General features: G+C 35.1%; 3 protein-coding genes and 1 non-coding gene across 4 annotated transcripts; 2 read left to right on the plus strand and 2 right to left on the minus strand.

Moving 5' to 3' along the window:
• The first annotated feature begins 8,704 nt into the window (after positions 1–8,704).
• On the plus strand, positions 8,705–13,741 carry LOC107960094 (anthranilate synthase alpha subunit 1, chloroplastic). The gene is made up of 11 exons (XM_016896306.2): positions 8,705–9,142; positions 9,684–9,868; positions 9,964–10,153; positions 11,309–11,460; positions 11,600–11,715; positions 11,807–12,053; positions 12,122–12,178; positions 12,282–12,434; positions 12,584–12,664; positions 12,900–12,986; positions 13,205–13,741. The coding sequence occupies exons 1-11, from the start codon at positions 8,878–8,880 to the stop codon at positions 13,526–13,528; spliced, it is 1,857 nt and encodes a 618-aa protein (XP_016751795.2). The 5' UTR covers positions 8,705–8,877; the 3' UTR covers positions 13,529–13,741.
• On the minus strand, positions 13,660–14,359 carry LOC107960095 (pleckstrin homology domain-containing protein 1). The gene has a single exon (XM_016896307.2). It carries the CDS (start codon positions 14,357–14,359, stop codon positions 13,928–13,930), a length of 432 nt encoding a protein of 143 aa, XP_016751796.1. The 3' UTR covers positions 13,660–13,927.
• A 6,146-nt stretch (positions 14,360–20,505) lies between these two features.
• On the minus strand, positions 20,506–20,612 carry LOC121229834 (small nucleolar RNA R71). The gene has a single exon (XR_005927790.1). It is a non-coding gene; the product is annotated as a small nucleolar RNA R71 (small nucleolar RNA).
• Positions 20,613–46,748: 26,136 nt separating this feature from the next.
• LOC107961045 (uncharacterized) lies at positions 46,749–48,214 on the plus strand. The gene is made up of 5 exons (XM_016897289.1): positions 46,749–46,869; positions 47,001–47,375; positions 47,427–47,566; positions 48,003–48,085; positions 48,130–48,214. Exons 1-5 carry the CDS (start codon positions 46,749–46,751, stop codon positions 48,212–48,214), a joined length of 804 nt encoding a protein of 267 aa, XP_016752778.1.
• The last annotated feature ends 23,875 nt before the right edge of the window (positions 48,215–72,089 follow it).

Here is a 72,089-nt window from a genome sequence, read left to right on the forward strand (position 1 = left end):
CCTCTTCACGTCATGACTTCTCCGTGGCCTTTTTCTATGTGGGGCATGGATGTTATAGGGCCAGTTTCCCCAAAAGCTTCTAATGGACACCGATTCATTTTTGTGGTTATTGATTACTTCACAAAATGGATAGAAGCCGCATCGTTTGCCAAGGTGACGAAGACTACAGTTTGCAGGTTTTTGAAAAAGGAAATCATTTGTCGATATGGTTTGCCTGAAAGAATCATTTCAGATAACGCTTGAATTTGAACAACAAGATGATGAAAGAAGTGCGTGAGCAATTCCAAATAAAACATCATAACTTCTCACCCTATCGCCCAAAGATGAACGGAGCTGTTGAAGCGGCCAACAAGAATATTAAAAAGATTATTGGGAAAATGACCGAGACATATAAAGACTGGCACGAGAAGCTACCATTTGCTTTGTATGCATATCACACGTCTGTACGGACATCTATAGGGGCAACTTCTTTCTCTCTAGTCTATGGAATGGAAGCTATGCTACCTATCGAAGTTGAGATCCCCTCTCTACGAGTCTTAATGGAGTCGAAATTAGAGGAAGCAGAATGGGTTCGAGCTCGATATGACCAGTTAAACCTCATCGAAGAAAAACGTCTAAGGGCAATTTGCCATGGACAGATGTACCAGAAGAGAATGATCGCAGTCCATGACAAGAAAGTACGGCCAAAAGAATTCCACGAAGGAGAACTCGTGCTGAGAAAGATTCTCCCAATACAAAGAGACCTGCGAGGAAAATGGGCACCGAATTGGGAAGGACCATATGTCGTAAAGAAGGCATTCTCGGGTGGAGCTTTGATTCTCACTGAGATGGATGGGAAGGAGTTACCGAATCCAGTGAACTCAGATGCTGTGAAGAAATATTATGCCTAAAAAAAAGGGTGATCAAGGTGAAAACCCGAAAAGGGCGTCTTGATTAACACGAAAGATTAGGATGAAAACCCGAAAGGGCGTTCTAATGAAGCAAACACTGGCTTAAAAAAACAAGGCGTTTTGATGGGTGGGTCAAATAGCGAGACTACAACATTTGAAGCATTTTTCAGTAGCTCGAAGTCTTCTACACAAGAAGCCATGCTCGAAAAGATTCGTGATAAGAAATGTGGAAGAGTTCATGTGTTGAATATCTAGAGCATTTGTATTCGTTGAATGCAATCCCTTTTCTCTTTATGACACTTTTTACTATCATTGGTTAACTTTCTTTGTTTGCTACATTTGAAATGAATAAATGTGAGGTATCTTTTTGTCCCTACCTGACCATTTTCATGCATCTTATTATGTGGTTCACTTACATGATAAATAGTGAAATGACATACTCTAAACAAAAGAAATGTTAAGCATTACCCGGGTAAGAATTTGATAAGTACACGAACCTCAAAGTAAGGACAAAGTTCAACCAAGGGCAAAAGAGTGACATTTGAGAAACATTGATTACTCGTGAAACTTGAGGACGGGTACAGGGCCTAAAGAGAAAGTCAGGAGCCGAAATAATGAATACAGATCATCACGAAAATTATGATGAAAAAGGGCATACGACAAACATGCCTAAGACACATAGCATAATCATGTAGGCATAAAATCATTTACGACAAACATGTGCATATCATGATAACATCATGCATGACATATACAGGTACTCCAGTAGAGCAAGAGGATGTGATGATAGCTGAAAAGACACATGAGTACCACCAGATGACATGTTCTGGTATTCTGATGTTTTTATTTCAAAATTCAATTCATATTGCGAGAGGTGAGTTGAGCCTCGGGACACGCTGAGGTATTTTCAATTTTTTGTATGTTTCAAAAATCAACTCATATTGCGAGAGGTGAGTTGAGCCTCAGGACATGCTGAGGTATTTTCAATTTCTGTCCTTCAAAAAAAAATCAACTCATATTGCGAGAGGTGAGTTGAGCCTCAGGACATGCTGAGGTATTTTCAATTGATGTTTTTTCAATTTACGCTTTTCAAAAATCAACTCATATTACAAGAGGTGAGTTGAGCCTCGGGGAACGCTGAGGTATTTTCAATTAATGCTTTTCAAAAATCAACTCATATTACGAGAGGTGAGTTGCGCCTCGGGTCACATGCCAAGGTATTTTCAAAATCTATTTTGCAAATTCTGTTTTCAAAAAAATCAACTCATATTGCGAGAGGTGAGTTGAGCCTCAGGACACGCTGAGGTAATTTCAATTTCTGCTTGTCAAAATCAACTCATATTGTGAGAGGTGAGTTGAGCCTCGGGACACGCTGAGGTATTGTCAATTTTTTATATGTTTCAAAAATCAACTCATATTCGAGAGGTGAGTTGAGCCTTGGGACACGCTGAGGTATTGTCAATTTTTTATATGTTTCAAAAATCAACTCATATTGCGGGAGGTGAGTTGAGCCTCAGGACACGCTGAGGTATTTTCAATTTCTGTCCTTCAAAAAAAAATCAACTCATATTGCGAGATGTGAGTTGAGCCTCAGGACGCGCTGAGGTATTTTCAATTGATGTTTTTTCAATTTACGCTTTTCAAAAATCAACTCATATTACGAGAGGTGAGTTGAGCCTCGGGGAACGCTGAGGTATTTTCAATTAATGTTTTTTCAATTTATGCTTTTCAAAAATTAACTCATATTACGAGAGGTGAGTTGAGTCTCAGGACACGCTGAGGTATTTTCAATTTCTGTTTTTCAATTTCTGTCCTAAAAAAAAATCAACTCATATTGCGAGAGGTGAGTTGAGCCTCAGGACACGCTGAGGTATTTTCAATTGATGTTTTTTCAATTTATGCTTTCAAAAAAATCAACTCATATTGCGAGAGGTGAGTTGAGCCTTGGCTCACGTGTTGAGTCACTTTCAATTTCTATTTTTATGTCTGTTTTTTTAAATCAACTCATATTGCGGGAGGCGAGTTGAGCCTCGGAGCGCGCTGAGGTATTTTCAATTGCTGTTTGTCAAAAATCAACTCATACTGCGAGAGGAGAGTTGAGCCTCAGGACATGCTGAGGTATTTTCAATTTCTGTTTTTCAATTTCTGTTTTCAAAAATCAACTCATATTACGAGAGGTGAGTTGAGCCTCGGCTCGCACGCTGAGGTATTTTTATTTTTTATTTTTTTTCAATTTATGCTTTTCAAATTCTGCTTTTTAAAAAAAATCAACTCCTATTGCTAGAGGTGAGTTGAGCCTCGGGTCACATGTCGAGGTATTTTCAAAATTTGCTTTTCAAATTAAGTTTCAAAAAACCAACTCATATTGCGAGAGGTGAGTTGAGCCTTAGCTCACGTGCTAAGCTATTTCTGTTTTAATGTCTGTTTTCAAAAAAGCCAATTCATATCGCGAGAAATGATTTGAGCTCAGGATCACATGCCAAGTAAAGAATAAAGATTGGAGCTGATTGAAGACACCAGATTTTTGTTTCTTTGAAATTGTCATTGGAGCTGATCGAAGATATCAGATCTTACCTTTCTGAAGAAAACACCATAAACCTTATCCCACTAAAGCGATAGAAGAACAGATTGAAGTTGTAGATCTTATCTTTCTGAAGTTACAGTGAAGTAGATCGAAGCCAAATTTCATATCCTTGAAATTACATTGGATTATATTGAAGCTACAAGGCATATGTCAAAAGATGCCGTGGATTGAACCAAAGCTACAAGATGCGGTGGACTGGAAGGAGACTACTTGAACAAAAAGAGCATCAAAGAAGTCAAGACTCAACAAGACCAGGCAAAATTGGCCTCTCTTTATGTCTTTGCTCTATTCCCGTTACACGACAATGAGCAAAGAGGGGCAGCTGTTGTAGGCCAATTTTGGCCTGTTTACAATCAAAACCAAATGACCCATTTAAATTGCCCAGGCGCAAATACAAATACCTAAAACCCAGTTACAACCAAAACCCAAACTAACCTAAACACTTAAAACCCAACACCAACCCAAAACAGTGAAGCCCGATAGGCCCAAGACTCTAAAAAATTTTGGAAAGCTGGAAACCCTAGGGTTTCTGGCACCGTTGCCCCATATACGCCTGACACTGCTCCACCATGTCGACCACCACGCCCCGCGCGTACTGAGCCATCACACACTCCACCGTCCGTGCCCATCCGCTACAATCCATAAAGAAGACAAAGTAGAAATAATATAAAAATGAATGTAAAAGGGTTATAAAGCCCGAATGAGAAGTTGTAAATGGGGAGAGGATTTTTCATCAATAAAAGAGGGATTTTTACTCAAGAAACTAAACAAAAAGCACAGGTATAACACCAAATCGGAAGATCAAAGATATCAAAATAAAAAAAATACCTAAAGGTGATTCTGTTTTCTTATTCATTTTACTTTTATTTTGATTTTTTTTCTCTTTTTCAAATCTGCTAATTTGTATATATATATTCATCATAATACATAAAAAGTATAATAAAAAATATAGAAAAAAAACCATACCTTTTCTATTTTCGGCCACCGTGTACGGTGGCCGGCGGCGACGGGGCGACGACGGCACGCGGTGGCCCTCCTGGCCAGCTTCTAGGTTTCCCCAGAGAGAAAATAAGCCTATTTCCTTTTTTTTCTCTTCAACACGCACAAATGACTGAGTTTTCAAAAAAAATTAACTTTTATAGGGGTCTGGAACGCCGTCGTTTAGGCCCTGTACTTAAGTACTGAAACGGCGTCGTTTTTCCCTGGGTTGGGTCGACCCAACCCTACTCTCTAGGATCCGCGTGTTTTTAGCGGAAGGGCTAATTGCGGTTTTGGCCCTTCCGCATTTTTATTATTCTTCAATCAAGTTTATTTGGATTTCTAATTCGACTTTGAAGTTTGTTACACTTTTCAATTGAGTCCCTCTCACTGTGCAGTTTTTGATAGTTTGAAATATTGCGCTTCTGATCCCTCTTTGTTGTGCGCGTATTCAAATAAGTCCTTGTCCTTTGATTTTTATTTTAAAATTTATCCCGCGCTTTCTATTTTGTTTACATCTTAACCCCTCTTCATCATTTTGATATTTTAATAATTAATTTTGTCATTCTTTTTATTTATTATTTATAATCTCTATATATATTTATTATATTTATCTATTACATGTAGTAGTGTATACGTATATGTATATATATTGATGGTGTTACCTTATTATTTTATTTTAATATCTTTATTATATTTCCTTTTTATTTCAATATTACTATCATCACTATTGATATATCTCATTGCATAATTATATATATATGTATATATATGTATATCTCGTGTATATATTTTAATATTATAATTCATATTATGTATATACTTCAAGTATTATATTAAGTATTTCTTTATCCTTATTATTTATACCCATATACGTATATATCTACGAAGCGTATTAATGAGTTCGTTTTATATCGTTATCTTTGCTAATGTATATGTATATATCATCTATGTGTTATATATTATGTATATATGCTCTCAATATTATATTTTTTATGGCCTTAATATCATCTTATGTACATATTCCTAACACCGCTTTTATTTTATATATATATACGTATTTATGTAGTATGTGTACAGTTTTTTATATATATACTATTATCATTATAGTACAGGTACATATTGTATATATTTTATTATGCACTTATTTTTTATGTTCTCAAGCATATATATTTCTTAAACTATTCCATCTACGTATTTTGATCATATTATGTATATACATTCTTCATATTATATTATATATCTATCCTTTTAATACCATTATGTATATAGTTTTATTTATATTTGTTACTATTAAGTATATCATATGTGTTCATTTTAAATATGTTTGTACTTATATTTAGTATTATTATGTAAACATTTTTTTTTCACTCTTATATTATGTACATACTCTTAATGTCATTTTTTTACATATGTATATTCATTGTGTTCTCATTGTGTTCTCGTATTTGATACTATTGTTACATTTAATATCGCGTGCATTGTCATTGTTATTTTATTGTTTTATATATTATGTGCCTTGATGTATTTCCAACTAGTATCTTTCATTTCCCGCCCATTTTTATATATTACCTCGTTGTTCATTATTTTAAAATATTTATTCGTGTTTTTATTTATTTCAATAAGTAAGGCAACGTACCGATTTAAACACTATGTCATCGATTTCATCGCTATGTTGGGTGAATATCAATCGACTCGTATTAAAACGGTATATCCTTCTCAAAAGAAAACGAAACTTAAAATTTCTCGTGTTTTACTCGGTCACGATTCAATGTTACTTTGAACTTGCAATTTTGAAAATTAAGACAACGCTTGTTTAATAAGATACCAATTTTGGGCGTCACGAGGGTGCTAATACCTTCCTCGTGCGTAACCGACTCCCGAACCCTAATTTTTCTCTGGACTTTTGACGTAGACCTAAATACGGCCTTCATTTTTGTGCAAGAATAAGTTTTCTTTTCTAAAAAAAAGGATGATTTATTAGGTGTCCGGTCACACCTAGAAAAAAGATCGGTGGCGACTCCTTTTTTAATAAAATCGAAAGTCAATTTTTAAATTTTCAAATAAATCGCCACAATTAGCGACCAAACTAAGCTAAAACTTTTACGTCGCTACAAAGAATATTGTATTTTTGGAAGAAAAGAAAAATTTGAAGTCATAAAGTTCAAAGAGTGGCACTTGTCCTATTTAAAGTATAATAAAAAAAGAAAAAAAAAGCATATGACAATACTTGAATTTTGTTTGCAAAATTAAAATTAACAGTACCAAAAATCAACTCTTTATTTATTACTAGATTTCATGTCAACCACTTTGTGCTTAAGAAAATAGTCTTTTCTTTTATTAACAATAATCTAAAATATTTTTATTAAAATTAAAAATAAAGTTTTAAAATAATTTCTATATTATTAGTTAAGAGTGTGACTCAATAAAAAATATTAAAATAATTTTATAAATTTTAAACAAGTTATATTATTATGAGAATATTTTTATCTTTTTTTTATTTAAAAAATCAATAAATAAGTTAATGATGTTGAGATTTTAACTCATACTCTCAACCTAACATCTTTTCTTTACCACTTCAATTAAAGTTTTATTTTATCAATTTTATAAATTTCAAGATATTCTAGTTGGTTCTAGTTTGATCGATCAGTCTAGTCCGATTCAGATAACAATGTTCAAAATCCTCCTAAAATAATTAAAATTTTAAAAAAATATATTTTTAATGCTTAGAATGAGTTGACATCTAAATCTAAATTTGAATTATCCAAATAATAAATTTAAATTAATTTAAAATATTGAATTTAAATATTTTAATTTCGAGACAAAGAATTTATAAAAAAATAATTGATAAATCATAAATTTTAAAATTAAAATCTTGAAATCTAAATCTAAATCTAAATGCAAATTTTAATTTGGAAAATGTTACCTAAAAAAATTGAAAATTGTTATTTTTTAGGAAAAAAACCTATAATATATATTTCACCAAACTCATACTAAAAAAGAAGAATCTGTTTCTAAATTAATTACAAAATTTGTGGATGACCGAATAAAACCTGAGATGTAAGTTACCATATCTGGCTGCTTTAAGAAAGAAAACAAGCAAAAACCTTAATTTTCATACCATAAATTGGAAAATGACAATCACAAATTCCTATAAAAACGCTTTACTTGAAAAATTACTGTATAAAAGTTCTGAATCTAATTTTAGTTAATGAATATTAGATGCAATAATTTGATTCTTAAATAAATAAATATAAAATTAAAATTTAATTGGTATAAATATGAGATGAATTAAAGCATAATGCAAATATTTGTGAAAAACAAAATTAAGTATAATATAAGATTGAGCCTTAATTTGATTAGTATCGATTGAACCTTAATTTGATTAGTATCTTTTCTACTACAGCAAACTAAATTAAGTGAGTTTAAATGCGCTTTAAGGATTGGCTATAAAGGTGGTCATAGGTTAGACTGGGTCGAGTTTAAATATGATATTAAAATACTTTATACTTGTTCAAACTTGATCTACTTTGAAATAGAAGTCTAGGATTTTATCAAAATTCAATTATATTTGTAAATGATTAACTCAATCTATTCTAGGTTCATTCATATTAGTTTTATTTTTTAAAATAATTATATTTATAAATCTAATATTTTATATATTTTTCATTTATTAAATTTTTTTAATAAACAACTTAACATTACATTGTAGTATTATATATTATATGTGTTATAATATAATAAAAATATATATATATTACAAAATTAGAAATGGATCAGACCTTGGATATTCTAGCTCGAGTCTAGTTTATATCTTAAAAAATTTAATTTTTTAAGCCAAATCTATTTTTTGAAATTAATATTTTTGTCTAAATTCTCTAAAATTTTAGACAAACTTTTAAGTTTAAGTGGGTAGCACAAGGTTTGAACAAGCTGAATTGCGAGTTACGAGTGATTTAGATATGTCAAAAATATTTTAATTATAATTATTTGAATATATATTATTCATTATTGTAATTATCTAATATTAAAATGTGTGTCCTAATTCAGTTAAAAAATTATCAATTTCATAATTTTTATAAATTTAATATACTTTCATAAATCTAAAAAAATATGAATGATTTTTACTAATCATTTCAACTAAACAGGTTTCATATTTAGGTTTGTATATTTGTGAGTTAAAAAAATTATTATATTTTATGTTATTTGGGAATTTATTTTAATCTAAATTATTGTATTGTAATTGTAGTTTTTTTTTTAGAAAAGAAATCGTAATAGAAAGAATAATTTTGCTTGGAAAAAAGGAGTGTGTTTCTTATTGTGATTTTGGGGGTCAAATCCCTATCTTAACATTAGATGAAGGGGGGACACTTTTTCTTTTTCTTTTTTAAATTAATTATATATAGATTGTGAAAAGTGTGTGAAATGAGTGAAACGGCTGGTCACGGCTCTCCCAACTCGTCTCTATTTATTTCACTAATTGTTACAATAGTGCTAATCAACAGAATGCAGGCATCCATGTCGGTTACCTCGACGAACTCCACATTAGCAATGCCACTGCAAAGCAGCCTTGGATTCTCTCACCGCTTCCTTCCTTCATCTCATCGGTTTTCTCAACTTCCGAGCACCCGCTTTTCTCCCGCTCCTACTTCACTCAAATGCAGGGGCTCTCTTTCAAGCTTTCCACTTGGTAAACTTTTTTTTTTTTTAAGTGAAAGATTCAACTCTTTTTTTTTCCTTTTGCTGTTTGGCGTTTGAGAAAATGCGGGAAATTTGAAGAAAATTTTCAGTCTTTTTTTTTTTAAATTATAGAATGAAAGAAATGATTGAAGTGAAATGATGACTGTGAACTGCTTTAATAAAGAAAAATTAATGCGAAAACGAATCTGGTTTGTATTTATTTTCTTTATCATTTATTAATAGAAATGCTAAATAGTAATCTTTTTCTTTTTTTTTCTTGGGCTTAGTTTGAACTGTTCTGAAATGTGAATAAATTCCCCATCCTTTTGTTTACTGAGAAAATGCGGGAAAGGAGGATTTAAATTCTCAAAATAATTAAAAAGAAAAAAAAAGAAACTCTTCTGATTGAATAAGGAACGATTTAAGGAGTAGAGTTAAGAAAGAACAGTAGATTTCTTTTGGGGTTTTCTCTCCATATGTATAATTATATTTTAGATTCTAATTAAAGTGAGTGCAAATTGACTCCATTTATTTTTGTTTATTTTTTTCAGTTAATGATGAAAAGAAGTTTGTGGAGGCGGCCAAAAAGGCAAATTTAGTCCCCCTTTATCGTTGCATTTTCTCTGATCAACTGACTCCAGTGCTTGCATACCGGTGTTTGGTTAAAGAAGATGATAGAGAGGCTCCAAGTTTTCTCTTTGAGTCAGTGGAGCCTGGTTCTCGGGTTTCTAGTGTTGTACGAGCTTTAACATATGCTTATTTGTTTGGTTCTTTTTCCTCCTATATGCAGGGTTATATTTACTTTTATGAATTGGATTTTGATTGTGTTAGGGTCGTTATAGCGTGGTTGGAGCTCAACCGACAATGGAAATTGTGGCAAAAGAAAACAAAGTTATGATTATGGATCATGAGGCAGGGAATTTGACTGAGGAGGTTGTTGAGGATCCGATGTGTATTCCCAAGCGAATCTCAGAGACTTGGAAACCCCGACTTGTTGAAGATCTACCTGATGCGTTTTGTGGTGAGAATGATTCCTCTTGTGCATGTCTAATTGCCACAAATATATATTTGATATGTTTTATAACTTTGGCTTTGGCATTTCTCTTCTTGATTGGTTGTTTTTATCTGCTATGTTCAGATTAAGGAAAGTCGATTAATAATTAGTTGGCTGTTGTTGGCTTGTTTGTAATCTAACGGCTCCTTTATTGTTGAATGACACTTGAAAATCAAGGGATTGATATAGCAATGCAGTAAATTCTGGTTTTGGAGTTATTTGTGCTACCTCTCATATTTGGAATGCTGCTTTGTTCAAAACATGTGCTCGTATTTAGTTGGAAACAAAGTGACTAAAAGTCAATATTACATAGTACCAACAAAACATGATCATAGAGTTAATATTCATAGTGCGGAAAAAAACATGATCATTTGTCATAAAGCAATTAAGACAATTGAAAGATTTTCAACGTGTTTAGCTGTCTTGAATTTGTGTTATTATTGTGACGGTTACAATATGACTGGTTAGGTATGTGGGCTTTTAGGACTACAGCTTGACATATAGCACGACAGAATTCCGTAGTTCTCATGATTTGCTAGCAGGTTTTATGGCTGTAATACGTTTTATGCCACATGTAGAATGCTGTGTGTTTGTCAGACTTAGTGAGTTATGTGTGAATTAAGAAAGTTCAGGGGTTTGAATGGTTCAAAAGTGCATGATGGGGTTAGCATAAAGTATCTGTTATATTATGGGGGATCTAAAAAGTGATTAGTGATTAGTGATTGAAGAAATTGTAAAATTTTAGCACTACAAGTATGTGATGTGTGCATTGCGTATTCAGGCAAAGGATGGTTAGAGTTGTGGATTAAATAGGGTGCAAACCCACTCTTAAGTTCTGTGAACTTGAATGAAGGTATCCTATTTTGCAAATATATAGATTTATACATGCAATAGTAATCAAGTATTTTGAAATTAAGCTACTTTATTGTATTCAACCAGCAACATTTTGGGTGCCTTAATTCTTAACCTGTTAGGTGCAGGATTTTATTAAGATTTTCCCATTGTAAGTAGTTGGTTTTCATGACAGTGTAGGAAAACTCTGATGTCATTTTATTGTGGATCCATATGGTTTCTTTATAAATCTTTATGCTCACATTTTCTAGTAATTCCTGTAATGCGTAGGTGGATGGGTTGGTTATTTCTCCTATGATACAGTTCGTTATGTGGAGAAGACAAAGCTTCCATTCACAAAGGCACCACGTGATGACAGAAACCTCCCAGATATACATCTAGGACTCTACAACGACGTGATTGTATTTGATCATGTGGAAAAGGTATTCCATTTTCTCCATCAACAATGCACCTTTTCTTTCCAGCAGGACTAAAGTTCAGGATTTTAGTTCCGATTATCAATCAAGTCTGCTAGAAATGACAGTGAGATGGAGTACTATTAACAGTTGCTTTTATTTGCAGAAAGCATATATAATTCACTGGGTGAGGCTAGATAAACACTCGTCTGTTGAGAAAGCTTATAATGAAGGAGTTGACCACCTAGAGAAATTGGTAGCTAGAGTACAAGATGTTGAGCTGTGAGAACATTTATACTGTTCTACTGGTTTGATTAAGTTTAGATTCCTTTTAATTTCTCTGACATAATTTTTTTTCTGATTTCATTCTTAGACCAAAGCTATCTCCAGGCTCTGTAGCGTTACAAACCCAGCACTTTGGCCCTTCTTTAAAGAACTCAAATATGGAAAAGGAAGAGTTCAAGAAAGCTGTACTGAAAGCGAAAGAGCATATTTTGGCAGGGGATATTTTCCAGATTGTATTAAGCCAACGTTTTGAACGAAGAACATTTGCTGACCCCTTTGAAATATATAGAGCTTTGCGAGTTGTGAATCCAAGTCCATATATGGCCTACTTGCAAGTAAGTTTGTTCTTTAATTACCTTTTAGTTGTGAACTGTTTCATTTTTATTTCACATGCCCCTCTCAGGCTAGAGGAAGTATTCTAGTTGCTTCAAGTCCCGAAATTCTTACCAGGGTAAAGAAGGTAATCTTTTACACTTTTTTTCTTACTGTTTTCATTTTCCTGATTTTAAATTGTCTTTGGGATCTGAGGCTCTCAATTTTGTTGTTGTGATTGGCATGAGCAGAATAAGATTGTGAATAGGCCATTGGCTGGAACAACAAGGAGAGGAAAGACTCAGGCTGAAGATGAGCTGGCAGAAAAGCTATTGCTAAGTAATGAAAAGGAATGTGCAGAACACATCATGCTTGTTGATTTGGGTCGCAATGATGTTGGAAAGGTTTTTCCTTCAGCAATTTCAACTATGTCTTTTTCTGCTCTATCTTTGTATTTGGTAGTGCATGACAGACTTTAAACTTCACCGTCTGTCTTTTTTTTAGCGCAGAAAGGTATGTGGCCAATCGTTTTTACTGCATGTTATTGATGTAGGTCTCCAAATATGGTTCTGTAAAGGTGGAGAAGCTGATGAATATTGAACGATATTCCCATGTGATGCACATAAGCTCCACGGTTTGAAACTATGCTTTTATCGTCTAAACATTTATTGACTTATTTATGTGAAAGGGAACATATATGGTTCCTATTGGTTCCAACTTTATTATTTTCTTTGTTGCCTCTATGCATTACCAGTTGAAACATCTAAACAACTCTTTAGATCCTTTATGGTAGCCCTTCGGCTCGAACTTTTTAATATTATGTTAATCGAGTGCAATACTTTGTTTTTAAATTGCTGTAAATTATGCAGGTTACTGGTGAGTTGCAGGATCATCTCACTAGTTGGGATGTCCTCCGTGCTGCGCTTCCTGTTGGAACTGTTAGTGGAGCACCAAAGGTACCATACCTGTTGTCCTTTTACATGTTTTGCACAAATCCTGTTTTCTCAAATAATGATTGAATGCTTTCAAGTCTTTCCTTTGATTCTGGCATTACGGTCCAGCCCGGACAGCTTATGAGTCAAAGCAGCATTGCATATCACTGACAGTCTCCTTAATCTAGGAAGTAATTCCCCCCTCCCCTCTAGGTTTTGATGAAATTGAGATATTGGTATAGGTGAAGGCGATGGAGCTAATCGATGAGTTAGAGGTGTCAAGACGAGGCCCTTATAGCGGAGGATTTGGGGGCATTTCCTTCACTGGGGATATGGATATTGCGTTGGCTCTCAGGACCATGGTATTCCCTACAGGTAGCCGCTATGACACAATGTACTCGTACAAAGGTTCCAGCAGACGCCAAGAATGGGTAGCTTATCTTCAAGCCGGCGCTGGTGTAGTCGCAGACAGTGATCCTGATGCCGAGCACCTCGAATGTCAAAACAAAGCTGCGGGCCTTGCTCGTTCCATTGACCTAGCGGAGGCTGCATTCGTTCATAAATGACATGCAAACTTTTATTCACCACAGCAGTTGTTAGCTAAACATGATCAGCTCAAGTTTTCTTTCTGTTATTTGGAACAATAGTACGAAAATATATTTCAGCCTCATCTGGGAAGCTAGGGAAAAAGAAGAAATACCGAAGGTAGATAATTTAAATTTTATGTCGGTTATGTAAGAACATTATCTTCCATATGAATTACAGATAAATTTCCGAAATTTGTCTAAACTAAAATTATCAAAATCAATCATCCTGTCTAAACTAAAATCAAACAAGCAAATATTTTAAATTTTAATATATATACATATAAAAGAATAAGCAAACAATTACCAATCTGATCATTGCCAAAAAAAGCAAAATATACAAACAGCAGAATTATGATAGATCTGACTGACTGTGGATGATCAACACATGTTATCATAATCAACTATCTCGGAATCCGTAACGGATCTGGAGTGCTGAACTATGGAGCGTCCGATGGAGTTGATCCAATCCTCCTTTTCGTTCTCCGAATCGGCAGTGAAGTACATGGTCTCCTTCCTTGTCGAAAGCTCAAAAGCGTACTGCATGTTCAAGATATCTTCGGCTCCCTTCACGGTTAAACAGGTAGCAACTGGGATCACACCACGCGGGCGAGAGGCGCGCGTGATTGATGATTCCTTGAACCAGAGCAGCCTCCCTTGTTTCAACACGAACCAGCGGAGACGCCAGGTTTTCATGTACTCACCTTGTTTAGCTAACCAGCCGGTTCGTTCGGGATTCGACCAGAATTCCACACCGTCGTAGCCGTTCAGTTTCTCCGTCAGCGCCGTCGCTGCTCGCCATAAGCTCGCCATAGCTGTGATTCGAGACGTCGAAGGAATGGAAGAGTGTTAAGAGAGAGAGAGAGAGCAAGAACAGTGTATCAATCTCATTTGATTTATGTATTGAGTAAATAGAGTAGATTAGTAGATCCGCATCATTTATTCCTTCTCTCTGGATTTGGTTTAACTAAAATTTTGCTATTACAAATTCTACTTAGTGGTTGTGTTTTAGTTATATTTTAGATGCACTATATATAGTGTTTCATATCAATTTAAATATAATTTTTTAATTAATAATCAAAGCATTTTAAAATCATAATTAACATAATCATTTATATTATTAATTAAGTGATAATTAATATGTTTAGAATTCTATTCAAATAATAACTTAAAAAAATTTGAATAAAGGTATTTACGTGCAACTATTTTTATTATCTAATAAAATATTTTTATTTTATATAATTGAAGGTGGATTAGTTTTAACTCTTATTATAAATTTGAATAAAGGTAAAAAAAATAACTCTATCTTAAAATTTTATGTAATATCTTAAAGATTGAATTCTAATAAATAAAAATTATTTAAAAATTATTTAGAGAATTAAAATTTTATGCAAACTGATGATTTTTTTATATTACAAATGTTCCATCTTCAATATTTAAATTTCGTTTTATATTTGTGGAGTTGCATGAATCATGCTGATATTTTTTAAGCCAATGTTAAATATTATTTATAATGATAAATTTTAATTTATATATGAATGTAGCACTATTAAATGATAATTAATTTAAAATAATATATAATAATTAATTGATATACAAATAAAATATATATTAATGTTAAATAAGTAATATAATGAACAATAAAGAATACTCTTGTCGATTCATTTTTTCAAACTCGTGTTTGTTAATCTGATCATAGGCAAAGATCATCATATTAAGGGAGAGTATGTTGAATAATATGACGTCATTCAATGAATGTATTTAGAATGAATGAATTAGGAAATCTAGATGCATGAATGTGCTTTTCTAATGCTTGTAGTACATCAAGAGTCCAATTAAGATGCATGTATAGAGATTAATAGTCACTTGCAACAACTATATAAAGGATTGAAAGTGATGAAGTCATTGTAGAAAAATGAAGTAAAAGAATGTAGAAGAGTGTAAGAGGATATGATGTAAAAAAAGAAAAAGAAAAAGAAAAAGAAATCATTCCGTAGTGAATGTCTATTCCCTTTATCATCTTTAGATTCTCATCAACAGTACCACATTAGCTTGTTGCTATACTGTTAATAGTTAAGTGACCAAAATGTTACAAATAGACGACGTTAGTGACCATTTTGTGACAAATTAAAATTCGGTGATCAAAACGTAATTTACACTATACATAAGTGACTATTTTTGTAATTTACCCTTTCTTTAAAATGTAATCCGCCTTCTCATAACATACACCCTCTATAACAATATTTCATTATAACAATCAAGTTTGTTATAAAATCGATATTTTTATGATATATTTCATAAGTTTTTCATGCGTAACGGTAACAATTATATTGTAAATAAACTATCCACAAACTCTTGTATTAAATTTCAGTAAATTAATTTTATTCCTAAGCGAAATAAAAATAATAAATTTTAGTCAATATAGTATTTCAATAAAATGTTTAAATTTTATATAAAAATATATTAGTAATATTTTTATTAAATAAAAATAAATTTTAATAAATGAAATTACATTTGTAAATTTTATTAAAGATACCATCTAAATATCACTAAATCTAAAAAAATAAATTCCAATATAACTTAAATCTCAAATACTATTATTTTGATAAATAAATAGGATTAATATTATTATTTTGATAAACAAATAGGATTAATATAGAGAGGAATAATTGTATAATGATCTTTATTATGATTTAAATATAGATTATGATAAAAATATTTGTGTTTTCCACTTTTATATTAAAGTTTTCTAAATCATTTATTAATATATGTTTCAAAATACCTTTTTTACTTTATTTCAGCATTCAAGGTGTACAAGTCCAATTTTGCTTGTGGTCCAATAAAACCCAAACCAACAGCAGAAACTCAATCCCAAACACAATCCAAAACCTAAATCAGACTCAAACTAATACAAACCCAAACCCAAACCTAAACCCAATCAATTAAGCCCAAATCCAAATAAGAAAACCTAGCTCAAAATCCTAAAAATTTTTAGAGAAAAAAAAGAAAGAAAAACCCTAGGTGCGCCGCACCTAGGTCGGCTGTCGCCCCTAGTCCACTGTCAGCACCGCCTTCGCCACTTGCCACCGCCACCTGCAAAATTGACAATAAAAAAGACATTAGACAGTAGTAAATATATAATATTGTATTGAAAGAGGCTATAAAGCAAAAAAAGAGACTTAATGTAATAGGGATCTCCACGCGAATTTTAAATGCAAACACAGACAATTGAATACAAAAATACAGAGAATCGAATCAAAAAAGGAAAGAAATTTAAAAAAACATAAAGCAAAGAAAAAGAAAGGAAACTGATTCAGAAGGTTAAAAGTGTTCATTTTATTTTTTATTTTTTCTCTTTTCTCAAATCTTTTTTTTCTCTTTTAATACATATACATAATAAAAATAAAAAAGGAAGAGGGCTTACCTTTCAGACCACTGGAGAAAAAAAAGGGAAATTTGCGATTTTCTGGCCACCGTGGATGGTGGTGCCGTTGCCGGCAGCCAGCGCGGTAACGATTCGCAAGAGTCAGGCCGTAATTTGGGCTATGCCAGAGAAAAAAAAGAGAGAATTTCTATTTTTTTAAAAAAGAAATAGGATGAAATAATTTTTTTAGAATTTTTTGACTTATATAGGCCCCCAAAACGACGCCGTTTTGGGAATGGCCTCAGACGCCCAAAATGACGTCGTTTTGCCCCTAACATCTGCGTATGACCTGACCAGCCAGAAAGGATCCGCGTGTTTTTGCTTTTGGGGCTAATTGCACCTTTAGTCCTTCCGCTTTTTAATATTTTTGCATTTAAGTTCTTTTTATTTTTAATTTTTGCCCTATAATTTATTTCGATTTACAAATTGGTCCACCTTGAAGCTGCAAGTTTTGGAGGGTGGGGGTTATTTCCCATTTTGGTCCCTCCTTGTTATTCGCGCGTTCAGATTAGTCCTTTTCCTTTTTATTTATTTTTTATTTGCCCTAAATTTTTGTTTTAAAGTTCAATTTAGTCTTTTTTTGTTTTTTTTTGTCATTTTATTATTAAATTAATTAATTTAGCATCATTATTACTATTACTATTATATTTCTTTTTTTGTATTTATTTACCTATTATTATATTTTAAATACACTTATTTTTATTTTATTTGTTTTATTATTTATTTATATCCTCTTATATAATTTCAAACTTTAGGTATTCTATTCTTTGTATTATCATTATTATTATTATTATTATTATTATTATTATTATTATTATTATTTTTAAACCGTTTTACATACTATTTATTTATGTATTTGTTTACCATTGATCTTTAAATTTAATTTTTTTTACTTATCTTTTTTTCTTTTTAGTTATAATAAGCTTGTTTGTTTTATTTATTTATTTTATTTTATACTCGTCCTTCTTATTGTCATTCATATTAACGCATTTATAATTATTTTGTTAAGCATATTAGCACCGTGATTTATTTTTATATTTTTACTACAAATTTGTGTTACATTAATTTTTACTCGATACATAAAATTTTATTTTCTAAAATAAGCGATATTTTGTATTTTGAGATTCAAAAAATCGTTCCCTAACTTACGGAGTTTCAATTTTCTCGATGAATCCGAATAAACAAACATTTAAAAAAAACTTGAATTTTAAATAATCTCGAGAGTCAAGAAAAAATCGTGTTCCAACTTATGGAATATGATATCTTTCTAAAACCGAGATAATCGAATACATTTCAAAATAAGTAATTTTTTCGGCGTTTATTCTCGTATCGGGAATTTAAGACATTGTGTCCTAACTTACGGGATGTAATTCTCTTTCTCGATTAACGTAAAATATGCCCATTTCTCAAAAAAAAAATTAATATTTTAATAAAGAATCGTATTTTAAATCTCTTCAAGATTTTCATTTCTTGGCACTAAAAAACACGAAGTAATCAACTAGGCGTTACGAGGGTACTAATCCTTTGATAAACCATAATTTATACATATTTTTGTCCCATGCTTAGCGCATTTATGGATGGTTTCTCCTTAGATTTGGTTAATTCGATGCTCCTAATTCTTTAATTTCATGTTTTATACTTAGGTGAGCATAGGAAAGAAAAAAGAGCGAGAAACGGGCCAACATGGGAAAACAACACGGCCTAGACTTCCTCACACGGGTGGACCATACGGCCGTATTAATTTGGCAGAATCGAAGTACGATTTACACGGGTAGACCACACGCTCGTGTCCCTGCTGAGCCCAAGTATAGTCCTATTCGAAAAAGGCCATTTGTGAGGGTTCTTAGGCATTCTAAAGCCTATTTAAACACCGCAGGAAGCACTTAGAATAGACACGCGGAGTAGGAGGCAAGGAATTACTTAAGAAAAGCCGATTGATCCATCTCAAAAGTCGAATTCACCTTCAAGACGAAAGATCTCCCCTCAATTTCCCTCATGAGTTTTTGGGTTTTCTTTATGTTTTGTATTCATTATTCTTCTGAGATGTTTTCTTTTATAATTATGAACTAAACCCCCTAAATACCTAAGGGGAATGAAACCTAAGACGGATTTTATTATTATTATCTGAATTGTATGATAAATATTTTACTTGTTCTTAATTATGCGTTCTTAATTCTTGTTTTAATATTCCAGGATATTGATTCAAGTTAATGCTCTTATTCAGAGGAGAAATAGACTCTGTCTAAGAGTAAAATTGTCATAATTAAGCGGAGTTGATTGCACGCCTAGAGATAGGGTGATAAGATTTTACCAGTTTAGGGTGAAACCTAATAAGAGGATCCATAAATCGAGTTAATGCAACACTAGGGCGTTGATTAGAAAGAGATTTCAGTTAATCAACCTAGGGTTAGACGTTATTGTCTCGAGAGAGATAATAATATAACTTAGGAATTTCTACGGATCAAGTCAAATGAATAAATCGTCTAGTTCAGAGTCAAATAACAAGTGAAGTTTAGATGGATTTTTCATTGGGTATTGTCTTAATCAATCGAATTTTCCCCAAAGCTTTTCCCCAATTTCTCTCTGTGCACTCTTAGTTTAGTTAATTAGTTTAGATAAACAAATCCTTTAATTTTTAGGCTAGATAATAAAAAGAAAGTAATTACTAGTACTCTTGGTTCCTTTGGGTTCAACAATCTGGTCTTGCTAAAGCTATACTTCTGTTCGATAGGTACACTTGCCTTTATCGTGATAATAGTTAGTTTCAAGAACGATTAATTATAAATATTTAAAACCTGTCGCGAATATCACGTATCAAGTTTTTGGTGCCGTTGTCGGGGAACTAGGATATTAGGAACACTCGATTTTTATTACTTTAGCCATTCAACTTTATTTGCAATTTAAATTTTTATTTTCTTTTCTAATTTTTCTTTTATTCGTTCTTGGCATGTTTTTATAGTGTATGACTAGAAGAAACCCGTCAAGACCATTACTGTCTGATAGTGAGATCGATCGCACAGTTCGTAAAAACCGAAGAGAAATAAGACGAAGCTTACAATACACAGAGGAAGAGCAAGAGGACGATACTTCAACCACAACCGAGGAGATGGCTGAAAACCAAGAAAATCTACTACCTCCTGCAATTGCTGCTAATCAGAATCCTGCTCCACATACTATGTATGATTATACTAAACCTTTTTTAATAGGAACTGAGTCAAGTATAGTTAGGCCTGCTGTTGTTGTAAATAATTTTGAACTGAAACCTAACACAATTCAAATGATACACTAATTTGTTCGGTTTGATGGTTTGCAGGACGAGGATCCCAACGCTCACCTGAAAAATTTCTTAGAGTTTTGCGACACTTTTAAAATCAATGGCGTTTTTGATGAAGCCATTCGCCTTCGGTTGTTTCCCTTTTCGTTAAGGAATAAGGCTAAAAAATGGTTGAACTCGTTACCACGAGAGTCAATCACTACTTGGTAACAAATGACTGAAAAGTTTTTATTAAAATATTTTCCACCGACTAAAACAACCAAATTACGTAATGATATCTCCTCTTTTGTGCAGATGGATTTAGAAACACTTTATGATGCATGGGAGAGATACAAGGATCTGTTGAGAATGTGCCCTCACCATGGGTTACCACTCTGGCTACAGGTTCAAACGTTTCACAATGGCCTGAATCCTTTGACTCGACAGATGATCGACGCAGCCGTTGGTGGAACTATCAATAATAAGACACCTGAGGATGCTTATGAATTTATAGAAAAAATGTCACTGAATAATTATCAGTGGCAAGTCATGAGGACAAAGCCAACAAAAACAGTCGACCTTTTTAGCGTCAATTCAGCCACCATACTCTCTAATTAGGTAGAACTTTTGAATAGAAAAATTGACGGCTTTCTTGGTTCTTCCTAGGTTCACCCAGTAATGCAGTGCGAAGCAAGTGGAGGTGGATCAAGCAGTTCAGAATACCCACCTTATGGCCACAACATAGAGAATGAGCAGTTAAATTACATGGATAATAATCCTCGATCTCAAAATAATCCTTATAGTAATACTTACAATGCAGGTTGGAGGAACCACCCAAATTTCTCATGGGGAGGCCAAAGGAATCAGAGACCACCACCTCCAGGCTTCCAACAACCACCCTACCAACAAGAGAAAAAGTCGAACCTTGAGGAAATGCTAACAAAATTCATCTCAGTGTCAGAAACTCGTTTTCAGAATACTGAGACAACACTTAAAAATCAACAAGCGTCGATCCAATGGCTCAAAACTCAGATAGGTCAACTTGCTAAATTGATATCTGAACGACCACAAGGTAGCCTTTCGAGTAACACTGAATCTAACCCAAATGAACAACTCAATGCAATTACCATTCAAGATGAGGAAGGGTTAATTGCACCTGAACTAGAGCCGAGGCAAGAAACTGTGGTACGTAAAGGAAAAGGTGAGGTGGACCATAATGACCAAAAATTGGTAAGTAAAGAGTACAAACCTCGTGTGCCATACCCCAAAGCGACAAGAAAAGATCGCACAGATGAACAATTCGGTAAATTCCTTAAATTATTAAAGAAGTTACATACTAACTTACCGTTTATTGAAGCTCTTTCGCAGATGCCAAAAGTCGTCAAATTCCTAAAGAAACTTTTAACAAATAAGCGGAAGTTGGATGAGGAGTCACATGTAGAGCTAAATGCGGTTTGCTCAGCCATATTACAGAATAAGCTGGCTAACAAATTAAAAGATCTAGGGAGTTTTACGATTCCCTGTCTAATTGGTAGCTTAGATGTTAATAATGTTTTGGCTGATTTAAGGGCTAGTATCAGTGTTATACCTTACAAAATGTTTAAGCAACTAGGTCTTGGAAAACCCAAACAAATTAGGATGAGTATTCAATTAACCGATAAAACAATTAGATTTCCTAAAGGGATTATTGAAGATGTACTCGTTAAAATTGACAAATTTATATTCCAGTTGATTTCGTTGTTCTAGACATAGAGGAGGATAGTAACGTTCCTTTAATTTTAGAGAGGCCATTTTTAGCAACCGTTAAAACAATTATTGATGTTGGCACAGGTAAACTTACACTTTGTGTGGGAGACGAAACAATCACCCTTCAAGCTCGTAATATGAATAACACATCAAAGATTGAAGGTGGTCGTATAAATTATTCTACTAAAACTGACCATGTGGTGCAACTTACTTTGCAGGAAATAAGTTTAAAGAACCTACATGAGCCATATTCAAGTAACAGCAAAGACTTATCTGTGAAGAATGAAGGCTACAAATCGAGGAACTAAATGAATGGCAGACACATAAATTGAAGACACACGATAAATCAAAACCGAACCAGTACGAGCTCAATACCTTACCAAATCAACTTAAGGTTGGAGACAAAGTACTACTAGATGCAGCAGATCCTCGCATTACCACTTATGAACCTAATGAAGAAATTCCTCTCATGGTACTCAGTATTTTCCCATATGGTATAGTCGAGGTAATTCATCCCAAATTCGACACTTTTAAGGTAAAAAATACTCATCTTAAACCTTATATTGATAAAGTTGATAGCAGGGATGAGGAGTGTAAACTCTTCGAGCCACCATGATCACACACCAGAGAGGTAAGTCGAGCTTAAATTATAAATAAGCACTTCTCGGGAGGCAACTCGAGCACTAACAGTATTGATTTCTTTAAATCCTAGTTTTTCACATCTAACCTACTAATTAAGTCTTGGAACACAGAGTTTTTCCATCCACACGGCCAGGCACACGGGTGTGCCTTAGGCCGTGCTCACACCACAGGAGGAGACACGAATGTGTGATACGACTGTGTGAAAATAGGGTAAATTTTTCCCCAACACGGGATCTAATAAGTTGCGATGGCCATGCGACATGGCCGTGGACGAAACTGTCAAAACAACACGGGTGTGAGACACGCTCGTGCCTTGAAATCGTGGTTGAAACTGAGAATTTAACACTGGCGTGGACCTATATACACGAGCGTGGGAGAAGCGAACGAAGCAAGACATGGCCGTTCAACATGGCCATGTGCACCCACACACCCAAGGAACACGGGCGTGGGCCGAATGTCAGACGCGCCTAAATTTAAAAATTGTGACAAACATGGGCTGGTCACGAACCATACGGGCGTGTGATACAGCCGTGCTGCTTTTTTCAAATTAGATTATCTTTTTTATTTTTTATTTTATTTTATTTTATTTATTTTATTTTTAATTTTATTTCTTTTGAAAACTCATTTGTTTTTAAACTCGACTTATCTTTACGATTATTATCAGGTTATCTCCTTAATTCTCTTTCACAAGTGGTGTCTTCTCCTTTTATCCCTCAGAATCATGCCTTCCCTCCAGCTTTCTTTTCAACTCTCACTCCCGTTAATCCGAGGAGTCCATTCATAACTCAGGAAGTTTCACTTCTCTCCCCATCTTATGATCTTATATTTACATTTTTTAGTATAACTATCCTTGTACATTAAGGGCAATGTACATCTTAAGTGTGGGGGGTCTTTTATATCATCATCAGAAATTCCTAAATTTTGTCTTATTCTCACGTGAATCACTCATATCACTATTAGAATGAATTTTAATTAATTTATGATTTTTATTGATATGTCTTGAATTAAAACATAGGCATTCAGGAATTGATTGTTTAAACTTTAAGACATTAGAGTTCAAGTATGATAAGTTAATTTTTGAGAATTTAAAACTTTTAGGTTGTTTTCCCCAAGTTTATTTATAATCTTGAGTCGAAATTCACAGGTTTAAACATCAAAAAGCCATAATTTTTTGTGAGATCTTGAGCCTTTAAAGCATCTATTTCTTTCATGCTCACTTTTATTGTTGCTTTGAGTGCGTCAGTATTGATTTGTTATTCTAGAACTTGCTTGATTATGCATGTCAAGGCTACATCATTTGATTTGATATGTTGAGATGATAAAGGCACTTAGGTTTAACCCACTCACTCTACAACAGCCTACCTTCATAATTAACCCTTAGTGAACCCCTTTGAGCCTAACAAACCATTAATTGATTTACCCTCAATGTTAACCCGTAACTCATTATTGTTAAAATCCTCTAATTTGGTCCCTATTTTTGTCGAGATTTGATTTGAATTAATTGCTTAGCTATGTTTTATTCTTTGTTGTAATAATTAAGTTCTATGCTATTTGACTTGTTCTTAAAAAAAACAACAACGAAACAGTACTTACATACATATTAGTAGTAATTCGTCATTTTTGAGCTTGAGTGTTAATTCTATATTCTGAGAAGAAGCTCACTGGTATTCAACTAATAATTAGTTATTTTTCTAGTTAGGTGATTTCTTCAATTCAATCTCGATTCTAACCTTTTCTTTCAGCTTGTGACCACACCCCCTAACCAAAGCCACGTTACAACCCTCTAAAGACCTTTTGATTGATGTATCATATCAATTTACGGAGTGGTGGAGATTTGATTTTCATGCAAGCCTATGGTAATAACTTTTCAATGTTGACTGAGGAGTGCTTAATTTGATGTCCTTAAATACCTTGAGTGATTTGAGTGAACCTTTATTGAGAATGTTAAACTTTGTGATATTTTGATCAGAGGTGATTACTTAAATGAGGGGGGACACCTATGTTTTCATGATAAAATGCTCAACTTGGAATGTTTGAAACTTTGATGTTCTTCTAGTTGAATTTTCAATGTATGATTACTTATGGATTAGTTTGAGATATTATCAATAGGAATTATAAGTTGAGAAAAATTTATTTTGATTGTGAATTGAGGATTTTGCTTGAGGACAAGCAAACGCTTAAGTGTGGGGGTATTTGATAAACCGTAATTTATACATATTTTTATCTCATGCTTAGCGCATTTATGGATGGTTTATCCTTAGATTTGGTGAATTCGATGCTCCTAATTCTTTAATTTCATGTTTTATACTTAGGTGAGCATAGGAAAGTAAAAAGAGGGAGAAACGGGCCAACATGGGAAAACAACACGGCCTAGACTTCCTCACACGGGTGGACCACACGGTCGTGTTAATTTGGCAGAATCAAAGCACGATTTACACGGGTAGACCACACACCCATGCCTATTTAATAGCCTTGACCATGGCCTGAAGATATCGCATACGGGCATGTCACACGGGCATGTCCCTGCCGAGCCCAAGTATAGTCCTATTCAGAAAAGGCCATTTGTGAGGGTTCTTAAGATTCTAAAGCCTATTTAAACACCGAAGGAGGCACTTAGAATAGACACGCGGAGTAGGAGGCAAGGAATTATTCAAGGAAAGCCGATTGATCTATCTTAGAAGTCGGATTCACCTTCAAGACGAAAGATCTCCCTTCAATTTCCCTCATGAGTTTTTGGGTTTTCTTTATGTTTTGTATTCATTATTCTTCTGAGATGTTTTCTTTTATAATTATGAACTAAAACCCCTAAATACCTAAGGGGAATGAAACCTAAGACGGATCTTCTTATTATTATCTGAATTGTATGACAAATATTTGACTTGTTCTTAATTATGTGTTCTTAATTCTTGTTTTAATATTCTATGATATTGATTCAAGTTAATGCTCTTATTCATAGGAGAAATAGACCCTGTCTAAGAGTAAAATTGTCATAATTAAGCGGAGTTGATTGCACGCCTAGAGATGGGGTGATAAGATTTCACCGGTTTAGGGTGAAACCTAATAAGGGGATCTATAGATCAAGTTAATGTAACACTAGGGCGTTGATTAGAAAGAGATTTCAGTTAATTAACCCAGGGTTAGACGTTATTAGTCTCGAGAGAGATAATAATATAACTTAGGGATTTCTACGGATCAAGTCAAATGAATAAATCGTCTGGTTCAGAGTCAAATAACAAGTGAAGTCTAGGTGGATTTTTCCTTAGGTATTGTTTTAATTCAATCGTTTTTTCAAAAGTAATTCCCCAATTCTATTTTCTGTGAATTCTTATTTTAGTTAATTAGTTAGTTAAAACAACCCCATTATTCTTAGGCTAGATAATAAAAAGAAAGTCATTACTAGTACTTTTAGTTCCTTTGGGTTAAACAATCCAGTCTTGCTAAAGCTATACTACTGTTCGATAGGTACACTTGCCTTCATCGTGATAATAGTTAGTTTCAAGAACGATTCATTATAAATATTTAAAACCTGTCGCTAATATCACGTATCATCCTTCCTCATGCATAACCGACTCCCAAACCCGTCTTTCTGAATTTCGTGGACCAAAATTGTTGTTTTAATAAATCAAACTATTTAGTAAAAACAACCACTTTTCGAGGTGACCCGATCTCACCTCATCAAAAAGGATTGGTGGCGACTCCCATGTTCATTTTCGTTTTCAAAATCAAAGTCGATCCCTTTTACAAAAAATGGTTTCAACAGCTTGGCGACTCCACTGGGGATACCAAAATAAGAGAGTCAAGCCACGAGTTGATTACTTTTTGTATTTTTGTTGAAAATTGAAAACTTGGTGTAAATTTACGATCCTTTCATTGCATTTCATCTATCTTTGTTGCGATTTTCATTATTTTGGTTTATAATTGCTTTACTGGGTTGAGTTTTTGATATATTTCTGCACATTGCATGGCATAATCGGTCGATTTTACCCTTTTAAGTGGGAGTGAGAAACTATTTCTTCGTGAGGTCTTCATTTTCGTATAGGATAGTGAATCGCTTTCGGGATACATCCGTACCTATGTCTTCATGAGATTTTCATCACTATATAGCCATAGGGAAATGTATTCCCCTGAACTGAACCCGGTCTGTATGTACTTGTAATGGGCAAGGATCGAGGAATCTACTGGTTCAGGTACCATTACTTTAGAACCGAACCACATATAGTGAGCCCTAAGAGCCTACCCTAGGTAGAACCGTACCAAACCCTAGTGGTTACCCGAGTAGGTGCTTTACTTATTATTCTTCGCTTTCTTTAAACTGTGTATGAAGTAATGACTTGTTTTGTTTTACTTTTATTGTAATTGTATGGCATTTTCATCATAAAAAAATGTGTTGATTCACATTCGGTTGCTAAATAGATAACTTGTCAGAGAAAGAGGGTTTCTTGATAAAGTAGAGGATAATACGGCCATCTGGATATGGGCTGAGACAATGCAACAAGAGAAGAGTGATAGTCTTACAGAGGGGTACGTGTCAGAATTGTGGGATTTTACTCGTATCAACATAACCCAAAATAACCTTCAAGAGATAAAAGAAATATGGGCTCAATGGGATGGCAGGATCATGCAACTATTCTACTTTAATTATGGTGATTTGCCCTATCTACTCGATATCAAAATGGACAGGCACTTATTCTGAGCTCTCGCCCAGTATTGGAATCCTGCTTATAGTTGTTTTACTTTTGAAAAGGTGGATTTGGTACCTACTATGGAAGAGTACACAACCTTGCTCTGTTGCCTAAAGATTTAAATTAACAAGGCTTATTCCAGCGCTACCAATGTCCCAACTTTCTTAAAAAAGTTGATGAATATCACGGCAATGAGGGAACAGTGGGTTGCAGCCCGAATCAAGCAGAAAGGTGATAGTAAGTACATTTCTTAGAGAAATTTGAGAGATTTGATACTATCATATCCTGATGTGAAGAAAAAGGTTGATATCTTCATGTTAAGCATTTACGGATTGGTTATCTTTCCTAAGGCTTTAGGGCATATAGACGAGGCAGTCTCTGATTTATTTTACTGTCTTGATAAAAAGGTCACACATGTTCCCGTAATTTGGCAGAAACTTTTAGATCCTTGAACGCTTGCCGAAGAGCGGGTGAAGGGAGATTCATCGAATGCGCACAACTCTTACTAACGTGGTTCTACAACCATTTTTAGAAAGTGAAAAATATCTCATATCGAATCTTTTCCACTAAAAGTGTTAGTGGCTATGCTTGAGACGGGATGATATCACGGAGGAGAAATGGATAATGATTCTCCAAAATTTTTGAGACGAAGACGTCGAGTGGAAAGCCTTTTGGATAGTCCCTGACGATATTTTATATCAGTGTGGAGATTTTGATTGGGTTCCTACTTAGAATATAGGGGCTATTGGATATGCCCCTCTGCTCGTGTTAATACAATATAGATCAAGACAGTTTACACCAGTAATACAAGGATTAGCTTAGTGCAAGTTTGAATACAAGGGAGATAATTACAAAAAGAAAGTTCGTGAAATATCGAACGCCTGGAACCGAACTCGTAAAATGAAAAGATTTGCTGCCAACTCGAAGACTACCCCTGAGTACGACCGGTGGTGGGGTCAGAGAACCAACGACAACATCCCTACATCAAACCAAAAATACACTCATTCAGTAGAAGAACACTTGCAGGTAATCCCGTCCGAGCTAGAGATCATCAAACAGGATTTTGAGAGAAAGAGATTGGAACTAGAAAAAAAGGATAGAGCAATTGGAGGAGGAGAAAAAATAGCTAGGACTGGATGTCGATGTCCAGAAACTATAATCCGAGAAGCTGAGAAAGGGGAAGAATAAAGCTGAAGAAGATTTGAACAGTTTGAAAACGAATTACAAGAAGTTGCGATTGTCAATAAGAACTGCCGGTCTGGGAAAAACGTCAGAACAATGGCATCAAGAAATTAAAAAGGGAAAAGTAGAGCCAGTCAATGGAAAAGGAAATTATAAGATACTCAAGCACGAGAAGACATTCTGTAAGGGAGTTTGGTAGAAAGTCAAAATGAGAATGTGGGGTTAAAAACTTGAGTGTCAGAGTTAGAAAAATCCCTACATTAGTATCATAGTCGTAACTCTGTAATCGAGTTGAAAGCTAGCCGGAGCAAAATTGAAGAGCTAAAAGAAAAGATAGAAGAACTCAAAATCACGCTATAAAACTGTGAACTTCAAATTGAACTCCTGGAAGCAAATAATGAGCAGTGGCAAGAGCAGCTTCATTGATCTCAAGATCAGGTCAGGGATAGGGATTACGTTATGGGTGCATTTTTAACTCAAGTAAGAGAGGTGGCTGATCATTTACAAACCTTAGCAGTCCAGGCTGATGTACTCAGTTTGAAATACGAGTCAGAGTCAGATCGAGGCAGAGAGTTAGCTTGGCTTCTTAGGAAGGTCAAGGCCTTAAGTATTAGGGTAAGACCTTATATGTAATTCGTTTTATGTGAATAAATTTATTTTGTAGAAAAGTTACTCTAATGAAATTGAATCAAAATCAGTGCCTTTTTTGTATACATTTCATGCATTAGCATTACATTGCATTATGTGCATTAAATCTCACAAAGAGACCCTAAAATCGACCCTAAAATCATGGCAGTTACCCTGGAATATCGTTATGGTACACAAAGGAAACACTAAAGCAATGGACCAAAGATTGGAAAGATTAGAGTAAATGCAAAAAGAAATACAAGATCAGCTGCAAATACAGATGCAAGAACAATTGGCCAAAATTCAACAAGACATGAGGGATCAGATGCTAGAATCCCAAAAGAATATGATGAGCCAATTAACCCAGTTGCTGACTGGAGGGCTAGAAAAAGGAAAGAGCCTTATGGTCAATTCCGGGGACAATAACAAGGACCCTGCTTATCCTCCAGGCTTTACGCCAAAAAAACCCAACCACAACCAAATGCATATCCACAAAGGATGTCCGTTAACATCAGGCCCCAATATCAGACAGGTACCTCGACACCAACAAGTTTCCTGACAGGTTTAGGCTCTAACCCAGGAGACAATCTAGCAAATCCCATTGTCCCTAATCTTGATGATGTAGCAGAAATAGAAAAGGCGATAGTGGAGTTCCCAAAGCAACTTGAAGACTGATGTAGATGGCTAGAAGAGAAATTCAAGGCATTAGAAAGTGCTGATTACCATTGTGGAATTGATGCTAAAGACTTGAACTTGGTTCTAGATCTAGTGCTCCCGCCCAAGTTTAAGACGTCAGAGTTTGAGAAATATAATGGGACCAACTACCCGAAGCTCACATTATGATATTCTGTCGTAAGATGACAGGATATGTCAATAATAATCAGTTGTTAATTCACTGTTTCCAAGTTAGCCTGACTGGGGCTGCGGCCAAATGGTATAATCTCCTAAGCCGTGCCCAAATTAATTCATGGAAGGATGATACGTGATATTCGTGATAGGTTTTAAATATTTATAATGAATCGTTATTGAAACTAACTATTATCACGATGAAGGCAAGTGTACCTATCGAACAGTAGTATAGCTTTAGTAAGACTGGATTGTTTAACCCAAAGGAACTAAAAGTACTAGTAATGACTTTCTTTTTATTATCTAGCCTAAGAATAATGGGGTTGTTTTAACTAACTAATTAACTAAACTAAGAATTCATAGAAAATAGAATTGGGGAATTACTTTTGAAAAAACGATTGAATTAAGACAATACCTAAGGAAAAATCCACCAAGACTTCACTTGTTATTTGACTCTGAACCAGACGATTTATTCATTTGACTTGATCCGTAGAAATCCCTAAGTTATATTATTATCTCTCTCAAGACTAATAACATCTAACCCTGGGTTGATTAACTGAAATCTTTTTCTAATCAACGCCCTAGTTTTGCATTAACTTGATCTATGGATCCCCTTATTAGGTTTCACCCTAAACTGGTGAAATCTTATCACCCCATCTCTAGGCGTGCAATCAACTCCGCTTAATTATGACAATTTTACTCTTAGACAGGGTCTATTTCTCCTCTGAATAAGAGCATTAACTTGAATCAATATCCTGGAATATTAAAACAAGAATTAAGAACACATAATTAAGAACAAGTCAAATATTTATCATACAATTCAGATAATAATAAGAAGATCCGTCTTAGGTTTCATTCCCCTTAGGTATTTAGGGGTTTTAGTTCATAATTATAAAAGAAAACATCTCAGAAGAATAATGAATACAAAACATAAAGAAAACCCAAAAACTCATGAGGGAAATTAAAGGGAGATCTTTCATCTTGAAGGTGAATCCGACTTCTAAGATGGATCAATCAGCTTTCCTTGAGTAATTCCTTGCCTCTTAATCTGACAAAATCTTGTCACCCTATCTCTAGGTGCGCAATCAACTCCGCTTAATTATGACAAATGTACTATTAAACAGGGTCTATTCTTCCTCTAAATAAGAGCTTAACTTGAATCAATATCCTGGAATATCAAAACAAGAATTAAGAACACATAATTAAGAACAAGTCAAATATTTATCATACAATTCAGATAATAATAACAAGATCTGTCTTAGGTTTCATTCCCCTTAGGTATTTAGGGGTTTTAGTTTATAACTAAAAAGGTAAACATCTCAGAAGAATAATGAATACAAAACATAAAGAAAAACCTAAAACTTCTAAAAGGAAATTGAGGGGAGATCTTCAGTCTTGGTGATGAATCCAGCTTCTGAGATGGATCAATTGGCTTTCCTTGAATAGTTCCCTACTTCTTTCTCTGTGTGTCCCCTTTTTCTCCTCCTCTAGGGTGTCTTTATAGGATTTAGAATGCCTAAGAACCCTTAAAATTGGACTTTTCCGAATTGGACTTAATTTGGGCTCGATAGGGACACGCCTGTGTGTGATTACTTCAGGCCATGGTCAAGCCTGTTAAATAGGCACAAGCGTGTGGTCCAACCGTGTGAGTCGTGCTTTGATTCTGCCAAATTGACATGACCATGTAGTCTGCCCGTGTGAGGAGGTCCAGGCCGTGTTGATTTTGTACGTTGGCCTATTTCCTCCATTTTTGGTCTGTTTCTCGTTACTTTCACTTTCCTATACTCACCTAAGTATAAAATATGAAATTAAGGCATTAGGAGCATCGAATTCACCAATTTTAAGGAAAAATCATCCATAAAATGTGTTAAGCATGGGATAGAAATATGTATAAATTACGGTTTATCAAAGGACCTAGCACAAGCCTTCATGAAATAATATGGTCATGTAACAGATATGGTACCTGAAAAAATCACTCTGCAAAACATGGAGAAAAAGCCAAGCAAGAGCTTCAGGCAATATGCTCAAAGGTGGAGGGAAGTCGCCATGCAAGTCCAACTACCTCTGCTAGAAAAGGAAATGACAATGCTATTCATTAATACCCTAAAGGCTCCATTAATTAATCACATGTTGAGAAGCATACCTAAGAGTTTCTCAGACATAATAATATCCGGTGAGATGATAGAAAATGTAATAAGATGTGGAAAAATAGAAGCCAGGGAAAATGCCAAGAGAATGGCCCCGAGAAAGAAGGAAAATGAGGTAAATAATACGAGTGTGTATGAAAATAGCTATTCAAAGCCGATTATTGTAAGCCAGCTAAGGGCAGTGCCTACTAGCCAGCAAGGCCCCCCAAGTCAAGAATTCAATATAAAATAAAATATGGATAAACTCCAGTTTACACCCATCCCGATGACGTATAGGGAGTTGTACCAAAATTTGTTTGATGCACGTGTAGTATCCCCTTTCTACTTAAAACATATGCAACCTCCATTCCCAAAATGGTACGATGTGAATCCCCAATGCGAATACCACGCAGGAATCACAGGACACTCGATCGAAAATTGCACCGCTTTTAAAAAGTTAATCAAAAAACTTATCAAAATGGGCATTTTGAGATTCGATGATCAATCTGGTGTAGAGAATCTGTTACCCAACCATTCTGACAAAGAGGCAAATGTGATAATCGAGAATGCGGGAAAGAGAATCAAGATGAATATAGTAGAAGTGAAAACCCCACTGAGAGAGGTTTGGAAGAAAATGGTAGAAAGTGGATTAATTACACAAGATTTAGGGGAGAAATCCCGAGAAGTAAGAAACTACTGTGAGTTCTATGATGAAAAAGGTTATGAGATTCAAAGATGCATTGAACTCAGGGCCTTAGTATAAGGTCTGATGGACAATAAGGAGCTAAAATTCTTTGAGTACACCAAAGGCCCAGAAGGAGAATATGTGTGCGCCTCAGAAGAAAAATCAACGAAGAAGGTCCATAAAGTCAACCACCTAGTGGTTATCATTTCACAGCCAAAGAGCAATACAGCCAGAGTACAAATTGCATCAAGGGTCATAATCCAGAAACCTATAGAGGGTCATAATCCAGAAACTTGTAGCCTTTCCCTACAAGGACAGCAAGAGGGTTCCCTAGAATTATAACTGCAACGTGATGTTACCGGGAGAATAGAACCCAATTAGCGCTTCAGAAGGTCAAAATGTGGGTTTCTACACGTGCAATAGAAGGCGCTATGATCCATCAAATGCAGGAGCTGAGCTTGCAAAAGGAAAAGCCTTGGCGATGGAATAAAAAGGGAAAAGACAGCTAGACTTGAATTGCCTGTTAACGAGCCGATAATTGAAAATGAGGCTAAAGAGTTTTTGAAATTCTTAAAGCATAGCGAGTATAATATTATGGAGCAATTGCATAAACAACCAGCTCGCATATCAATGCTAGCTTTACTCTTAAGCTCAGAGGTACATCGTAGCTTTACTTTTAAGCTCGGAAAGTGTTAAATGAAACTTATGTCGCTAATGATGTCTACATCAACAAGGTAGACTGTCTGGTCAGTAACATAAGCACTGATAAATTCATCTTTTTTAATGATGATGAAATACCACCAAGGGGCATGGGATCGACTAAGGCTTTGCACATTACCACCAGCTGCAAGGGATATGCACTGCCAAGGGTGTTAATTGATATGGATCGGCCCTAAATGTCTTACCCTTGTCTACACTGAGTAGGTTGCCTGTGTATAAATCTCATATAAAGACATGTCAGAACATAGCGAGAGCATTTAATGGTACCGAAAGAAAGGTAATGGGAAGGATCGAGATACCTCTTTTGATTGGTCCAAACACATATGAAGTAGATTTCCTGGTGATGGACATCAAGCCTTCTTATAATTGCTTGCTGGGGAGGCCTTAGATTCACTCTGCAGGGGCAGTACAATCATCACTGCATCAAAATCTAAAGTTGATAATTGAGGGTCGACTGGTAACAATAAATGTAGAAGAAGACATTATTGTATCCATAACCAGTGATGCACCATACATGGGGGCAGACGATGAAGCGATAGAATGTTCTTTTCGATCGTTGGAATTTGTAAATGCAATCTTCATTGTCGAAGGAAACAAGATCCCTATGCCCAAAATATCCAAAACTACGAAGATGGGCCTACGACTGACGGTTGAAAAGGGAGCCATATTGGGAAATGGACTCGGGAAATATCTCCAAGAAAGAGTTGAGGTACCAATTCTAATGGAAAAACGAGATCGTTTTGGCTTGGGATATAAGCCAGATGCGAAGCAAAGGAAGAATAAGTTGGAGAAGAAACAAGAAAGGAGAAGAGCGTGACTGAGTGGGGAAGAGGTCAAGTGGGAACTGATGATCTTTCCCCATATATCCATAACTTTCGTGTCAGGAGGAACTATTCACCCTTAACGAAAGATGGCAAGAAAAGAGACCACTGAAGAAATGTTGGGAAATATGAACATCAACGCCATATCAGAAGAAAGAATTGGCGGAGAAAATTTATCAGGTATTTGCCCCTGTGTACTTGGAAGTGTTCTGAACAATTGGATTGCGGAAGAGATTCCTATAGTTTTTAGAGCTAATTCATAGTAACATTCAAAACACGCTTATTGCTTTAAGCCTAGGAGCTATAAGAATCCTTTTGTGAAATAAGCCTATGTCCAATGTCTTTATTTCAATGAAATGCATCTTTCTGTCTTATTCCGAGCAAATATTCTTCTATTCTTTCATTTTGTTCATGATCATACCATACAATAATTAATCTTAGATTCTTTTGTTCTTTAGATTTTTCTTCATCCCTATAATAGGTCTCCAGATGTCAATGATATGAGCGACGCTGCTATTAACTCTGAATCTCCATTTGAGCGAGATATATGTTTAGAGCAACCTTCGGATTTTGAAGATGACAGAGATTGTAACCTATCTCTTGATTTGTTAAGGATGGTGGAACAAGATAAGAAACAGATTCTACCTCATAAAGAGTCAGCAAAGATTATGGTTTTAGAAGAAGGAAAAGAAGTGAAAATTGGAGCTTGCATTACCCGCAGAGACAAAGCGAGACCTCATTGAGTTACTCGAAGAATTTAAAGATGTTTTCCCATGGTCGTATCAAGATATGCATGGATTAAGTACTGATATCGTGGTACACCGATTCCCTATAAAGGAAGAGTGCAAGCCAGTTCAACAGAAGCTCTGAAGGATGAGGCCCGATGTTTCGCTAAAAATAAAAGAAGAGGTCAAAAAGCAATTCGATGCTAGTTTCTTACAAGTGGTCAAATACTTAGAATGGGTAGCCAATATTGTCCCTGTCCCTAAGAAAGATATGAAAGTATGAATGTGTGTAGACTATAAGGATTTAAATAAGGCTAGCCCGAAAGATAATTTTCCGTTGCCTCACATCGACATCTTAGTGGACAACAGGACAGGTTATTCACTGTTCCCCTTTATGGATGGCTTCTCCGGTTACAACCAGATAAAGATTCATCTTGAAGATATGAATAAGACCATATTTGTAACCATGTGAGGAACATTTTGCTATAAGGTGATGCCATTTTGACTGAAAAACACGAGAGAGACATATCAGAGAGTTATGGTAACCCTATTCCATGATACGATGCACAAAGAAATTAAAGTTTATGTCGATGATATGATCGCCAAATCCTGAACAAAAGAGGAGCATGTGCGAGTCTTGAGGAAATTATTCTTGAGATTGAGGAAATTCCAGTTAAAGCTCAATCCAGCAAAACGTGCCTTCGGGGCTAGGTTAGGGAAATTGCTAGGATTCTTAGTCAACAAAAAGAGGATTGAGATTGACCCGAATAAAGTCAAGGCTATACAGAAGCTACCTCCGAAGCGTACTCAAAGAGAACTTCGAGGTTTCTTAAGGAGGTTAAATTACATTGCCTAGTTTATTTCACAACTAAATGAGAAATGTGACCCCATATTCCGTCTTCTCAAGAAACACAATCCAGGTGTATGGGATGACGAATGCTAGAAAACTTTTGACAAGGTTAAATAATGCCTGTCCAATGCCGTAGTGCTGACGCCACCCAATCCAGATAAGCCACTGATACTGTATTTGGCAGTATTTAAAAATTCTATGGGATATGTGCTTGGCCAACAGGATGAGTCAGGAAGGAAAGAAAGGGCGATATATTACCTCAGTAAAAAGTTCATTGAGTGTGAGACGAGATACTCGCCAATTGAGAATTTGTGTTGTGCTTTAATCTGGACAACCCGAAGATTGAGACAGTACATGTTGTACCACACAACTTGGCTCATCTCGAAACTAAACCCTTTAAAGTACATGATGGATTCGATTGCTTTGAATGGAAGGATGTCCCGGTGGCAAGTTCTGTTTTTCGAATTTGATATAGTCTATGTGAATCAGAAAGCTGTAAAAGGGAGTGCAATAGCAGATTTTCTAGCCAATAGAGCTCTAGAAGATTACGAGCCTTTGAACTTTGATTTCTCGAATGAATATCTAATGTACGTGGGAACCACTGAAGAAGACTCTCAAGAAGGTTATCCTTGGAAGCTAAATTTCGACAGAGCCTTAAATGCTGTGGGTAATGGAATTGGGGCAGTTCTGGTATCCCCAAATGGATATCATTATCCCTTTACTAGTAAATTGGATTTTGATTGCACAAATAATATGGCGGAATAGAAAGCATGCATTATGGGTATCCGCGTAAGAACGTAAGATCAAAGTGCTAGATGTATATGGGGATTCTACACTAGTGATCTATCAACTCAAGGAAGAATGGGAGACTAGAGACCTCAAGTTGATCAATTATCGAAGGCTGGTTCTGGAGCTAATTGAAGAGTTTGAGGACATTACCGGGAGATAAAAATCAGATGGCTGATGCTTTAGCTACTTTGGCTTTCATGATTAAAGTGAATAAACAAGATGATGTAAAACCCATCCGGATGAGTATTTATGAGGTTCCGGCTCATTGTTACAACATCAAAGAAGAAGAAGAAAAGGACGATCACCATTGGTACCACGATATACTGCGATACGTGAAGAATCTTGAATACCCTGACCAAGAAACTGAGAATGACAAAAGGATGCTGAGAAGACTGGCCAAATATTATGTCTTGAATGGGGAGATCCTATACAAAAGAAGAAAGGATCAAGTGCTACTAAGATGTGTAGACGCTGTCGAGGCTAAGAAAATCTTGAAAGAAGTCCACGGGGGTGTCTGCGGAACACATGCCAATGGTTTAATAATGGCCAGGAAAATCATGAGATTCGGGTATTATTAGTCTACAATAGAAGAGGATTATATCAGTTATGCCAAGAAGTGCCATAAGTGCCAAATTTATGGAGACAAGATCCATATACCTTCTTCGCCTCTGTATGTTATGACTTCTCCATGACCTTTTTCTATGTGGGGCATGGATGTCATTGGGCCAATTTCGCCAAAAGCTTCAAATGGACATCGATTCATCTTTGTGGTTATCGACTACTTTACCAAGTGGGTAGAGGCCGCTTCATATGCTAATGTTACAAAGTCGGCAGTTAGCAAATTCCTAAAGAAGGAAATCATTTTGTCTATATGGAATGCCAGAAAGGATCATATCTGACAATGCATTGAATTTGAACAACGGCACGATATCCGAAGTCTACAGTTAGTTTAAGATCAGACACCACAACTCGTTAGCGTATCGCCCAAAAATGAACGGTGCAGTCGAGGCAGCCAATAAAAATATTAAGAAGATCGTGGGAAAAATGACTGAGACTTATAAAGATTGGTATGAGAAGTTACCATTTTTCCTCTATGCTTATCAAACGTCTGTCAAGACCTCCACCATGGCAACATCTTTCTCATTGGTTTATGGAATGGAGGTGGTTTTTCCTATTGAAATCAAGATTCTTTCTCTCCGAGTTTTGTGAAAATTAAAGTTGGATCAAGCAGAATGGATTCAATCCCGCTATGATCAGCTAAACTTGATTGAAGAGAAAAGGTTGAAAGCCATCCGTCATGGTCAGATGTACAAAAAATGAATGATGCGAGCGTACAACAAAAATATTTACCCTATAAAATTTCACGAGGGAGACCTAGTATTGAAAAAGATCCTCCCTATACAAAAGACTTTAGAGGAAAGTGGATGCCAAACTGGGAAGAACCTTATGTGGTAAAGAAGGCCTTTTCTGGAGGAGCGTTGATATTGACCGAGATGGATGGAAAGAACCTGCCTAATGTTGTGAATTCAGATTCAGTCAAGAAATACTTTTCCTAAAAAAAAAAGAGAGGCCAAGGCGAAAACTCGCAAAGGGCGCACTTGAGACCAAAGGGATTTGAGTTGAAAACCTAGAAAAAGGCAGCTCAAATATGGATTGAAGATTGAACATATGATGGTCGGGTCTCTACAAAAAGAAGAACATTACATCTTGGGGCATCGACAAAGTACTCTAGATCCCTTAAACAAATAATTGAGCTCAAAACGGTCCTCAAGAAGGTTGTGCAAAGAAGTTCGTGCTGCGATATCTGAGGCACCGACTTTCATCTTATCCGCTTTGTATTTTAGAAAAATTTGCTATTTTGATTAATTTCATTCATTTCAAGCTTTACTTTTGATAAATTTCAGTCTTGTCCATTGTTTCAATATTTTTCGAGCATTTTTCAATGAAATAACGGTTAATGGACTCATAATATTAAGATAAAATGAGTTTTGCATATTGCTCAAAAAAGTTTCTAAATAGTACAGGGACCTGAAACAAGATTGCTAGTTAGAACTAACCAAACCGAAGAGTTGGAAATATTTGAGAAAGAATAGTCTAAATTGTGACTATTTCTTTGGATTTTCTGTCAAAGATACCAGCTGAGCAAGAAGGCAGTGTAATACGTCAGTGATAAAACCTCGATGAACAACGAGCAATGTCAACCCAAGCATTAAAAAGGGATCATTCTTGAAAAATGACATTCTGCATTCATGCAAACATCAGTCATACACATTTCGTTAGGAGCATTTGGTTCATTCTGATCATGGCATCTTAATCACTTGGCATAAATAGGCCTATGAAATGGATTCTACAAGTCATGTTCCCCAAAAATGGTTGACAGATCAGAAAAATTACAAATCCTATTATAGTGGGATAGATTAAAGTTATCATGGAAAATTTTATCTCCCTAAAGTTGCAGTGGAGCAGATTAAAGCCACAAACCTTATTTCCCTGAAATTACAGTGAAGTAGGTTAAAAATAAACAAATCTTTCTCCCTGATGTTATAGTGGAGTAGATTGAAGATGGGTTACGAATCTTATCTCCCCGAAGTTGCAATGGAGTAGATTAAAGCCACAAACCTTATCTCCCTGAAGTTACAGTGGAGTAGGTTGAAATTACAAGTCTTATCTCCCTGAAGTTGTAGTGGAGCAGACTGAATATAGCAAATATTATCTCTCTGAAGTTGCAGTAGAGCAGATTAATGCTATAAATCATATTTCCCTAAATTTGTAGAGGAACAAATTAAAGCCACAAGTCTTATCTCCCTGAATTTATAGTAGAGCAGACTGAAGATAGAAAATCTTATCTCTCTGAAGTTGCACTAGAGCAGATTAAAGTTATAAACCTTATCTCCCTGAAGTTTTAGTAGAGCAGATTAAAGCTACAAGTCTTATCTCCTTGAAGTTGCAGTGGAGTAGATTGAAGTAACAAGTCCTATACCCTTGAAGTTGCAGTGGGTTAGATTAAATCTATCATGGCAAATCTTATGTCCTTGAAGTTGTAGTAGAGCAGACTGAAGATGGCGAATCTTATCTCCCTGAAGTTGCAGTAGAGCAGATTACAACCACTAACCTTATCTCCCTAAAGTTACAATGGAGCAGGTTGAAGTTAGAAGTCTTATCTCCCTAAAGTTACAGTGGAGCAGACTAAAGATGGCTAACCTTATCTCCCTGAAGTTGTAGGGGAGCAGGTAGAAGACAGCAAATCTTATTTCCCTGAGGTTGTAGTGGAACAGATTAAAGCTATCAAAGTATAAATCTTATCTCCCTGAAGTAGCAGTGGAGCAGATTGAAGTGACTAATCCAATACCCATGAAATTGTAGTAGGTTGGATTAAATCTACCATAAAAAATCTTATCTCCCTAATATTGTAGTGGAGCATACTAAAACCACAAATCTCATCTCCCTGAAGTTGCAGCGGAGTAGATTGGAACTACAAGTCTTATCTCTCTAAAATGGCAATGGAGTGGATCAAAGCAAAAAGATGCGGTGGACTGGAACGAAGCCACTTGGGAAAAAGAAACCCTAGAGAAATCGAGACTCGGCAAGACCGAGTAAAATTGGTTTTTCTTAAAAGTCTTTGCTCTATTTCTATTACACGACAATGAGCAAAGAGGGGAAGCTGTACAAGCCCAATGTAGCCCGAGGCCCATTAAGCTCCAAACCAACAGCAAAAACCCAATTTCAAACACAATCCAAAGCCCAAATCAGACCCAAACTAATACAAACCCAAACCCAAACCTAAACCCAACCAACTACGCCCAAACCCAAATAAGAAAACTTAGCCCAAAATCTTAAAAATTTTCAGAAAAAAAAAGAAAGAAAAACCCTAGGTGCGTCGCACCTAGGTCTGCTGCCGCCCCTAGTCCACTGTTACCACTATCTTCGCCACTTTCCACCGCCACCTGCAAAATTGACAGTAGAAAAGACGTTAGACAGTAGTAAATATATAATATTGTATTGAAAGAGGCTACCAAACAAAAAAGAGACTCAATGTAATGGGGATCTCCACAGGAATTTTCAATGCAAACACAGACGATTGAATACAAAAACACGGAGAATCAAATTAAAAAGGGAAAGAGATTAAAAAGAAAACATCAAGCAAAGAAAAAGAAAGGAAACCGATTCAGAAGGTTAAAGGTGTTCATTTTATTTTTTTATTTTCTCTTTTCTCAAATCTATTTTTTTTCTTTTTTAATACATATACATAATAAAAAAAGGAAGAGGGCTTACCTTTTTAGACCACCAGAGAAAAAAAAAGAAATTTGCGATTTTTCAACTACCAGTGACGACAACATTTGCGATTTTTCGACCATCATGGACGACGGCACCGTCGTCGACGACTGGCGACTGGCGCAACGGCGGTTCACCAGAGCCAGGCCAGAATCTGGGCTGTGCCAGAGAAAAAAAAATGAGAATTTATGATTTTTTTTAAAGAAATGGGATGAAATGATTTTTTTTTGGAATTTTTGGACTTATATAGGCCCCAAAACGACGTCGTTTTCTCTTAAAATCCGCGTGTTGACCCGACCCGCCAGAGAGGATCCGCGTGTTTTTGCTTTTGGGGCTAATTGCACCTTTAGCCCTTCCGCTTTTTAATGTTTTTGCAATTAAGTTCTTTTTATTTTTAATTTTTACCCTATAATATATTTCAAGTTACAAATTGGTCCACCTTGAAGCTGCGCGTTTTGGAGGGTGGGGATTATTTCTCATTTTGGTCGCTCCTTGTTATTCTCGCGTTCAGATTAGTCATTTTCCTTTTTATTTATTTTTGATTTGCCCCAAATTTCTGTTTTAAAGTTCAATTTAGTCATTTTTTGTTATTTTTGTCGTTTTATTATTAAATTAATTAATTTAGCATCATTATTATTATTATATATATTGTATTTGTTTTCCTATTATTATTTTTTAAATACACTTATTTTATTTTATTCATTTTATTATTTATTTATATTCTCTTATATAATTTCAAACTTTAGGTATTCTATTATTTGTATTATCATTATTAATATTATTATCATTATTATTAATATTATTATTTTTAAATTGTTTTACATACTATTTATTTATGTATTTGTTTACCATTGTTCATTAAATTTAATTTTTTTTACTTATTATTTTTTCTTTTTAGTTATAATAAGCTTGTTTGTTTTATTTATTTATTTTATTTTATATTCATCCTTCTTATTGTCATTCATATTAATGCATTTATTATTATTTTTTTACGCATATTAGCATCGTGATATATTTTTATATTTTTACTACAAATTTGTGTTACATTAATTTTTACCCGATACATAAAATTTTGTTTTCTATAATAAGCGATATTTTGTATTTCGAGATTCAAAAAATCGTTCCTAACTTACGGGGTTTCGATTTTCTCGATGAATTCGAATAAACAAACATTTAAAAAAATGAATTTTAAATAATCTCAGGGGTTAGGAAAAAATTGTGTTCCAACTTACGGAATATGATTTCTTTCTAAACCGAGATAATAAAATACCTTTCAAAATAAGTAAATTTTTCAGTATTTATTCTCGTATCGGGAATTTAAGACATTGTGTCCTAACTTACGGGATGTAATTATCTTTCTCGATGTAATTCTCTTTCTCGATTAACGTGAAATATGCTCTTTTCTCGAAAAAATTTCAATATTTTAACAAAGGATAGTATTTTTAATCTCTTCAAGATTTTCATTTCTCGGCACTAAAAAACATGAAGTAATCAACTAGGTACCAATTTTGGGCGTTACGAGGGTGCTAATCCTTCCTCGTGCGTAACCTACTCCCGAACCCGTCTTTTTGAATTTCATGGACTAAAATTTTTGTTTTAATAAATCAAACCGTTTATTAAAAACAACCATTTTTTGAGGTGACCCGATCCCGCCTCAACAAAAAGGATTGGTGGCGACTCTCATGTTCGTTTTCATTTTCAAAATCAAAGTAAACCCCTTTTACAAAAAAATGGTTTCGACACAAGGTACATAGCAAACGTAGATTTTCATATCAAAGATTCCTTTTTCAAGTTATTCTGACCTAAGAACCAGCTGGCTATGATCATAGAGAACATCTACAATTACTGAATCTTACCATATTATTCAAATTCCCCTATAAAACCCTTTGGCCTGAATCGTTTGTGAGAGTGAAAATCTATGCTTTGGGTTAACATTGTCTTCTCATGACCCACTGAGTTTAGGCTCCACAAGTGTAAGAATATACGACCTATGTTCCAGACAACTCTAGATCTCCAGCTCAACAATCTCAGCCATTTCTTCATACCCATATTATCGTCTTGTTGAGTTCCATGGTGAAAACTACCTCCTTAACTGGTATCGCATTATTGCCCCCCGGTCAGTATTCCTTGTAACGGCCCAAAGTTTGTATATTTATTTCTGTGTGTTTGAGACACAAGTGTGTATTTGTTTCAGTGGTTAAGTGTTCTGGGTGTGTGTGAGAGGTCTCAATTTTAGATTTTTGGATTTTTCTGAGTAAAGCCTTAACTTTGTTCAATAGGCTTTTATTTAAATGCTTGTAATCTCATATCAAAATGGGCCTGCTGGTCTTGTGGTTAGGAGGAAAGTTGGTGAGCTGGAAGTCTTAGGTTCGAATCCCTGCAAGGGAGTTTATTTTTGCCCAGTGTTGCAATGAGAGTTTCTGTTAAGCCAAAATCCTATGAAAGTTATCTGCTATGTGGGAAATGGAGAGAATTAAGTGATTGTGGGAATATCCCTTGATTGTTCTTTTGCTAATTCTTTTTTCTCTCTCTGCCAAAAATTCCCAACCTCTCTGATGTCCTTTTTTCTCTTTTCTTCTCGTCTCTTTCTTTTCTTTCTTTCTTCGTCTTTTTGGTGTTTTTCAACTCCAGTTTTTCCACTTTCCAACTGTGTGTGCTTCGGTAGAAAGGGTAAGGTTTTACTCATTTTAAGTGGGGTTTTCTTTTTATATCATTGTTGTATTGTTGCTTTTCATTAGTTTAATTCTGGATTTTGGCAGCAACGATTCGCGAAGGTCGGAGCTCCTCCTTTCATGGACCTTTAGTGGGAATCGATCGGGGTGCTTAGGGTAAGTGATAAACACCCTATTTGGACAATTTTATTTTTTGAGATTTTAGTTTAATCAAGATTTGTGACTGATTTTAGAATTTGTTATAATGTTGTAGGGTGTTGGTCTTTACAAGAGTGCTATTGCATCAATTCGATACCAGGTGTGTACCCGAAAATGCAGAAAATAAGGTTTTGATGAAAGCCAAAAACCATTCTGTCTACGCTACACGACTGTGTGGTAGGCCGTGTGCCATAACACTGGTGTGTGATCGACGAGGCCAGGCCGTGGGCACTAGACACGGCCGTGTGATGGCCAGGTAGGCCGTGTGCGATACACGAGCTCGATCAATTTGGGTCATATGGGCCACAGCGTGTGAGATTCTGGGTCAGGCTGTGTGATTCACATGACCAAGGCCAATTTGGGCTGTGTGGGCCATACGAGCATGTGTGCCCACACGGGTAAGCTACATGGGCATGTGAGCCCATTTTGCTATGATGCTTTCTAAGGTTGCACGGGTCGCTCAAGTTGACTGTGAACCTACTGTAGGGTCAGAAAGCATTACGTAGACCCCTAATTAACTAAAATGACTGTTTGACTGATATGGAAAAAAGTATGATGATGTCCCACTGATTTGATAATGTATGCCCTGATTACATTCATGATATTATGTTATAGCATGTCATATTTACATATTGGATTGCATTGGGTTGGGGTTGATATTGTTCGGAGGAAATGTACTGAAAGGCTTCAAGCCTAATTTACTGGCAGCATAACTGCAAACTATTGTCTAGTGCTGCATTCGGTGCTACTTGGAGTGTAGGGATGAGTGGGTCGATTATATCCCCACATAGAGTGTAGGGTTGGACGGAGATGGTGTGTAGAAGCTGGATGGGTAGGATTTCTGTAATTGCATATCTGTTACTGCTACTGATGCTGTGATAGGCTGAAGCCCTATTGCATGACTGTTTTTGTACTGAGATGGGCTAATGCCCAAACTGGTTTGATACTGATACCGAAAAGGGCTTAAGCCTAGACTATGATTATCTAGTTGCTGTCTGTTCATTTGTATAGGGATGACACAGTGAGTTTACGTAAACTCACCCCTTCTGCTTAATCTGTACAGGTAATCACTAGATATAAGGATGTCGGTGTAGCAGAGGACTCAGTGGTGGCCACACGACTACTTTTACACTTTTTATTACCTATTCATGATTTTACTTTTATTTGGGAGTATTTTGCTGTAATTATGGCCTTTACGGATTTTGGTTTAAATTTGGATTTATACGATTTTATGATTTATATCTGCTAGTGTTAGGTAAAACTAGGGTTTTCAAATGAAAATGATGTTTTATAAAAAATACCACGAATACACAAACCATTTAAAAGCTTCCGAAATGGAAAATATTTTAGATATTGAATATCGATTTAAAAATGATTAATGTTTTGAAAACGAACGACATAATTTGAAAATAACATAAGATAATGAAAAAGGGGATTTAACAATGACATATTTCTCAAAAGCACTACTATGTGACATCATCAGATTCGGCCAAAATGTTTAGGTCGAGTTTGAGATGTTACATTTAGTGGTATCAGAGTCAAGTTGTAAAACTCGGCTGTGGATGTAGGTTTTTGAAATATGATTTTCTGGGAACTGATTTCTAAATATTTTTATTGAAAGTGTGGTACATTGAGTCTCCGGCGCCGATCCAGTAAGTTTTCTAAAACTGTGAATTGTTTTGAAATTATATTTGTTAGTATATCTTGAAACTGCTATAGGTAGTATATGTTGAAACTAATATAGATAGACTGTACTAAAAACACCTAAAATAGGGTTTAATGAGACTGTAGTAACACTAATAGACATTGATTGACACTGACTTTACACTTCTGATATTGTTCTCATAAAATATCTGTTAATAACATTGGAACTGTAAACTGATACATAAAACTGTTAATGCAAATAAAACGTCATTAGACAATGAGCACCAGAGGCACTCACAGACGAGGTACAATAGGTAGTGGTAGAGGCCGCAGAGGTGCTCGAGCCGAGTCTTCGTTATCTAGCAATCTGCCTAATTTAGATACTAGTGAGACACGGGCTTCACCTGTGACTGAGACTAGATCTCATGAACGAGCGACTGGGAATGACGTACTGTCCCAGGCCATGTTGAGAATTTTAGAGAGGATCGCTAGGCCCAATACTAGAACTGGAGGCCGCGGGCCGGTTATTGGAATGACTCCGGTTTAACGGAGCTAAGCTTTTCAAGGGTATTGTTGGAATTGCTCCTGATGTGGCTGAATACTAGATGGAGGCCACAGAGAGGATTATGGACGATTTGGACTGCACTCCCGAGCAAAAATTAAAGGGTACTGTATCGCTGCTATGTGATGAGGCATATCAGTGGTGGCTCACTGTTAAGGAGGACATTCAGCCCGATCGACTAACGTAGGAGTTCTTAAAAATATCTTTCTAGGGGAAGTTTATGGGGGCCAGTTATGTGGATGCACGTAGGAGAGAGTTCCTAAATCTAACTCAGGGAGATAGATCGGTGGCTGAGTATGAGACTGAATTTTTTAGACTGAACCGCTATACGCGAGGTATGGTGGTGACTGAGTATGAGCTATGTGTTCGCTTCGAGGACGGCTTTAGGATAATCTGAGGGTTCTGATAGCTCCACAGAGGGAGTGAGACTTCGCTGTATTGGTTGATAAGGTGAAATTTACGGAGGAAATAAAACGCGCTGAGCGCCAGAACCGAGAGAGAGGTAGGAGCACGAGTGATTCGGAGCCCTTGAGTTCTGTTCAAAGGCATAAGAAAAAGGTCAGAGTTGATGGGCCGATCAGCGTTGGGGCTCCTATTGCTGCTACTGGACAACCGCCATGTACTAACTATGGTAGACGCCACCAGGGCGAGTGTTGAAACAAAACTGGGGCTTGTTTGAGGTACGGTGCGGTTCATTAGAGCATTGTATTAGAGAGTTCCGCGAAGGTCCGATCAGATGCAAGCTTTGGGTACTGGTACTGTACCACCATTGAGAGTAGTTCAGCAGCCACCGAGAGGCCATGGTCAGGTTAGAGGTGGTAATGAGTTGGGCTATAGTCAGAGAGTACCGGGGAAAGGTGTTATACTGAGATGAGGCAGCCGGCTTTGGTTTATATTGCATGTTGCCAAGAGGATAGAGATGTTTCAGATATTATCACGGGTATGTTCTTTATTTATAATGTACCTTATACTGCACTGATAGATATAGGATCCACTCACTCCTATATAACCTGTACTGTGTCTCAAAACTTGGGTATCTTGGTTGAGAGCACTGTGAGTGAGGTGACTGTACTGAGTCCACTCAGACAATCAGTAAGGGTGAATAAGTTGTTTAGAGATGTTCTTCTAGAGGTTCAAGGGGCTATTTTTCTAGCTGGTCTGATAGAACTGCCTTTTGGAGAGTTTGATCTGATACTGGGAATAGATTGGTTGGTTAAACACCGAGTGAGCTTGGACTATGCCACAAAAAGAGTTGTATTGAGAACTAAGGAGGATAGCAAGGTAGATGTAATTGGGGAACGTCAAAATTACTTATCGAATATGATTTCTACATTGAGGGCAGAAAAGTTGGTTCATAAGGGATGTGAGGCGTATCTAGCCTACATCAGTGTTTCAGATTCTAGGGTTTCTTCAGTTAAGAATATTAGGACAGTTAAGAACTTTCCGGATATATTTCTTGAAGAGCTACCTGGGTTACCTCTGAATCGTGAAGTAGAGTTCGAGATTGAGCTTCTTTCCGGTACAGCTCCGGTGTCTATCGCCCCTTGTAGAATGGTACCGAAAGAGCTCGTGGAGCTTAAGGCTCAAATTCAAGAGTTATTGGATCATTGGTTCATTTTCCCTAGTGTGTCTCTATGAGGAGCTTGTGAAAAAGAAAGATGGATCCATGCGTATGTGCATTGACTACTGACAACTGAACAAGTTGACCATTAAGAATAAGTACCCCCTACCAAGGATCGATGATCTATTTGACCAGTTCCAAAGAGCTTTGATTTTCTCTAAGATTAAACTCTGATCAGGGTATCACCAGTTGAGAGTTAAAGAGGCTGATGTGCATAAGACGGTGTTTAAGACTCGTTATGGTCACTACGATTTCCTAGTAATGCTATTTGGACTGATGAATGCACCAACGGTTTTTATAGATTTGATGAACCAAGTGTTTCAGCCCTATCTGGATCAGTTTATAGTGGTATTTATTAACGACATACAGGTATATTCGAAGACCGATGATGAACATGATGAACATCTCAAAGTGGTTCTACAGATTCTGCGAGATAAACAACTATACGCCAAGTTAGTAAATGTGAGTTCTAGTTATGTGAAGTAGTGTTTCTCAGATATGTGGTCTCTGCTGAGGGGATTAGAGTTGATCCTCAAAAGATTGAGGCTGTTTTGGATTTGAAACAACCTAAGACTATCTAAAATCTGCAGTTTTCCAAGACTGGCAGGGTACTATCGATGTTTTGTATATGGGTTTTCACTGATTGTAGCACCTTTGACTAAGCTGCTATACAAGGGTGTGTCGTTTAACTGGACTGATGCGCAGCAAGAAAGTTTTGAGAAACTCAAGGCTGTACTGACTGAGGCCCCTATTCTGATACAACTAGAGCCTAGGAAAGAGTTAACTGTCAACAGTGATGCATCACATGTCGATTTGGGATGTGTGTTGATACAAGAGGGTAAGTTGGTAGCGTGTGCGTCTCGTCAGCTTAAAACTCATGAGGTGAATTATCTACCGCATGACCTAGAGTTGGCCGTAGTGGTGTTCGCATTGAAAATCTAGAGGCATCACCTATATGGTGAGAAGTGTATCATCTATACGGATCACAAGAGCCTTAAGTATCTCCTCACTCAGAAGGAGTTAAATCTTAGGCAGCGTAGATAGATTGAGCTGCTTAAGGACTACGACTGCACGATCGAATACCACCCTGGTAAGGCCAATGTGGTGGCCGACGCACTGAGCCATAAGGTTATAACTGATTTGAGGGCGATGTTGGCTCGCCTTAGTTTATTTGATGATAGAAGTTTGCTAGCTGAGCTTTAGGTTAAGCCTATATGGATTGAGCAGATTAAGGGTAAGCAGTTGAAAGATGAATCGTTGGGTTTTCGTTTTTGGCAGGTTGAGAGTGAGCTTACTAAGGACTTTGGACTAAATAGTGAAAGGGTACTTTGTTTTCATGGGAGAATTTATGTAACGAAAGACACAGAATATTGGCAATTGATACTGAGAGAGATGCATAGTAGTCCCTATGCTATGCATCCTGGTGAAAATAAGATGTACCGAGACCTACGTTAGTTATACTGGTGGCCAAGACTTAAGCGAGAGGTTACCAATTTTGTGGGTAAATGTCTGACTTGCCAGCAGGTTAAGGTTGAGCATCAGTTACATTCGGGGTTGTTGCAGCCAGTTAAGATTCCACTTTGGAAGTGGGAGCGAGTGATTATAGATTTTTTTAGTTGGTTACCCCTCACACCCACTAAGAAGGATTCAGTATGGGTCATCGTGGATCGATTGACCGAGTCTGCTCATTTAATACAGGTTTGTATTGACTACTTGCTACAGAAGATAGCTAAACTGTATGTATCTGAGATAGTGAGACTGCACAAGGTACTAGTTTTGATCATCTCTGATAGGGATCCTCGCTTCACGTCTTGGTTCTGAAAAAAGCTACATAAGGCTCTCGGTTCAAGGTTAGACTTCAGTATTGCTTTCCATCCCCAGACAGATGGTCAATTTGAAAAGGTGATTCACATACTAGAAGATATGTTAAGGAGCTATGTGATTGATTTCTGAAACAGTTGGGAGGAGTATTTGCCATTAGGAGAATTCGCTTACAATAATAGTCACTAGTCTAGTGTACAAATGGCACCTTATGAGGCACTTTATGCTCGTAAGTATCGCACACCTTTGTGCTGACTGAGTTGAGCAAGTGACGAGTTCTGGGTCCTGAACTGGTTTTTGATACCGAGGATAAAGTTAAACTGATTCAAGACCGACTGAAAGAGACATCTAATAGACAGAAGTCTTATACTGACTTGAAGCGACGTGAGATTGAGTATTCTGTGGGGGACTTTGTTTTTTTCAAGATCTCTCCATAAAAGAAGGTACTGATATTTGGTCGTAAGGGCAAGTTGAGCCCTAGGTTTATTGGACCTATCGCATACTAAAACGAGTGGGACCGGTTGCCTACCAGTTAGAGCTACCTCTTGAGTTAGATCGGATTCATGATGTGTTCCACGTATCGATGTTGAGGCGCTACCGCTCTGATTCCACGCACATTGTTCCTGTTGAAGAGATCAAGGTTGGGACAGATCTGACCTTTCGGTTCAGATATTGGAGCATAACGTAAAAGTTCTGAGGAGGAAATCTATTCCACTAGTTAAAGTCTTATGGCGTAGTCATAGCGCGAAAGAAGCTACGTGAGAGCTTGAGGATGCGATGCATCAGCAGTATCCTCATCTATTCTGATCAGGTAAAATTTCGAGGCCAAAATTTTCTTTTAGGGGGTAGATTTGTAAGGCCTTAAAGTTTGTATATTTATTTTTATGTGTTTGTGACACAAGTGTGTATCTGTTTTAGTGGTTAAGTGTTCTGGATGTGCGTGAGAGGTCCCAAGTTCGAGCCTTGCCTTTGACAAAATTTAGGATTTTTCTGAGTAAAGCCTTAACTTTGTTCAATAGGCTTTTATTTAAATGCTTGTAATCTCATATCAGAATGAGCCAGCTGGTTTGGTAGTTAGGGGAAAGTTGGTGAGCTGGAGGTCCTGAGTTCGAATCCCTAGAAGGAAGTTTATTTTTGCCCAGTGTTGCGGTGAGAGTTTTTGTTAAACCAAAATTCTGTGGAAGTTATCTGTTGTGAGGGTAGTAGAGAGAATTAAGGGATTGTGGGAATATCCCTTGATTGTTCTTTTGCTAACTCTTTTTCTCTCTGTGTCGAAAATTCCCAACCTCACTAACGTCTCTTTTCTTCTCCTCTCTTCCTTTTCTTTCTTTCTTCGTCTTTCTGGTGTTGTTCAACACCAGTTTTCTGGCTTTCCAACTGCTTGTGCTTCGGTATAGAGGTAAGCTTTTACTCGTTTTAAGGGGGAATTTTCTTTTTATATCATTGTTGTGTCGTTGCTTTTCATTAGTTTAATTCTAGACTTTGGTAGCAACGATTCTCGAAGGTCGGATCTCTTCTTTGGTGGAACTTTAGTGGGAATCAATCGGGGTGTTTAGAATAAGTGATAAACACCCTATTTGGACTATTTTCGTTTTCGAGATTTCAGTTTAATCGAGATTTATGACTGATTTTAGAAGTTGTTATAACGTTGTAGGATGTTGGTCTTTACGGGAGTGCTATTGCATCAATTCGATCCAGGTGTGTACCCGAAAACACAGAAAACGAGGTTTTAGTGAAAGCCAAAAACCATTCTGTCGACACTACACTGCCGTATGGTTGGCCGTGTGCTATAAAAAGGGCGTGTGATCGACGAGGCTAGGCCGTACGCGCCAGACACGGCCGTGTGTGACACATGGGCTTGACCGATTTGGGCCGTGTTGGCCACACGGGCGTGTGGGATTCTGGGTCAAGCCATGTGATTTACACGGCCAAGGCTAATTTGGGCCGTATAGGCCCACACGGGTAAGCCACATGGACGTGTGAGCCCATTTTGCTATGTTACTTTCTAAGGTTGCACGGGTTGCTCAAGTCAACTGTGAACCTACTGTAGGGTCGGTAAGCATTTCCTAGACCCCTAATTGACTGAAATAACTGTATGACTGATATGAAAAAAGTATGATGATGTCCCACTGATTTGATACTGTATGCCCTGATTACATTCATGATATTATGTTATAGCATGTCATATTTATATATTGCATTGCATTGGGTTGGGGGTTGATATTGTTCGGAGGAAAGTGTACTGAAAGGCTTCGAACCTAATTTACTGGCAGTACAGCTGTAAACTACTGTCTATTGTTGCATTCGGTGCTACTTGGAGTGTAGGGATGAGTGACTTGATTATAACCCCACATGGAGTGTAGGGTTGGATGGAGATGGTGTGTAGAGGCTGGATGGGTAGGACTTATGTGATCGCATATCTATTACTGCTACTGATACTGTGATGGGCTGAAGCCCTACTGCATAACTGTTTTTGTACTGAGATGGGCTAAGGCCCAAATTGGTCTTATACGAATACTGTGATTATCTAGTTGCTGTCTGTTCATTTGTATGGGGATTACACAGTGAGTTCACGTAAACTCACCTCTTCTGCTTAATCTGTACAGGTAATCTCCAAATATAGGTGAGTTGGTGCAGCGAAGACTCAGTGGTGGCCACATGACTTTTTTTACACTTTTTATTACCTATTCATGATTTTACTTTTATTTGAGAGTTTTTTGCTGTAATTATGGCCTTTACGAATTTCGGTTTAAATTTGAATTTATAAGGTTTTATGATTTATATCTGCTAGTGTTAGGTAAAACTCGAGTTTTCAAATGAAAATGATATTTTATCAAAAATACCGTGAATACGCAAATACATTTTGAAAATTGAATGTTGATTTGTAAATGATTAATGTTTTGAAAACGAATGACATGATTTGAAAATAACATAAGATAATGAAATGAAAAAGGAGATTTAGCTGTAGGTTGGGTTTAAAATGTTAAACTCCTCTTTTTTTAATATCCCTCCACTTTAACATAGTCACTGGTGGCCAGGGTCTAGTTTGGAAATGACCTAGGGTTTAAAACCACATCAATATCTTGGACTTTGCAATGGTCACCAACATCTTCCATTGGAATATCAATATCTTGAAAGAAAAAGTTACTCCCAAACACCTCAACTCTTTATATATTTTTAACACTAAAAAAGTAAAATTTGACACATATTTTTACCGCTAAAAATCAAACGAGTAATATTGGTAACGGGTCAAAAGAATTTTTAATCAAGGCTGTGTTAGTCAAAGTTAACTTTAAAAACAATTATACACTCGTAATTAAGTCTAAGGTGAAGAATCATTATTTCGGAGGATAAACTGTGAAGTGAATGACAACCACTGAATTGAAAACACTTTGGGTTACTTCTCCAATTCTTAAACTTGATTTTGAAATAAATAATTAAACAACATGAACAAAACCTGATTTTTATAATAAAAATTATTGTAATTAACCTGTTTTTAAACAATTCGACCTGACTTTACAGAATTAAATTCCTAATTTGAAGTTTTAGAAAAATACAAACACTACAGATTAAATTCCTACTATAAAATTTTCGAAAAATACAATCACTATAGACATATTTTAACCAACACTATGTAATCCTAAAGTGCTAACCCCCCATGCCATGATAAACACCAAATCATTCTTTTCAACTCAGATTAATTAATTTGAATCATTGGTACATCAACAAAACACATCATACCACTGCAGAGCACTGGTGTATACATTTATTTAAAAAAGAAAGTAAGAAAAACAGCATCTTTGTGTTATTACATGTAGGAGCATACGTGTGTGTATATATATATATTACATCTTACTATATAAGACATGTAAAAGGAGATAGCGGTAGGTTGGTAGGTAGGGAAGGGTAGCTAAATGAAGCAAGGTAGGCCTAGGCTGTGCCAGTAACGCCCAAATCTGGGTTGTCATCGTTGTTGGGAGAGGGAGAGCCAAAGATAGGGCCACCTTCGCCAGTAGGATCTTTCACCTTGTCCTCCAGCCTATCAACCTGATTGCCACCCTCATCCTCCTTGGACCTCAGCTCCGTTTTGCTCTTATTCTCTCCTCCTTGTACTGATTCATATATCGTTGCCGTCTTCGACTCCTTGGGCAATGCTCCTTGTGCCCTGACATTGTTTATTTACCTTTTACTTTCTCCTTTTCTCCTCTTCTTCTTCTTCTTCTTCTTCTTCTTCTTCTTCTTCGACTACTACATATTAGCCACCCACAGAAGTAGTGTGTGTATATATATGGGTCAAGTCCACATATATATGAAGCAATCAATTATTTTGTGGCTGATGGAAATGAGTTTTCTGGGCATAGGCTTGAACTCCAGACACGTACCATCGCAGCCAGGCCAGGTGGCTTTAGACCTCACGGACATGCCAGACAAGAGTCTGCCAAATAATGCTTCTACGTGTTGGTCATGCAATACTGTTACTTGTCAGCTTCTATGATAAACCACCAAATCCACTATTCCTAAATCATTACAAGCTTATGCTACTACTTATATATTATTTCTACTTCTAGTACTTTACAATCTAACCTTATTGCTTATATTTGGTTGAAGAAATTTGGGTGTAAAGATACGGTTTAGAAGAATAAGTCCCAAAGGTTTGATAAAAGGCAGCAGCCTAGGGCAACTGCCAACTACATTAATTCTTTATGGAGTGTGTCATTGTTATATTTTCCTCATTTTACGGATACAAATTTAAAACAAGACAGAAATAATAAAAAAGGTATTAGTGAATTTTTTAGAATTTATAAGAAGAATTAAGAAAATAATAAGCGTCTTATAGAAAATATATTGTAATGTAGAAAATATTAATCCATAATAAGTTGCCAAATAAAATATAGCCTACTAAATAAATTGTGAAATAAAATGCAGTGCTATCATGTTATGCTAGAACTTAGATCTATTTTAATGAACTCCATAGTTCTGGCTTACTTAAAAAGGTTCTCAATTTTGTTAGTGCAAATCCAAGTCTCGAGGATCAAATTCAATTTTATTTTTGGTAGGCAATTGGATCTGTTTGCATATTGATGGTATCGTTAGAGTTAATGTTGGTTTTGTTGGAGTCGGGGAATAGTGCGGGACTAAAATGGAGGGTAGATTTTTTTTGCTACAACATATATTTGGGGAGTTTTTTCGTCTTTTATTCTAAATTATGGAGCATCTTGTATGGTTTGACATTTTTACTGGATCGAGGTTACGATAGTGTGATAATCCAAACTGATCGTTTTGAGATACGTAGTTAAGGTCAATTAAGAAAATTCCTTAACTGACTCCAATTCTATTTTAGTGAGGAGAATTCATTGACGATCTAACTAAAATGATTTAAAATAGGAGGAAAGGACTACAGTTGTTTGAGGACTCCTCTTGAGGATGTTAACATTAATGGGAGACAACATTAATGGCAAACAATACAAAGTGGTGCAAGTTTAGCACCCTAAAGTTGACTTTGAAAAAGTGGCATGGGATAATTTTTTTTGGTCCTTGAGATAATGGGCTATTTATTGTTTGGTCCTTAAACCTCAACTATAAATAGGCCTTCTCATTTCTCATTTCAATTCATCCCAACCAATCTTTCTCTCTTAGTTTTCTCTCTTCTCCCATTTGAGAATTCTTAAGGAATTCTATTTGTTTGTAATACTTTGGAGATAGTAAAGTTATCATCTGGTGTTAGTGCCCGAGGACGTAGGTATAATTTACCGAACCTCGTTAAAACTCTTGTGTTCTTTCTTGTCCTATTTTTCTTTCAATATTTGAGGGTATAATAGTAGTATTTAATTGTGCTAGTAAATTACTATAGAAGGGATATTCTGACTAAGGAAAGACTTGGTATTTAAGAGATCCATGTGATCCACCTCTCTTCCCTGGGAATTGAACTTTGTGTGATTTTTTAGTACAATAATTTACACGCTTCCGACCCTATTGGAACAACAAGTGGTATCAGAGCCGAAGGTTAATCGTAGTATGCTCTGTGGTTGCAGTTTAAACTGATCTTCCACATCAGAAAAGATTTCCTTAGGTATATTGAAAGATTATGGAGAAAACGGTCGGTGTAGGAGCTTCAACATCGTCCATGTGGACAAGACCGACAATTGCAAATGCAAGATTGGCCGTGGAGATCTTTGATGGCACGGGCCATTTTGGTATGTGGCAAAGTGAGGTTCTAGATGCCCTTTTTCAGCAGGGTCTAGACATTGCCATTGATGAAGAGAAACCAGATGATGTACAGGAGAAAGATTGGAAGGCGATCAATCGGTTGGCATGTGGCACAATTCGATCATGCCTTTCTCGAGAGCAGAGGTATGCTTTTTCAAAGGAGACTTCTGCAAATAAGTTGTGGGTGGCACTTGAAGAAAAATTTTTGAAGAAAAACAGTCAAAATAAGCTCCACTTGAAGAAAAGACTGTTTCGCTTCACATACGTCCCAAGTACCACAATGAATGATCACATCACCAAATTTAATCAGTTAGTCACTGATTTGCTGAATATGGATGAGACATTCAAAGATGAAGATTTGGCTTTGATGCTGTTGGGGTCACTTCCTGAGGAGTTTGAGTTCCTAGAAACTACTCTACTTCATGGCAGGAGTGATATATCTCTGAGCGAAGTCTGTGCGGCCTTATACAGTTATGAACAGAGAAAGAATGACAAACAGAAAAACTCAATCAGAGATACAGAAGCTTTAGTAGTCCGAGGTCGTTCATACACTCGGAAGAAAACTCAAAAGGGGAGATCAAAGTCAAAGTCCAGACTCGGGAAAGATGAATGTGCCTTTTGTCATGAGAAAGGCCATTGGAAGAAAAATTGTCCAAAGCTGAAGAATAAGGGAAAAGCTGCTGTAGATGCTTGTGTTGCTAAGCATGATACTAGTGACTCTGAACTATCACTGGTTGCATCATCATCGTCGTTCCATTCAGATGAGTGGATATTGGATTCGGGTTGTACCTATCATATGTCCCCTAACCGGGAGTGGTTCTCTGATTTAGTAGAACTAAATGGAGGAGTTGTTTATATGGGCAATGACAATGCCTGTAAAACTGTTGGGATAGGTTCAATCCAATTAAAGAATAAAGATGGATCAACCAGAGTTCTGACTGATGTTCGGTACGTGCCCAGTTTGAAGAAAAATCTCATCTCATTGGGAGCCTTGGAATCCAATGGTTCAGTTGTTACTATGAGAGATGGGGTTTTGAAAGTGACATCTGGCGCACTTGTGATATTGAAGGGCATCAGGAAAAATAACTTGTATTACTACCAAGGTAGTACAGTTATTGGAGCAGTCGCTACAGCTTCCGGTAACAAAGAATTGGACTCAATGCAGTTGTGGCATATGAAGTTGGGACATGCCAGTGAAAAATCCTTGCAAATTCTGGCAAAGCAAGGATTGTTGAAAGGTGCAAAGGCTTGCAAATTAAAATTTTGTGAGCACTGTGTTCTGGGAAAGCAAAAGAGAGTGAAATTCGGCACTGCTATCCATAATACAAAAGGTATTTTGGAATATATTCACTCAGATGTGTGGGGGCCTTCCAAAACACCTTCGTTGGGAGGAAAACACTACTTTGTTACTTTTGTTGATGACTTTTCCAGAAGAGTTTGGGTGTATACCATGAAAACTAAAGATGAAGTGCTTGGAGTTTTTCTTAAATGGAAAACTATGATCGAAAACCAGACTGGCAAGAAAATCAGGCGGCTTAGGACGGACAATGGAGGGGAATATAAAAGTGATCCGTTCTTCGATGTGTGCCAAGAGTATGGTATTGTTCGACACTTCACAGTTAGGGATACACCACAACAGAATGGAGTGGCAGAGCGTATGAATCGAACATTGCTGGAGAAAGTTCGATGTATGTTGTCCAATGCTGGGTTGGGCAAGCAATATTGGGCTGAGGCTGTGACATACGCTGGCCATCTTGTTAATCGTTTGCCATCATCTGCATTAGAAAGAAAAACTCCTATGGAGGTATGGTCTGGAAAACCGGCTACAGATTATGATTCCTTACATGTGTTTGGAACCACTGCATATTACCATGTGAAGGAGTCAAAGTTAGATCCGAGGGCAAAGAAAGCTCTCTTTATGGGAATCACTTCTGGAGTGAAGGGATTTCGTCTTTGGTGCTTAAGCACAAAGAAAATGATCTGTAGCAGAGATGTTACCTTTGATGAATCTGCCACATTGAAAAAGGTAGCAGATAAAGATATTCAGACGAGCAATACTCCACAGCAGGTGGAGTGTACTCCAAAACAGGTGGAGTTTGAGCAGATGGGGATTTGCCCAGTTAATAAGTCTAATTCTCCAGCCACAATGGAGGAATTAGAGGTTGAAGAGGTTCTGACCCAAGAACCACTAAGTACACCAGAACCAGTTGCAGTTGCAAGGCCACGGAGAGAAATTCGTAAACCTGCTCGATTTACTGATATGGTGGCCTACGCCCTTCCCGTTGTTGATGATATTCCTATCACTTATCAAGAAGCAATGCAAAGCTTAGAAAGTGATAAATGGAAAAGCGCCATGGATGAAGAAATGCAGTCTCTCCGGAAGAACAATACTTGGGAGTTGGCGCAATTACCGAAAGGTAAAAGGGCAATCGGATGCAAGTGGGTATTCGCAAAGAAAGATGGATCTCCTAGCAAGAAGGATATTCGCTACAAGGCAAGATTGGTAGCTAAAGGCTACGCTCAGAAGGAGGGAATTGACTACAATGATGTATTTTCCCCTGTTGTGAAGCATTCCTCCATTAGAATTTTGTTGGCCTTGGTAGCACAGTTGAATTTGGAGCTAGCTCAACTTGATGTTAAGACAGCTTTCTTGCATGGTGAGTTAGAAGAGGAGATCTATATGACTCAGCCCGAAGGATACACAGATGCTGGTGGTAGAAATTGGGTTTGTAAGCTGAACAAATCGCTATATGGATTGAAGCAATCCCCGAGGCAGTGGTACAAGCGATTTGATAGCTTTATGAGAAGGCAGAAGTACACAAGAAGCAAATATGACAATTGTGTATATTTGCAGAAGCTGCATGACGGATCTTTCATTTATCTACTCTTGTATGTTGATGATATGTTAATCGCTTCGAAGAGCCAAAATGACATAGATAAGCTGAAGGCTCAGTTGAATCAAGAGTTCGAGATGAAAGATCTAGGTGAGGCCAAGAAGATTCTCGGCATGGAGATAAGTAGAGATAGACCGAGAGGCAAGCTCTGTTTAAATCATAAGCAATATCTGAAAAAGGTATTACAATGTTTTGGTGTAAATGAAAACACAAAACATGTAAGTACCCCACTTGCTTCTCATTTGAAACTTAGTGCTCAATTATCTCCGAAAACTGAAGAAGAAAGAGAATATATGGCGAAAGTCCCATATGCTAATGCAGTTGGGAGTTTGATGTATGCGATGGTGTGTACGAGGCCTGACATTTCACAAGCTGTTGGAGTTGTGAGCAGGTATATGCATGATCCTGGAAAAGGACATTGGCAAGCTGTGAAATGGATTCTACGGTATCTTCGAAAAACCGTAGATGTTGGTTTAATTTTTGAACAGGATGAAGCACTTGGTCAGTTTGTAGTTGGATATGTTGATTCCGACTTTACTGGTGATTTAGATAAACGTCGTTCAACTACGGGGTATCTGTTTACTCTTGCGAAAGCCCCAGTGAGTTGGAAGTCTACCTTACAGTCTACAGTAGCTGTGTCTACTACAGAGGCAGAATATATGGCAGTTACAGAAGCTGTTAAGGAGGCTATTTGGCTTAATGGATTGTTGAAAGACTTAGGAGTTGTTCAAAGTCACATAAGTTTATATTGTGACAGTCAGAGCGCTATTCATTTAGCGAAAAATCAAGTCTATCATTCAAGAACCAAGCATATCGACGTAAGATATCACTTTGTGCGGGAAGTCTTTGAAAAAGGAAAAATTCTACTTCAGAAGATTCCGACAGCAGATAATCCCGCAGATATGATGACCAAGGTGGTAACAACAATCAAGTTTAATCATTGTTTGAACTTGATTAACATCCTGAGAATTTGAGCACCTTCAGGTGTATGGCGCTCGAGAGTGCATTTGTAGGCACTACAAAAGATAGCTTTATCGAATTTGGGGAGTTGAAGGAAGTGTGTGAAGATGTGATTATCCTAATCAAATCTTCAAGGTGGAGATTGTTAACATTAATGGGAGACAACATTAATGGCAAACAATACAAAGTGGTGCAAGTTTAGCACCCTAAAGTTGACTTTGAAAAAGTGGCATGGGATAATTTTTTTTGGTCCTTGAGATAATGGGCTATTTATTGTTTGGTCCTTAAACCTCAACTATAAATAGGCCTTCTCATTTCTCATTTCAATTCATCCCAACCAATCTTTCTCTCTTAGTTTTCTCTCTTCTCTCATTGAGAATTCTTAAGGAATTCTATTTGTTTGTAATACTTTGGAGATAGTAAAGTTATCATCTGGTGTTAGTGCCCGAGGACGTAGGTATAATTTACCGAACCTCGTTAAAACTCTTGTGTTCTTTCTTGTCCTATTTTTCTTTCAATATTTGAGGGTATAATAGTAGTATTTAATTGTGCTAGTAAATTACTATAGAAGGGATATTCTGACTAAGGAAAGACTTGGTATTTAAGAGATCCATGTGATCCACCTCTCTTCCCTGGGAATTGAACTTTGTGTGATTTTTTAGTACAATAATTTACACGCTTCCGACCCTATTGGAACAACAGAGGAGACTGACTTAATTTTATGTAATTAAATTATTTTATTTTCTTTCTAAAAAAATTATACTATTCGATTTAATTGAGTTGAGTGAATCCCTATTTCCAACTCTATTTCAGTTTAGAGAAAGAAAAAAATGACATTAAGTACATAAATAAATTTCTTTTAAAATATAAATATGATCACCATTATAAATAAAATATATATAACACATCGATAACCTGAAATTGATAATCGAAAACATAGATCAATGTAGGTGAAACTCGAAACTACACTCTCAAAGTTTATCAAGATCTCCAAAGAAATAGATTATCATTAGCTTTAGCAAGAAATAGATAGGAAGTGTGATTTATTTCATGATGCTTTTAGCTTTTGGGTTTTCATTTGTAAGTAAAAGAATGGTTTGGGGTCGATTCTTGATGGTTGATTTACATGCAATGGGTGATGTTGATCATGAATTGTCATGAACTTGGCTATGGGCGACAAGGTCGCAAAGTAGGCTTACAATCCATTAAACATGGCAATTGTCAATAGCCCAACAACAACAAAAAAAAAAATCCCCATTTCAATTTTCAACCACTACCATTTTTCTCTCCTATTTCAATTTCATTCTAAGCGTGCAATTATGATAGTAGGGATAGAGTTCAATTCTTTATGCGGAAAGTTATAAAAAAATAATAAATATCAAAATTATACAATATTATATAGTGACTTTAGTTTAGTGTATTTATATTTATCAAATTTTAATTTTGGTTCAATTTTCATATTTCATTAATTCGTTTTATGTGTGACGTGATTTTCCGTTAAATCATGTGTAAATTATTAACATAACATTTTATTATATTAAAAATCAAATAAATAAATTTAAAATTATTTTCTCTTAGATTTTAAAAATTAAACATATTTGAAAAAACAATTTCTTATTTCCCTAAAAGATTTGTCTTCATTAATCTAGAGGGAAATAATTTAAATTTATTTATTTATTTAACCTAATAAAATATTATATCAGTATTTACACACGGCTTAATTGAAAAATAAACCATAACGAGATTAATGAAATGTGAAAATTGAATTAAACTTAAAAATAATGCATAATATTACAAATTTTATAAAAATTCAATGTGTAATTTTAATATTTATCCCTATACTATAAATAATTGTTCTAATAATTAAGCTGCAAAATATGTTATTTAGAATTTGATGATCATGTATATTATTTAAAGTTTTGTTGATAATACATTTTTCTTCAACCCTATGGTGACTATGGATTTAATACATGCCTTCTTTTATTTGTCTTAATATTAGCTCTTCCAACATAATATTTTTTTTATCTCTCGTAATTATTCTAAAATTTATATTTAGAGTTTATAATTGTTCCTTTTAATAATATTGTTTTTAAAGTTTGAATCACTATTTTTTTCATTAAAAATGTAATATGACTTACCACTATATTTAACACTTACCAATCTTTTAATATAATCTTTAATAAATTTCAATTATACCTTATATCAAAAGAAACTGTCTATAATCCATCTTTTCGGCAATCTTCTACACAAATTATTCACTTCAAAACTATAAATTTATGGCCTAATTAAGTTCATATATCTAAAATTTCTCGTATGAGTATGAGATGAACCTCCAAATAGCCATTCTTGTTCCATATATATACAAATTATTTGAACTTCCCTACAGAATTTTGCAGTTTACTTTGAAATCCAAACGCAACATCAAAGTTCACTCTCACGCCAAGGAAAAAATAAAATCCATTGTGAGTTATTCAATTAGAAAAAAGAAAAAGTAGAATTATCAAAATGTTGATCAACCATTAATTTAAGTTAAAAATTTAACATTCCTCCAATATATCATATAGTAAAAAAGATTTTTTTTTTTAAAAAACACATTTGATTTGATTATAATGTAAATAGCTAGTTGACTTCCTATTTGTAATGATAGTGTTAAAATATTATAAATTAAAATGAGAATAAAAAAATTGTGAAATGATGAAAAGTGGTAAAGGGCAAATGGAATGGGGGAAGTGAACAGGGGACAGGGCTCCATTCCCCCACAGCACAAAAAAAAAACACAACTTCCTATTTAGGGTAAAATCCATGGCACACACAATTACATATCGTACAAGTTGCCCACTTCTTCCCTCCCCCCACCACCACCCACACTTGTCATACCTTTTTTTTTAATTATAATTATGGAAATTATCTGGTATTTTAGACTCTATAAAGGGAATCAACATTTATAAATATTTTATAGAAATATAGTAAAATATTAAAAAATTATACTGTCAATATATCAAATATTAATCCTTATAATTAATATAAATTATTATTTAATATATTAAAAATTATCTCATATTTTTAAACTACATTTACAAAAATAAAAGAAAATGAACAAATAAGATATATATAATAATAATTTTTAGCTTATTTACAAAATTAAGAATCTCCACTATTAATAGATTCGATAGTAATCCTCATACCTTCATTTTCTTCTTTTCTAATCTTTATAATTGCTTCTTTACGTGGAAAAGAAAAACTTTTCCCACAGTCGATGGAAGGTGGGATGGAATCATTGATCATCACCCTCACTCTCCCTCACCTTGGAGACAAAAACCCCACGTATCTTCCACTACTAAATAGAAATCTCCGAGCACTTTATTATTGTTTTTCATTAATATTTTTTTATACTTTTTATGTCCATTTTATTGTTTGTGTTCAAAATTTATGATTCTCCTTTCAAGAATATCATTCCTAATATTTGAACTTATATTTTCTTTTTGAGAATGTAATATACTTTATTACTGCATATAAATACTTACACGGTAAGAATAAAAATTTTGTAACTTGTAAAAGTTATATTTATGAGTGAACAATATTTAAGTTTACTAAACTATTAGTAAGTTTACGTTTGAGATAATATATATTTTGCTTGTTGAACTTGTTCAAAAGTACCTAGTTGGTATCTAAATTTTTTTTCACCTAGTTGATACATGAACTTGTATTCTGTCACCTAGATTAGTACCTCTGCACTAACATCATTAGTTTGTGCTGACGTGGCTCTCATGGACAATTCGATAGTGACATGTGGTAGCCTTTCTGTATGGCACGTGGCAGGCATAAAATTAAAAAATCTTAAAAAATATATAAATTAAGAAAACTATAAATTCTTTCACATCAAAAATGAATCTGGACAAATTGTTTTCCAGATACATATGAATCTAAACATATTTAATCTAGATTCATTCTAGACGTATTTTTTAGTAAGTTTGTATATTTTTATATTTTTATAAAATATTAGTTTTTAAGTTATTATTATTTTAAAAATATATTTATAAATTTATAAAATATATACAATTAAAATATATAAAAAAAAGCCTACAATATTTTGAAAAATATATAAAAATTTACCATATATAATATATAAATAAAAATTTATAAATTTATAAAAATATATAAAAGAACTAAAAATTTATAAATTTACAAGTATATATAAAAATATATAAGAACTAAAAAGCACATCTACAATGAATTTGGACAATTGACTAAATGCATTTGAATTTAGACAACCATCTGTCTAGGTTCATTTTAATGTAAAAAAATTCATTTTTTTATTAATATATATATTTTAAATTTAAAAATAATATCATGATATTTTATAAAAAAAATTAAAAATATATAAACTTACTAAAAATGCATTTGGAATGAAACTGAACAAATGAGTTTCTAGATTCAAATGTATTTGGACAACTTTGTCTAGGTTCATTCTTAATGTGAAAAATAAACTATACTTTTTTTATTAATTTATATATTTCTAATGTATCCCCCCAAAATTTTTGTTCTTGGAATTGTTAAATTATGTAAAAGTGAGTTAATTGGTTCAGTGATAAGACTTTAGCTTACCTAGAGGTCCCGTGTTTGAATCCTATGCATGCAAAGCGAAAATATTTTTGCTAACTCCTCCTTGTGCCGCCCGGTTGGTGGAAGTTGGGTTGAATTTGAACTCTGGGGAAAATCTGACAAGGATAACTAACTAGATTTAGTGGGGGATATGGGTAGTTTCTTCTAAAAATATTTTTTTAATTATTTCCCCCAAAATCTATCAATTATCGTCCAATTTTCCCCCTACACCTATACTCTCAATTTTCTGTTTTTTTTTCCTTTCTGACATTTTTTCCCTCATCTCTTTCTGTTTGTTTTTTTCCCATTTTCTATCATTCTTTGTTCCACCTGCCTCTGTTGTCATTTCTTTTCCATTTTTATTTTGTTGTTGCCTTGTCTCGGTTGTACTATTGTTCTTTTATTTTTTGTTGCTGAACGTGCATGATTAAGGTGCTTTGGTTAGTATGGTACTCTTTTTGTAAGTAGTTTTTGTTTACTCTTAAGTGATGTTGTTTGTTCTCTTTTCATGTGGAAGTTATGGGAACTGTGTGTGGATTTGAGAGTTTTGATCTAATTGATTGTTTTTTATGTTCTGTTAGGAGAAGATCGTGAGATATATGGTTTACCTCTAGTGAATTAAGGGTTCTTAGGACTATTGTTCTGTTAGGTAAGTGATCAAATACTTTTATTAATGGGTGATTTGTTTTGTTAAGGCTTAACTTTCAATGGTTTTGGTCGAATTGGTGACTTGGAATTAGTATATCCTTGATAATTAGTTCATTCTGAATGTCATTTTTAGGTGCCAGGCTTGCTGCTATTATGTTGGCATCAAAAAATGACTAGGTGTGTGTGACTCGAACTCGTAAAAATAGTGAACGACGCAAAGTTGAAAAACCCATTGCCAATGCCACACGGTCGTATGCCAGGCCATGTTTGATGTGCGATCTAAGGTTAGCCACTTTGTAGGGTCTGTTATGATATGTATGATATAAATATATATAAAATCTGATATTTTGTTTCTATATGTGTAACTTCTGAAAGCATTTTATCATGTTTTAATATGTAAAGCATATATGATCTGTGTGTATTTGGATATCTGGTTAGTGATTGCATGTGCATTGGATTGGGATTATGACATCACAGAGGAAGTGATGGCAGTTTAATGATCTGTCTTCTCGGTGGTTTTAACCACATATCTATTTTGGTGGCTAGACCACACTTATCTAATTTTGGCAAATTGCCGCACTATTTCTAGTAGTTTAACTACGCTATTTTGAAAAGTGACATACGCTCACTTATAGGTGTATGGGGTTGGATGGGTATTTATTACCCTAATTGGTGTGTAGGGATGGACGAAGATGGTGTGTAGCAGATGCGTGTAGGATCTGTATCTGTTCTGTATTAAGTATTGCATTGCATGATATGCCATGCTATCCGTATTTGATTTGATAATTATGATGCATTGCGTCATATGACATGCTGTGTATTTTGTTTAGTATCTGACTTCTGTGTGACTTGTACTATCTATTATGCTTTTATAGGCTAAGTTACACACTGAGCTTTGTAACCTCACCCAAATTTTTTGACCTCTCAGGTAATAAGTAAACTTAGGAGTGGGCAGCACACGAGAGTTCGAATTGTCCTTCTGGTTAATAAACAAGACGATTTATGTTTTTAAACTATTCTGTACTTTTTGCACTATGTAACTATTTGGGACTTTGCTTTTCATTTTTGGGTTGTTTTTGCTGGATTTAGTCATTATTATTTTAATACTGCAAAGTTAAATGTTTTACTACAAACTGAGTCATGATTTTTAAAACTTAATAACTTAAAACTTTTCGTTGCAAAATAAAGTAATCACTTAAGTGTTTTTTTATAATGAAATAAATAGTTTTAACGAGTATTTTCCTAAAAACTAGACAGTGATTTACCAAAATTAACATTTTCAAAACATATGTTTTTTTAATTCAAAATTTGGGTTTAAAACAAGTTATGTAATTCCTTAAGATTCAGACATAACGTTTGGGTCGGGCGGAGGGTGTTACATTTAAAGATTTTTTTTTATTAATATATATCTACCACTTGTCATACTAATAGGCTACCACATGCCAGAATCGATTTGACCATCGTGCCACATCAGCACAAACTAATGGTATTAGTGAGGAGATACCAACCTAGGTGACGGAATACAAGTTCAAATATCAACTAGGTCCAAAACTCCTTCCCTTTCTCTTCTACAATTCAAATTTCTTTTTGTAAAATAACTTTTAACATCACAAATTTGCGAACCAAAATCCAAACAACTTTCTTATTCCATCTCCGACATTGATTGTCAGATCAACTTGGATAAAAAAATATGTTGTTCTATTTGTTTATGGGTACTGATCCACTGTACCAATCGTTGAATCACCGCTTAAAAATCACAAGCCGGATTAAAAAAAAACTTAACAACTTAATGACTTAAATAAAATTTGTGAATAATTCAATGACTTAAATGAAAACTTTTGAATAGTTCATTGACCATTTTGTAACTTTTTTGAAGTTGGGTGACCAAAATGTAAACTTACTAATAGTCTAACGACCATAGGTGTAGTTTACATTTAAAAGTAAGGACAAAAGTTATATTAAAAGGTAAACTACCTAGTTGGTCACCCAACTTTTAAGGTGCTTTCATTTTGGTCACCCAAAATGAAATCCTTGCAATTTTGTCACCCATCATTTAGGGAACTTTCATTTAGTCACCCAAGCGTCTCTAACAATAGTTAACTGTACATGCTACATCGTGTTTTCTTCATTTTGGTCATTCAACTTTTAGGTTGCTTTCATTTTGGTCACCCAAAAAATCCATTTTTTCAAGTATTAATCAGGGTAAAAAAAATCCTTTTCTCAAGAATAGTTATTTCCTCTTCATATGCAAAATGATCAAAAAACCTTATTCCTAGCATACAATATCTTTATTTCGAATAGAATAATTGACAATGCACCGTTAAATCGTTTAGAATGAATCTAAAGAAAACAAAATGTTTTCTAGTAGTATGTTTTCGCTTAAAATTTTGATTGATTCTAACTCTAACATGAGCCTTCTATATATAGTGCTCCAATAAGGGTTTAAATGCTTCATTGGAATGGTCATAACCATTCATATTAGAAGGTTTTCGAATCAGCAAATTTATTCGGCTTTAAATCTACCAAATGGACATAAATATTAAACTTTAAAAGGAACTATTTGAATAGCCATCTATTGAAGGCTAGATAACACAACTATTTTTTGAATCAACAAGTCTATTTACATTCATCTTTTTCTCGTCATATCATATATATTATAAAAGAAAGAATAGAAGCATAAATGAAAACATTGAGTTCTAGGTTAGTTCATTGAGTTCCAAAATATTTTTTAGTTATATTTATAGTAGACTTATATTTAAAACTTTAAATATGATTTTTCCTTTTTTTGTGAGAAAAACAATGCAAAAGAAAACTAAATTAGACCATTATATGCTAAAAAAAAGTATTAACTTTGTCGGCACATAAACTTGTTCCAAGCTGCTTAGGTACGTCTTCAAATAATTGCACTTCAGTTATCATATCTGAAGCCATCTTAACAATGCAATCAACCATTAGATTTTTCTCCTTTGGGATGTGTCTGATGTTTCATTGATTTATATTCTCTTATATCTAATAAATCCTTCTCATCAAAGCTAAGGTTGGATCTGTCAATTGTTTATCTTAGATAGCGTTAGCCACATTTAGATTATCTGTATAAATCAAAACCTTGTTAAACCCCTGTCTTTGAAGAAGAATTAGCCCATCGAGAACACTCCAAAACTTTACATCAAAAACTAAACAATCTCCTAAATAATGATTGAACCCTAAGATCCAATCTCTATTATGATTTCGCACTACACCCCCGACAACAGTCTTAACAATACCAATCAATGTGTAATATAATCCAATCACCTAATAGAGGAATGTTAGAAGCAATAACAAGCTATCTTAGTGAACCTTTTTTATGAGCTAAATTAAACTGCTTAGCCCAACTAACAGATGTCCTAATAGTTTCAAAGGGGCTCCAAGATATTCCTTGAAACACAAAAATGTTTTTTTTCTTCCATATACACCAAAAAACTAAACAAAAAAGGCTAGACCAAGTGATCCCCATATTCAACATCCTCAAAGGATTACATAAATTGGACTCCATCTAATCAAGCAAGTTACTGGAGAAAAAATTAATATGATTATTGGTTGGCACAATACATAACCAGACTTCCTTAGTAGCAGGACAGTCCCTGAGCACATGCAAAATATCTTTAGACTCATGATTACACAGTGAACAAATGCCCTCATTGGCAATGCCCCTCCTTATCCTCTCCATATTGGTCAAAAGACTTTGTTTAAACACAAGCCATAAGAATAATCGAACAAGATGAGGACCTTTAAATTTCCAAATGATTTTCCACCACCTATCCTTCGGATTCCATGTGGTTTCTTTAAGAGACCAATATACACTACTAGCCGAGAAGTATCCAATGGACGTACAAAGCTAATTAATTTTATCTACTCCTGCTGAAGGATGGGAAGGGGGAATACTCACAATGTTTTTAACAATATTTTTCGGCAGCCAAACTTTGAAAAAATTAAGATTCCACTTACCCTCATTTGTTACCATGTTACTAAGAGTAAAATCAGAAATAAAATCATTCTGAGCAGGCATGTGATTTAACAACGAACCTATGTGTAGTGCCCTAAAATATAAGGGGTTAGATGAAATGAATAACCAAGAAATAACTTGGTCTCGATAGTAAGTGCTTAGTATACTCCCTATAGATCTTAGGTTCAAACCCCATCTCTCTTGTTTATTTTCTTGTTAATTTTAGCAACCTAGGATAAAAACCACACTATAATAAATGAAATAGAAAATAAACAAGTGTGAGAAACAACTCAATTAGTTAAGCATTCTTCCTTTCCCATTGGATTCCCAAGTTTAAGTCATACCAACTTCACCCCATTTTCCTTTTATTTTCAGCAAAAAAAGAAAAAGTAAATTACCTTACAGACCATTAAAAGTTTAAAAACTTAGATATTTGTCCCATTTCCTAATTACACTAGGATTTTGATTTATTTCTTTCATTCCAATTAGAATTTCAATTTGCCCTTTTCAAATCCCTTTAGAATTTTGCTTCCATCTTTTCTATTTAACCCCTCTTTCATTTCTTTTCTCCCCTTCACATCATAATTTTATTCCATTGTTGAAAATTATTTTTCCTTCCTGAATCAAAATCTATTCCCAATTCAAGTCATTTTTCAATTGGATTCACAATCACTACTAGAACTTGATAAACATGTTAAGTGTTAGTGATGAATTGAGTACATGTTACATGTCTACTACTAGTGTTGATTTCTTACATAGCATGATATAATGCATTGCATGGGGTGGGACATTGTACGAAGGAAGAGTGAAAATTTTTAAATTTGCAAACAAGTGGTGGCTCATCCACAAAACCTAGTGATAGTTTTTTTTTTAATCTGCGAATATGTTGTGCACTCACAACAAGTGGCAGTAATTGTAAATAAGTGGCTCGACCACAAACCCAGTGGTAGTTTGTTTAATCTACAACCATGTTTTGTACTCACAACAAATGGTAGTAACTGAAAATGTTTTTATCCAAAATACTAGTGGTTTACCCACTTTTTTCTTTACAAAGTAACAGTTTTTTTTTTGCAAACCAGTGATGGCTCCTCCACAATCAAAAGTGATATGGTAGATGAGTTCTAGGGAACTTATAAGTGAGGTATGTAGCGGAGTTGGGTAGAACTTTTCTATTAATTTAAAACTATATTGCATTTATAAGCACATGTATATAAAACTGTGAATACCAAGATAGTAAAGTGAAGTGTTTTATGTAGAAAATCGTTAATCTGAGGTGTCTTATGGTTGTGTTTAATCTCAGAAGTGCTAATCCATGTGTTCTTTTTTGTTTGTTGTTTTGTTTTGGTTTTCTTGTGACTGAACTCACACTGAGCTTCATAGCTCACCCACTTTTTATTTCCACCTTTACAGATAACCCTCCAGATTAGGAAGCGAAATTAACATCTGAAAGGATTTGGCTCAAATATGTTTTTCTATACAAATATTTTAGATTTATTATTTCATAAATTATTATTCAGAGATTGTATGGATTTATTTTTGAACTATGGCATCAGACTTAGGTTTTGCTTTTATTTAACATGCATGACATTTAGCTTATTTAAGATATGGTTTTTAAATAGTTAAGCATGAAATATAGTTTTAATAAAACTAATTTAAAAGCCACTTTTACGCTGCTAATTTATAAATAAGTATTGAGTAGTAAATAAAATAGAAACTAACTAAGTTTCTAAAAATAGTTCCTGTTACAAGAAAAATGTTAAAATTAAAATGTTTTTATTAACTCTTAGGTTTTTCTAAAAATAGATTAAAAAAATAGACTAAGTTTTCTTCTAAAATAAAAAAATGTTTTAAATTGTCTGTTTTATAAACCTCAATCGCTACTAGGCCATTTCGGTGGCTAATGTAATCTCTCGAATTCGGGTCTAACATTTAGGCCAATTTGGGGAGGTTACACTATGTGCGAAATCCAGTGGTCCTTCCAACACCAAATAGAATTCCTATTCTCCACCGACCAAATTAAGATATATATTTTTTATTTTTTATTTTATTTTATATATTTTAATTTTTTTTCATTTTTTTAAATATAATCTAACCTCCCCAACCCAGCCTAGATGTTAAACTCGAATTTGGGAGATTACAGTGGCCACCAAAATGGCCTAGTATGATTGGAGTTTTATAAAATAGTAAATTTAAAACATTTATTTTAGAAGAAAATTTAGTCTATTTTCAAAAAAGCTGGCAAGTTATAAAAATTGTTTTAGTTTTACTTACCTAAGTAACGGTGACTTCTTTAAGAAAAACTTAGTTAATTTTCCATTTATTTATTACTCATAATTTTTAATTTTAATCTGGCAACAAAAAAGTGATTTTTAGTTAGTGTTAATAAAACTATATTTCATTCCTTAATTAAATAAAAATCATATTTTAAAATTAAGTTAAATGTTATGTTCGCTAATAAGCCTTAAATATGAGTGCCATGCCATAACTTAAATAAAACAATACAGTTCCAAAACAAAATAAATTATAAAAATAAGCTTAATAATACTTTCGTAAAAATGAAATGTTCCAAGCCCTCCATATGTTGCGTCTATGTCCTAACCTGATGGATTATTTGTAAGGATGAAAATTAAAGGGGAGTGAGCTATGAAGCCCAATATGAGTTCAATTACAAGAAAACCAGTGCAAACAATAGACAAAACATCAATTCATAGAATACATCACAATTAATTAGCAATACAGAATATCGATAAATCAGATCAATTCATCAACATAATATCCCAGTGTTCAAAGCCATGTGTATGTCTTATGAATGCAATTTCAATTAACTAGAATAGGTCTTACTCAACTCTGTAACACCCCATACCCAACCTAGATGACAAGGCCAAGCCTAAAGAGCTACATTGAATGTTTCTCAACACATGATTTCCAAAGCGTAGTTTTTAAAACCAACCAGAAGCAAAGGGATTAACAAACATAATGTTTAACCCAAAGTTTAACATTTTAGAAAGTCGAATTAACGAAAATATACTAGAAGTACTGATATATTTAAAGTTAATTAGTAGAATAATCAGCTCCCAATATGCCAACCCGATCAATTTTGTGAATTACCTACAGTTACTCACTCAACGAATAGATCCTATACAATCAACAGGATTATGTTTATAAACGTAACTTCCAACCATATGTGTAATCAGAAATAGAGAACATATGGTTCAATTAACAGAATAGATATTTAGCAAAATCATCAATAACAGATATAGAACAGATCAGAAATAGATATAGTTTCCTACCCTATCCGCTCCACATTATCTCCGACCAACCCAACACACCATAATAGGTATT

The sequence above is a fragment of the Gossypium hirsutum genome, chromosome A05 (assembly GCF_007990345.1).
Source record: "Gossypium hirsutum isolate 1008001.06 chromosome A05, Gossypium_hirsutum_v2.1, whole genome shotgun sequence".
Classification (NCBI taxonomy): domain Eukaryota; kingdom Viridiplantae; phylum Streptophyta; class Magnoliopsida; order Malvales; family Malvaceae; genus Gossypium; species Gossypium hirsutum.

What these genes read in the sequence shown, in the direction of transcription:
- LOC107960094 (XM_016896306.2), top strand. Translation starts at nt 8,878, where the DNA reads ATGAGTGAAACGGCTGGTCACGGCTCTCCCAACTCGTCTCTATTTATT. An exon ending in TTCTTACCAGGGTAAAGAAG is followed by an intron (nt 12,179 to 12,281) that starts GTAATCTTTTAC and finishes TGGCATGAGCAG; the next exon opens with AATAAGATTGTGAATAGGCC. An exon ending in GTCGCAATGATGTTGGAAAG is followed by an intron (nt 12,435 to 12,583) that starts GTTTTTCCTTCA and finishes TTATTGATGTAG; the next exon opens with GTCTCCAAATATGGTTCTGT.
- LOC107961045 (XM_016897289.1), top strand. Translation starts at nt 46,749, where the DNA reads ATGCAAGCTTTGGGTACTGGTACTGTACCACCATTGAGAGTAGTTCAG. An exon ending in TCAGAGAGTACCGGGGAAAG is followed by an intron (nt 46,870 to 47,000) that starts GTGTTATACTGA and finishes TGATAGATATAG; the next exon opens with GATCCACTCACTCCTATATA. An exon ending in AAAGTTGGTTCATAAGGGAT is followed by an intron (nt 47,376 to 47,426) that starts GTGAGGCGTATC and finishes GGGTTTCTTCAG; the next exon opens with TTAAGAATATTAGGACAGTT.
- LOC107960095 (XM_016896307.2), bottom strand. Translation starts at nt 14,359, where the DNA reads ATGGCGAGCTTATGGCGAGCAGCGACGGCGCTGACGGAGAAACTGAAC.